At 33.7% G+C, this 68979-nt stretch overlaps 11 protein-coding genes across 13 annotated transcripts in view; 4 read left to right on the top strand and 7 right to left on the bottom strand.

Moving 5' to 3' along the window:
* LOC138348486 (uncharacterized) overlaps positions 1-1546 on the top strand; it is a 3694-nt gene extending 2148 nt beyond the window's left edge. Inside the window, exon 3 of the mRNA XM_069297754.1 lies at positions 1-1546. This exon is cut by the window's left edge and continues 1040 nt beyond it. Coding sequence (XP_069153855.1) covers positions 1-1372 — 1372 coding nt within the window. The 3' untranslated portion in view covers positions 1373-1546.
* A 527-nt stretch (positions 1547-2073) lies between these two features.
* On the bottom strand, positions 2074-4924 carry LOC101263022 (probable histone chaperone ASF1A). The gene is made up of 3 exons (XM_004238823.5): positions 4700-4924; positions 2799-2914; positions 2074-2729 (listed from the first exon to the last, which is right to left on the bottom strand). Exons 1-3 carry the CDS (start codon positions 4806-4808, stop codon positions 2373-2375), a joined length of 582 nt encoding a protein of 193 aa, XP_004238871.1. The 5' UTR covers positions 4809-4924; the 3' UTR covers positions 2074-2372.
* A 3447-nt stretch (positions 4925-8371) lies between these two features.
* Positions 8372-12956, bottom strand: LOC138348451 (F-box/FBD/LRR-repeat protein At1g13570-like). The gene is made up of 2 exons (XM_069297648.1): positions 12527-12956; positions 8372-9705 (listed from the first exon to the last, which is right to left on the bottom strand). The coding sequence occupies exons 1-2, from the start codon at positions 12954-12956 to the stop codon at positions 8372-8374; spliced, it is 1764 nt and encodes a 587-aa protein (XP_069153749.1).
* Positions 12957-15719: 2763 nt separating this feature from the next.
* LOC101265437 (F-box/FBD/LRR-repeat protein At1g13570-like) lies at positions 15720-17051 on the bottom strand. Its single transcript, XM_004239353.1, has one exon. The coding sequence runs from the start codon at positions 17049-17051 to the stop codon at positions 15720-15722; it is 1332 nt and encodes a 443-aa protein (XP_004239401.1).
* Positions 17052-22781: 5730 nt separating this feature from the next.
* On the top strand, positions 22782-26860 carry LOC101261919 (ATP synthase subunit beta, mitochondrial). Its single transcript, XM_004238819.5, has 9 exons — positions 22782-23419; positions 24408-24483; positions 24570-24658; positions 24794-24911; positions 24997-25100; positions 25197-25355; positions 25438-25662; positions 25759-26070; positions 26432-26860. Exons 1-9 carry the CDS (start codon positions 22943-22945, stop codon positions 26543-26545), a joined length of 1674 nt encoding a protein of 557 aa, XP_004238867.1. The 5' UTR covers positions 22782-22942; the 3' UTR covers positions 26546-26860.
* Positions 26861-27139: 279 nt separating this feature from the next.
* On the top strand, positions 27140-32106 carry LOC101262213 (fruit protein pKIWI502). The gene is made up of 5 exons (XM_004238820.5): positions 27140-27995; positions 28844-28943; positions 29053-29148; positions 29244-29324; positions 31794-32106. The coding sequence occupies exons 1-5, from the start codon at positions 27427-27429 to the stop codon at positions 31854-31856; spliced, it is 909 nt and encodes a 302-aa protein (XP_004238868.1). The 5' UTR covers positions 27140-27426; the 3' UTR covers positions 31857-32106.
* A 1896-nt stretch (positions 32107-34002) lies between these two features.
* LOC101262517 (uncharacterized) lies at positions 34003-39063 on the bottom strand. Of its 2 annotated transcripts, none has more exons than XM_004238822.5 (3): positions 38814-39063; positions 36195-36270; positions 34003-35194 (listed from the first exon to the last, which is right to left on the bottom strand). In XM_004238822.5, exon 3 carries the CDS (start codon positions 35167-35169, stop codon positions 34180-34182), a length of 990 nt encoding a protein of 329 aa, XP_004238870.1. In that variant the 5' UTR covers positions 35170-35194; positions 36195-36270; positions 38814-39063; the 3' UTR covers positions 34003-34179. The 2 variants fall into 2 exon arrangements, with proteins under 2 accessions (XP_004238870.1, XP_004238869.1); XM_004238821.5 differs by having other exon boundaries at positions 34003-35228; positions 38814-38931.
* Positions 39064-40345: 1282 nt separating this feature from the next.
* LOC101261621 (vacuolar-sorting protein BRO1) lies at positions 40346-48280 on the top strand. Its single transcript, XM_004238818.5, has 9 exons — positions 40346-40890; positions 41519-41826; positions 42128-43081; positions 43667-43756; positions 44688-44756; positions 45615-45755; positions 46452-46500; positions 47227-47330; positions 47452-48280. Exons 1-9 carry the CDS (start codon positions 40527-40529, stop codon positions 48013-48015), a joined length of 2643 nt encoding a protein of 880 aa, XP_004238866.1. The 5' UTR covers positions 40346-40526; the 3' UTR covers positions 48016-48280.
* Positions 48281-48513: 233 nt separating this feature from the next.
* LOC101261329 (uncharacterized) lies at positions 48514-55832 on the bottom strand. 2 transcript variants are annotated; one of them, XM_004238817.5, is made up of 13 exons: positions 55532-55832; positions 55333-55442; positions 55116-55226; positions 54957-55014; positions 53011-53100; positions 52429-52523; positions 52178-52231; positions 50683-50820; positions 50236-50293; positions 50025-50139; positions 49828-49897; positions 48942-49013; positions 48514-48806 (listed from the first exon to the last, which is right to left on the bottom strand). In XM_004238817.5, exons 1-13 carry the CDS (start codon positions 55707-55709, stop codon positions 48690-48692), a joined length of 1266 nt encoding a protein of 421 aa, XP_004238865.1. In that variant the 5' UTR covers positions 55710-55832; the 3' UTR covers positions 48514-48689. The 2 variants fall into 2 exon arrangements, with proteins under 2 accessions (XP_004238865.1, XP_069153854.1); XM_069297753.1 differs by lacking the exon at positions 50683-50820.
* Positions 55833-57634: 1802 nt separating this feature from the next.
* LOC101265130 (uncharacterized) lies at positions 57635-58222 on the bottom strand. Its single transcript, XM_004239352.5, has one exon. The coding sequence runs from the start codon at positions 58064-58066 to the stop codon at positions 57821-57823; it is 246 nt and encodes an 81-aa protein (XP_004239400.1). The 5' UTR covers positions 58067-58222; the 3' UTR covers positions 57635-57820.
* A 1186-nt stretch (positions 58223-59408) lies between these two features.
* On the bottom strand, positions 59409-64421 carry LOC101261027 (uncharacterized). The gene is made up of 11 exons (XM_004238816.5): positions 64060-64421; positions 62977-63055; positions 62832-62902; positions 62703-62752; positions 61803-61876; positions 61648-61710; positions 61194-61281; positions 60648-60710; positions 60490-60569; positions 59832-59903; positions 59409-59740 (listed from the first exon to the last, which is right to left on the bottom strand). Exons 2-11 carry the CDS (start codon positions 63006-63008, stop codon positions 59659-59661), a joined length of 675 nt encoding a protein of 224 aa, XP_004238864.1. The 5' UTR covers positions 63009-63055; positions 64060-64421; the 3' UTR covers positions 59409-59658.
* Positions 64422-68979: the final 4558 nt, after the last annotated feature.

Raw genomic sequence — 68979 nt, 5'->3', positions numbered from 1 at the left:
GCAGATACAGAGAGGAAACATAATTAATCATCAGAGCATCCAGTCTGTTGTTGACCAATTTGAGCCGTTGGGCCAATCAGAGAATCAAAATAATAGTACTTCACGACAGAGTCGTTATGCTGCTTTGCCTGCAATGTTGATCAACGAGAACCTGAACCAAAACCAAAACCAAATGCCTTCAAACGAGAAAAGCGGGCAGCTAGGAAAATTGAATGCCAGGTTGCCTGCAGCAGATATTTCGAGAAACAACATAGGCACTCCAGGATTGATTGATCACGGGAGCAAGCTAGCTTGGTCCGGTACTAATGAGAGCAGAATGGATTCACCTTATTCAGAGCATTCAATAATGAGGCGATCAGCATTGAATCACAAGTTGGGTCAATTAAAACCATCCAGGAGCTCTTATGCAAACTCGGACCAGAATTCTAGTAAATATCCGAGGAATAGGAATCACATAAAACAACTGAGAAGAAGGCATTTGCATGAACAGGAATCAGAGGTTTCACATTCAAGCTCATCCTACTCTTCCAGCTCGACAGATTTGCAGCAGACAAGCACTTACAGTAGTGACAAAGATGATTCATTGCCAAGGCAGGCTCGAACCAAGATGCGGTATTCAGATGAAACAAGCAGCTATGGAGAAGATGAATCATATCCTCAAAGAGATAGTAGTCAAACAGATTATACGGACAGCTCAAGCTGCAGTGACCATGAGGGTTACTCATCCCCAATTGGTAGTGAAAGGGCTCATGAAAGGAAGGGGGAGAAATCCTCATCACTTGATCCTTCAGGGTCTGACCATCTTGAAGAACTCTCGTACTACTCAGCAGATTCTTCATCAAGGAGGTCAAGTACTGCACGTGCCTACAAGTCTGCTAACTCAAAAAAATCAAAGAAACATAATGGAAGGTGGAAGAAATTGAAAGACAAGCTAGCAATAGTTTTTCACCATCATCATCACCACCATCACCATCATGGTAAGGATGATAAAGCTAAGGAGAAACAGACATCTTTGTTGAGGCAGAGAGGGAAAAGGTTCCCCGGTCACTATTCATCAAGCAAGGATGAAACATATGGAGGAAAGGCTTTGGAAAAGTTTGGGAAGTCAGCAATCGACAAGCAAGCTGGAACAAAGACGAAGGGGGACCAATTTCATACCCTTGCTCGGGGGCTTATGCAACATATCCAGCATTCAAAGAAGTCGAAACATAGCAGCAGTAGACCAGCAGACAAAGAACAACATAGCAATAAGAAGGTGATTAACAAATTTCGTTGGTGGCAACTACTAAGGCATCACAGAGGTATGAATAAAACACCTGTCATGCTAGGATCCGCACATAAGAAACACCATCAAAAGCTTTTTCCGAGATGAAGTAAGGCATCTGAAATTGCCACTTTGTTTACTTATGAAAAAAGTGAAAGTTCTTGACCTCACTTTAGAATTGCTGGAAATTTCAAAGTGCCAACGACTAATATCACTGCTTATTACACATTTCAAGGAGCATATTCAGAATTGTTATATGAATAAGATTACGGATTGTTTTAACATAGTATTCTATAAAATCTATATGATGAAGCATTTCACATTGGTACATATCTTAGTACCTTGTAGTTTCCTACATGGTTTCTTTCCTTAACAGCTTTCTATTCGTCTAATCTTGAAATGTGCTTGCGGTTGTGAATACCTTCGGTTTCTTCTTTCCATAGTTCTTCCTTTTTTAAAAATACATAGAAAGATCGACTTGGATAAGTTTTTATTAGTGATACCTCCCATGGTAAATGGGGAGATCTGTGAACTTCTTAGTAGAAAAAGGGTGACATACAACGTTTTATCTTATAGAACTCGCAAGAGTTGTCTAGTTTGACACATCTGTTGGTGTAACTTAGTAATGAACAACAATCACAACTTCTCTGTCAAAACTCTTTTTCTGTAAGTGTTGCATAACTACCAAGTTTTTGACTCCTTGGTTTCCTTTCGAACATCTAGGATTGAACGTCAAGCTAAGTCCAAGCCAGTCAAATAAACAAAGACGAACAAGAACAAAGCAGAAAAATGGAAATTCAAGCACCAAATAAGAAACTGGAATAGCATTTAGTATAACAAATAAAGATAAAACGTTTGCAGAAATCACATGTAACCCAATGCTGATTACAAATCAACATTTGGTTTGAGAATCACCTGTCTCGGCTAGATATGACCATAGCAGATACAACAATTGATGTGTGTACATGTTGAGGCAGAAATTAAAAATATACCATCAACACTAAAGATTTATAGATTATAACAAGATGGCACAATACATCATTGAAATATCAAACTCTGAAGGGAAAACTTTTTGACAGCCAAAGCAGTTTGTCTTGCTTGTTGTTTCTCAAGTTTGAGGACACTGCTCATTACATTGCTTGGGTGAAGAAACGGGTTCTTCTCGAAGCGCCTTTTCTTCTGTTGCATTGTCAGGAGGAGCTTGTTCTCCATCTTCATTGTTTTCTGGATGGAAATTAATGGGGAATTTTGTGACTCGAGGTTTGTCAACCAAAATATTCCTCTGGATCCTATCAACCAAAACCTTCTGAGGCGGTTCTTCTTTTAGCTGTTCATCATCATAATCATTGTTCACATAGTATCCTACTCGAATAAATTCTTGACCCACATAAGAGCATGTTAATAGCAATACTGTGACACCAATTATATCTTCTTCGCGAATTTTGGATGGTTCAGGGGGATCAGCCTGCAGATTGGTTTCAGCATAAGTCTCTAATCTTTGGCACAATTGAAAAGTTAAAAGAGTATTCATTACCTGAAGCACAAAACGATATTTCCCAACATTTACAGGTCCAACAAAAACACTTTCTAGTTGCTGGTCATAAGTATCATCCTCAGCAGATCCCACATAAGTTAGCTTCCACTCTAAATCTGAAACAAATGAAATAGTCAGAAGGTAGAGCTTGATACTTCTGATTTCTGAAGGGAAATCCTATTTGCAAAATTCACATACTCAAATAATTTAACCTTTACAAATTTTAATCGTTCAGACAAGATGAACCATGAATGAAAGACAGAAAGTTTCAGCAACAACTTAAGTTACATGAAGTCATGAATAGTCTATGACAACTAGGTCAAGTAAAAAAGAACGAGGAAAAGAAAACTGTATGAATAGTGACCATAACAAAAAGAAATGTAGTTCAAGAAAATTATCGATCCCAACGGGGTTCTCTTTGGGGATTGCTTAATTTTAGATCCTTCCTAGAAGTCCTAACCAATAACCATTGAGAGTTGAGACAAATCACAAGATGCTGGAAAAATTGTGTATAGTTGACACTTGACACAATGGGGTAATCACTAATCAGAGCTTTATATGATTTGTTTATTTTCTTGTAAAGTAGAAGTATTTCATTCATAAACATGGTTGAGCTGGTCACATACAAAGGATATACCACAAAAGGTAAAGAATATGCAAAATCCACCTATCCTTCTATACCATAAGGAACTTTATAGGTGCACCAAAAGAAGATAAGTGAGCCACATCAGAGCATTAGATAATAGGGGAAAGTATTAGAGGAAAATTTAGATCGAAAAGTTGGAAGAAGAAATGACTTCTTTTGAGAGGGGTTTTCATGATAAAGTAGACTACTCAACGCATGCACTAATGATTCAGGTAGAGAGAGAGTGTTGCTGCAGATAGTGTCACAAAAGCTAAAGTAAGATCTACAATTTCACTCTCTGATATTAAGAGTTTTGATATAGTTTAAGTTGTGGAAGTGGTCAATTTATATTGAAGTGGACTAGTCTTTTAGTCTTATTCACATAACTATAGGGAAATATTAGCAACAGGTAACAGAAATGAACCCTTCCCAGAATCATGGCTAGCTGCCTAGCCCTTACTAACAGTATATTTTTGGTAGTTGACTTGGAAACAAAAGGATTTCTCAATAAAGCAAGTGAAATTCAGCTAAACTGATGTGTTATGAGAACAACTACAATGTAGCAGCACCCCGACTCAATTTCCTATACAACTTGGAATTCTATAGGTGCACCAAAGAACATAAAAGGACCAGAGGCTACTCATCAGTTGAAAAAGAACTCGACTTTAAACACTGTCCCATTTGATTGAGGCCTCGTATTTCATTTGCATACCTATTTGTATGTTTTCAGCTAAGCATTTTACTGTACACCATGTTTTCACTTTGTATGACAATTGTTACAATTTTTTCTAGTCACCTTACCGGTGCATGCTTGCATAACTACAAAGTGGGATCTGAGAAGGATAAAGTGTCTTAAGACTTTATACCTAACTCTCATAGAAATTGTTTCCGATAGATTCTCACGATAATTGTTTCTACTATATCACAAGTATTTAACATGTCTATATAGATATGGAAAGGTTAAACTGTATAATAAACAATTACATAAATTAATAACATCATTTCGTGAATCTTCATAATCTCATTTCCTCTTCTCAAATAACAATTTTAAATCACTTGGCAACAGAGAAATAATCAAATTGAATAACTTTCCCACCTAACTAGAGTACAAAATTAAGAAACCTAAGCTCTGAATTCCGACTTCGAAAACTCAACAAAAACGCATTTACAGCTATATCACCGCTACTACTGCAAACTATTTGCTTGATTTTTCCCCAAAAACAAACAATTTTCACATCAAAAAGGAAATAAAACGACAGAAGAATGAAAAATTTACCATCTTTAAGAGCATCGAGGCACTCGTAAGAGATCTCAAACTGAAAAGGACTGAGGAACGGTGCCGGATTATCCAGTACGGCGACGTTCGTAATGTTGACGGCGCTCATCTCTCTAGAAAATTCTCCGACTCCGAAACCCTAATCGAACCCGCCAAATATACTAGAAAATTGGTATAAATAGCAATTTCAAAAATAGCGGGAGCTTTTTGAATTTTCATAAAAAAACCGCGAAAATATATTACAAATGGCTCAGCTTTTAAAAGCTGATCAAACTGACTTAAAAGCTGATTTTTGACTTATTTAACTGTTTGACAATACTCAAAACAGCTTATTTTAAGTTAAAAAAAACTTATTTTAAGCCAAAAGTTAAAAGCTTGGGTAGCGGTGCTTTTTTTTTTCCAGCTTATAAGCTGTTTTAAGTTGACCACTTTTTTACCTTTTTGCCCTTAATATTTTTATATTATCTCCAAATTATCCACATAACCCCAACATCTCTTTCTTCTATCTTTCCCTTTTCACGTGTTGATGATAGACAATTACTATTACTAATGAATGAAAATAAAATAAATCTTAAATCTTTCAAGTGATCTATTCAAATTATATATTATTAAAATGTAAAATAAGTTGCACATATAACTTAAATAAAAATTTATATTCCTCTTATAAATAATTTGTGATAATAAAGAAATATGTGAATGATAGACAATTATTATTACCTATGGATGAAACTAAAATAAAATCTTAAATCATTCTTTAATCTATTCAAATTATATATCTTTAAAATCTATAATAAGTTTATATTCCTCTTATAAATAATTTGTGATGAGAAAGAAATATGTGAATGATAGCAATATATAATTATTTATGACTGTAAAATATAAATTAATTAACTTTTATTATGTTACAACTTTTAAGGGTATTTCAGACATTTTGATTTAAAAAGCTATTTATCAGCACTTATTTGCCAAACACATCAACAACTTTTTTTTAACTTCAACACTTTTTATCCACACGCATAACTGCTTATTTTAAAAATAAGTTTCAGCACTTTCAAAAGTATTTTTTTAAAGCTGCTTTTAATAAGCCCATCCAAACGGACCCTTAATTTCAGATTTCACATATATGATATACCTCCCTTTATTTTTTTTCTATTTGTTTTATTTAATCCATCAAATTAATTATTTTGTGAAATGCCTACGGAAAAACAAATCAAAAGATAAAACTAAAAGAATGTTATTATTTTTTAAATTCCACTTTAAAATTATTTTTATTCATATGCATATCTTTTTTCTAATACACATTACTATAATATGTTAAATTGTATAAATAATTATTTTTTATTTCATGATGTTTAGTTATAATAAATCTATCTCACTGAGTTAAAATTTAAGAAATTCTACACATGTTACTAAATTGTTGCGTAATTAGTAAAGTATATGACTGATCATAAAGTGTTAAATTCAAATATTAGTGAATATTAAAATATGCACATTATTTCTTTTGATATGTTTAAGCTTTAGTGAATAAAATATTTATGCTGATATAAGATAGTAAATATATTTTATTTTCTATTGAAGTAATTGCAAAAATGAGTGCACTATAGTCAAATTAATACTCTCTTCGTTCAGTATTGTTTATCGTGATTTTTATTTTTAGAGACAAACTATAAAAATTTTGACTAGCAATTTAAGATGTATTTTTTCATCATATTAATATGCAAAAAATTTTAATTTATATTACTATTCATATAGTTTTTGAATATCTAAAATTTTTATTTAACGTATCAAATTAATATAATCTAATTTAACTTTAACAATTAATCAAATAAAAAGCATATTTATATTTCACAAGCATATATAGATGCCAGTATTTTTCCACTACATGTAGATTGACAAGTCATTGCAAAAGTCAAGTTGACCAAGTCATATACATATATACTAAAATTTTAATAAACATTAAAGTATTATTAATTTCATAATTTAATTCATTAATAAGAATCTAAAATTAAACTAGTCATATTAAGATCCTAATTCTGTTGTTTACCATAATATTTGGCTAAATGAACCTAACTATAATCTTAATGAGATGTAATATTATTCTTTTAGAGTCAAACTCGAACGATTTCTTAGCAAGTCTTACATTCTTAAGAATATTATCATACATTTTATATGTAGCTTCCTTTTTTTCTCAACGTACATAAATTTTTTATTTGATCCTTACCTCCCCTTTTAATTATCTATGTGTTCAAGCTACGAATAAAGATAGTAAATGGCCTACTAGTCAGCAAGTCGGGCCCAATGCTATCTTCGTAATCACCTCGCTGATTATTAACTCCAATACAAGTCTTATATTCTACATCTAATATTTAATTATTATCTTTTTCAATTATCAATATGAAACTCTGTTCGTTAACTCAATATATAGTCCATTAGAACTAGTATTATGTCAACTTCACACTTGACTCAAAAATCAAACTTGACATAATCTACCATTCTTATTGTATTCTATCAACAAACATCTATCTTTTCAACTTTCACAAAACTTAGAACACATTGAAGTTCTTAAAAGCTAAAACCCCTCAAGAAAACAGAACAATAGGTACTCTACTTAAACAAAAATATGAACTACCATCCCTTTTTGATTCTTCTATTACTTGTTTTTGTCACCAATCTTGAAGTTGGTTACACTAAAACTCATCATTTCAATATAACTTGTTCTGAAAATGACCAAAAATTAAAGCTCTGATTGAGTTCAAGAATGGCCAAATCGATAACTCGAATCGTTTGTCATCATAGACAAAACAAAATTGTTGCAAATGGGATGGAGTTTTTTGTGAAGAAAATACAGGAAATGTTGTCAAAATTGATTTGCATTACAACATTACGTTCATTGTAATAATAACATAAATATTTTTTTCTATAATGGCAAGCTTGTGCATAAATGTACACGTGGCACTCATAGAGTTGCTGATTATGATATCTCTTGACTCGAGAAGAGAGACTCATCATGACCTGAAATTTTGAATCTATCAAGACCCAAAATCTCAGGTCATGATAAGACTACTAAACTACTCCCACAACTTTTCACTTGTGGGAGATCTTGATATTTATGGTGAATTATCATAAATCTAGCAATTTGCATTCATGAATCTTATATGTATCTGCAAATAATGCAAAAAAAAATAAATACCAACGCCCTACATATATTTATTTATTTCCTTTGTGTTTGTCACAAACACTTTTTTCTTTTTCGAGTTTAACTTGTATACATCAACCTGTAACTGTGCAAAAATTACTTTTTTAACTTATATACAATCAACATGTAACGGATTTTTACGTTATTTCCACATAAATCCCATATTTAAGAGAGTTACCTGTCGTTATCGTTTATGTGATCTGCTTATACAGAAGAACAGTTACACTATCGATATGAAGTGACATGCAACATCACACCTCTTGGGGCGTAACACAGGATGTTTTGTACACCAAGCTGCCCTGTATTGCTAAAGAAACGAAGTAGTACAAAGTTTATATAGTTGTGCAAAAGTTTGAGCAAACTAGCAAAGTCAAGATTTGTTATAATATATTACAGAATATTCTACTCTTTGTCATTTATAAAGACAAGAGTCAACATGTCTTTTTGTTTTTCCACGACATCATTATTGTTTCCACTTACCCTCCAACGTGACTCGAAGCATCTGGAGCCAACATGCTTCTGTTTGCTCGACGATTGACATGCATTTTCAATTTCGGAGATGCTCGAGGGAACCCCAACAACTCTGAGATGTTCAAGGATTGGCTCTCATCAACACTTTCTGCATCTTCATGAATGACGGTCTTCAAGAGTAAAGGCGCAGATGCGAATATAAACTTTACAAAGAACATTTCCATTTTTGAACCATGGAAATTCTTTATCATCAATCTCTGAAGCTTGTGCAGTACTCCTAGTGTCCTGCAGGCTGATTCTTCAAAATGATTTATGACGTTCCCTTCCATGCCATCTGTCTTCTTCTTCTTCGAGCTCAACACTAAATGAAGGAGATCCAAATTCGGAGAAACTCTAAGCATTCGTAGAAGAGAAGATATTTGATCTTCATCAGCAAAATCGAACTCAAATAAAGTGAGAGCATTCAATCTGTTGAGATATGCCGGGAGGAGCCTCTCTGCTTCAGTAGCGAACGACTTGAGGTAGTAACTGTCCAAAGCAAATTTATGAATTTCAGGCCAGCATTTGAGAAGATAGGTCAAGTTCATCGTTTTGTCTTGATTCTGTTTTGAAGATATAAGCATAACTGTTTTCAGCTTCCGAAAGTCCATGAAATGACCCAACTCAAGGTTTTCGGTTCTTTTGGTAAGGAAAAATATTTCGGAAAGTCTTGGAGCATATATTTTCGAGTCAGGAAAACCACTACACGCCCTCACCTGCAGAGTCACAAGGTATGGCATCCACAAGAAAGAAGTAACATCGTTTAATTCCAAGACAACTTGATGTAGAGTGAGGTTTTTGAGCTTGTGGAAGCCCCTAAAGTCACACGGCGGCTTGAAAATGCAGTTGGACAGTCTCAAACCTTCTAGTTCTCGATCGTAGATGCAGGAAGGTAATTTGTAAAGAGCATTGGATTGATTCTGCAGGGTGAGATCAGTGACACCGTTTCTTGACAAAATAAGCATCCATTGATCGATAACTGAGTGTTGAGAATAAGGTATTGATGAAATGTTCACGCTGAATGTCTTAATGTCTCCACAGTGCTGCAACAGAATTGTATAAATAACGTCTGTTAACGGCTTTCTCTGGCAAAACTGAGGAGAAAATACAAGTTTGGGATTTGAAGCCCAAACATGTCTCCACGGTGTAGACAAAACGCTCATTCTTGCAGCTTCCTCCACGGACAATTGCTGCTGAATCCGGTATTTGACATTAATGGGAAGATTGGAAAGTCTATCAAGTTTTTCCCCTTCAACGTTACGTCTCTTAATGTTGCGACAAATCATATTCATTTTGAGTCCTGAGTATTTGGAAAGGGAAAAAAGTCAGAACATAAGAAAGACAGTAAAACATGCTTCAATATGCTGCATATGACTCATTCTCTACCACAATAATCAGTATGGAGAATGAATCTACGACAAAACGCGCAAAGTTACCTAAATAATCCTTAAACAACAAAGGCGGACTTATGATTTAGTATTCGTTGAAATTTTAGTAGTTTTTCACATACTTGTAAACTCTCGCGTCAAAATTCTTCAGTTCAGTTAACAAGCAGTACAAAGGCTGCATTCACCACTTCTGTTGGACCAATTATCAATTTACGACAACAACATACATAGTGTATTCCCACAAGCAGGGTCTGGCGACCACTACCTCAGGGAAAAAAAAAGCTATTTTCGAAAGGCTATCTGCTCAAGCAACGCATAATAAAACAGTTTGAAAAGAAGAATATAAGACTATAAACATGCTTCAACATGTTGCATATATATGATCATGTCGACAACATGGGGAATGAATCGTAAGTCAAAGCAAAATCAACTAGAATAATCTTTCCGACTTAGTATTTGTTGAAATTTTAGTAGTTTTTCACATCGGTTTAAGTCAAAAAATGTTTGGTTCAGTAACTGGACAGCAGAAACGCTGCCTCCGCCACTGTCGTTAGACCAATCATCAATCTACAACAACAACAACATACCCTATATATTTCCACAAGTGAGGCGCAAACCTTATTCTTAAACTCGAGGCAAAGAAAATGTTGAGCTCAGTAACATAGAGCACAAAAGGCTACATCCAGACCAATTATCAATTTACAACAACAATATACCAATGTGTTCGCACAAGTGAATCATAGACCTTAACCCTATCTCATGGAGATGGAGATCATCAATATAAGTAACACATAATAAAGTTGTTTTAAAAGGAGAATACAACAGTAAATAAGACATATATGGCAACTAAATCTAGCAAATAATGGGAAAAGTGTAACACATGCAACCAATTAAACTATTTTAGCGAAAATCATGGCTTTGTCACTTATCGCTAACAAGAAACCTAGAAATTGAATTCCACTAATGAAAATCCTAAATCCGTAACTACAACTAATACTAACAAGAAATAGATAAAATAAATCTATTACTGAAAATCTTGACTTTGTCTCTAATGCCAGCAAGAAAAAAATAAATCAAACTCTTTTACTGAAAATCCTGACTCTATCACTAATGCTAACAAGAAACAAATAAATTAAACTTTTTTACTGAAAATCCTGACTCTATCACTAATGCTAACAAGAAACAAATAAATTAAACTTTTTTACTGAAAATCCTAACTCTAACACTGATGCTAACAGGAAAATATCACTGATGCTAGCTGTAAAACAGATAAATTAAACTCTTTTAATGAAAATCCTGACTCTATCACCGATACTAACAAGAAATAAATAAATTAAACTCTTTAGTGAAAATTCCGACTCTACCATTGATGCTAACAGGAAAATATCACTGATGCTAGCAGGAAACGGATAAATTAAACTCTTTTAGTGAAAATCCTCACTCTATCACTGATATTAACAAGAAACAGATAAATTAAACTCTTTTAGTGAAAATCCTGACCCTATCAGTGATGCTAACAGGAAAATATCACTGATGCTAGCAGGAAACAGATAAATTAAACTCTTTTAGTGAAAATCCTGACTCTATCACCGATGCTAACAAGAAAATGTCTCTGATGCTAGCAGGAAACAGATGCTAACATGAAAATATCTGTGATGCTAGAAGGAAACAGATAAATTAACTCTTTCAGTGAAAATCCTGCATCTATCACTGATGCTAACAGAAAAATTCTGACTCTATCACAGATGCTAACACGAAATAGATAAATTAAACTCTTTTAGGGAAAGTCCTGACTCTGTCACTATGATGCTGACAAGAAACAGATAAATTAAATTTCTTTACTGAAAATCCAGACTCCAAAACTAATCCTAACAAGAACTAGATAAATTAAAATGTCTTACCGAAAATTCTGACTTCGTCACGGATGCTAACAAGAAACAACTAAAATGAACTTGGTAGAACAGTTTTCAAATTTGATTTCATTGCAAATGAGAAGGAAAAGAAATGAGAAATTAAAAACGATCTGAAAACTTACAATTTTGATGAATGTTTGACGATGCAACGGCGGAAGGCGATGTTTATTAGACAAATGCACTGCAGAAGGCCATGTCTGAAAAATACACACTTATAATTATGTACATTTAGTTTGGATCATTGACACTTTTGCCCCTATTTTGTGCTGATAATTTTTTTCTGTGACACATAAGTCTATATTTTTTTATGTTACTAATTCTCGACACGTGATTCTCGACACGTGTTTTGCACGTGAGTCTCACGAATATACATATGTGAGTTATATTAAAATCAATATTATTATTTTCTCCTAACATCACTATTATGTATTAATTTTAATTACTTTTATTTAAACTAAATATATTTTACATAAACTATTCAATTACTATAAAATTCATCGTGTATTAATAGAAGTTTTGTCAATTAAATAGCACTCAAAAGTATAATAACACATTCCTAAAAATGCAAAATAATACGTAGTTACATAAATATATGACTTTCATACCAAATTCATTTTGAACAGCCATACCTTGACTCGAAAATGGAAAAGAAAAAAACCACTACACGCCCTCACCTGCAGAGTCACAAGGTATGGCATCCACAAGAAAGAAGTAACGTCGTTTAATTCCAAGACAACTTGATGTAGAGTGAGGTTTTTGAGCTTGTGGAAGCCCCTAAAGTCACACGGCGGCTTGAAAATGCAGTTGGACAGTCTCAAACCTTCTAGTTCTCGATCGTAGATGCAGGAAGGTAATTTGTAAAGAGCATTGGATTGATTCTGCAGGGTGAGATCAGTGACACCGTTTCTTGACAAAATAAGCATCCATTGATCGATAACTGAGTGTTGAGAATAAGGTATTGATGAAATGTTCACGCTGAATGTCTTAATGTCTCCACAGTGCTGCAACAGAATTGTATAAATAACGTCTGTTAACGGCTTTCTCTGGCAAAACTGAGGAGAAAATACAAGTTTGGGATTTGAAGCCCAAACATGTCTCCACGGTGTAGACAAAACGCTCATTCTTGCAGCTTCCTCCACGGACAATTGCTGCTGAATCCGGTATTTGACATTAATGGGAAGATTGGAAAGTCTATCAAGTTTTTCCCCTTCAACGTTACGTCTCTTAATGTTGCGACAAATCATATTCATTTTGAGTCCTGAGTATTTGGAAAGGGAAAAAAGTCAGAACATAAGAAAGACAGTAAAACATGCTTCAATATGCTGCATATGACTCATTCTCTACCACAATAATCAGTATGGAGAATGAATCTACGACAAAACGCGCAAAGTTACCTAAATAATCCTTAAACAACAAAGGCGGACTTATGATTTAGTATTCGTTGAAATTTTAGTAGTTTTTCACATACTTGTAAACTCTCGCGTCAAAATTCTTCAGTTCAGTTAACAAGCAGTACAAAGGCTGCATTCATCACTTCTGTTGGACCAATTATCAATTTACGACAACAACATACATAGTGTATTCCCACAAGCAGGGTCTGGCGACCACTACCTCAGGGAGATAAAAAGGCTATTTGAAAGACTATCTGCTCAAGCAACGCATAATAAAACAGTTTGAAAAGAAGAATATAAGACTATAAACATGCTTCAACATGTTGCATATATATGACTCATGTCTACAACATGGGGAATGAATCGTAAGTCAAAGCAAAATCAACTAGAATAATCTTTCCGACTTAGTATTTGTTGAAATTTTAGTAGTTTTTCACATCGGTTTGAGTCAAAAAATGTTTGGTTCAGTAACTGGACAGCAGAAACGCTGCCTCCGCCACTGTCGTTAGACCAATCATCAATCTACAACAACAACAACATACCCTATATATTTCCACAAGTGAGGCGCAAACCTTATTCTTAAACTCGAGGCAAAAAAAATGTTGAGCTCAGTAAATACAGCACAAAAGACTTCATCCAGACCAATTATCAATTTACAACAACGACATACCAATGTATTCGCACAAGTGAATCATAGACCTTAACCCTACCTCATTGAGATAGCGATCATTGATATAAGTAAACATAATAAAGTTGTTTTAAAAGGAGAATACAACAGTAAATAAGACATATATAGAAACTAAATCTAGCAAATAATAGGAAAAGTGTAACACATGCAACCAATTAAACTCTTTTAGTGAAAATTATGGCTTTGTCACTGATCGCTAACAAGAAACATATAAATTGAATTCCACTAATGAAAATCCTTTACTCCGCAACTACAACTAATGCTAACAAGAAACATATAAAATAAACTCTCTTACTGAAAATCTTGACATTGTCTATAATGCTAACAAGAAACAAATAAATCAAACTCTTTTACTGAAAATCCTAACTGCTACCAGGAAATAGATAAATTAAACTCCTTTAGTGAAAATCGTGACTCTATCACTGATGCTAACAAGAAACAAGATAAATTAAACTCTTTTACTGAAAGTCCTGACTCGATGCTTACAAGAAACAGATAAATTAAATTTTTTTACTGAAAATCCTGACTCCGAAACTAATGTTAACAAAGAACTAGATGAATTAAAATCTCTTACGGAAAATTATGACTTCGTCACTGATACTAACAAGAAACAACTAAAATGAACTTGGTAGAACAATACTATATTTTGTTGTGTTAGATAATTTTTTTTGACGCTTAATTTTATATTTTTTTATGTTATAATATCTCTGTACTTTTCGTCTTTAATGGTGTTATAATAGTATTGATATGTTAAAAGGGAAAAAATGCAAAGTAAAAATATAGTGTTAAGAAATTTAAATAAATTTTTGAACGAAACTTATATGAGAATTAAATGACGGAGAGCAGATCGAAGAGATAAATTTCATGACCTTTAAATTGACTGAGTTTTGAAGGAAGTATGTTCCTCCTCGAATGGAGAAAATAAAGTAAAGAGACTTTATAAGATATATCTTAGATCGAAAAAAGAAATGTTAAAGTGAACACGTTAATTATATGTGAATTTCATTAGGGTTTTTATAAGATATATCACAAATCAAATATATTTAGATCGAAAAAAAAAGTTATTCTTGAGCAAAATTTCGTAACAAAGGCTAGTTTGAAGAAAAGCAATTCGATAGTTTTTAAATTGATAAATTTCCAAAGATGAACATATATTTTATATCTCAGATGGGGAAATAAGTAAACGAGATTTATAAGATATATTAACTAAGATAAAAAAAAAAAATTACTTCGAGCAAAATTTATATGTAAATTTTATAACAGAAGTTGGGGCTAAGAAAACACTAAACTTCTAGACTAGCAATTTTCGAAAAAGGGAATATGTTATATATTAAATGAACTTTATAAGACATATCAGAAAGGAAATATATCTTACTTTATAAGACAATTTCTCAAAAAAAAAAAAGATAATGTTATATCGCGGATTAAAAAATAAGTAAAAAGGATTTTTAAGATATGTCACAAATCAGATATATCATACTTAGATATAAAAATTTTGTTCTAATTAAATCTTATATGTGAATATCTTACCTCGATTAGGTCGAAGAAAAACACTCTATTTTTTCAAGTAAGGGGATGCGTTGATGGGGAAATAAGTGAAGAGACTTCATAAAGTATATCACAAATCAAACATATCTTTTTCGACTAAGATAGAAAAGAAATATTTTTAAAATTTTTGAGAGAACAGTTGCACTATCAGTATGCTTTGACATGCAACATGACACCTCTTTTGGGGTGCAAGCCCTTTTTCGAATCCCACAAACACGAAATGTTTTATACACCCAACAGCCCTGTATTGTTAAAGAAACAAAGTACAAAGTTTATAGGCAAAAGCTGGGGCAAAGTAAAGATTTTTTATACTATTCTTAGTCAATTATAAAGACAAGAGTTCAAGATGCCTTTTTGTTTTTCCACGCCATCAATACTGTTTCCACTTACCCTCCAACATGACTCGAACAATTCGGAGCCGTGATGCTTCTGTTTGATCGACGGTTGACATGTATTTTCAATTTCGGAGATGCTCGAGGGAAACTCATCAACTCCTGTGAGATCTTCAAGGATTGGCTTTCATCAACACTTCCTACATCTTCATGAATGATGGTGTTCAGGAGCACAGGTGCAGACGCGAAGATGAACTTTACAAAGAACATTTCGATTTTTGAACCATGGAAATGGTTTATCATCAATCTCTGAAGCTTATGAAGTACTCCTAGTGTCCTGTAGGCTGGTCCTTCAAAATGATTTACGACGTTGATCACTTTCATGTCATCTGTCTTCTTCTTCTTCGAGTTCAACGCTAAATGAAGGTCAACCAAATGGGGAGAAACTGTAAGAATTCGTAGAAGAGAAAATATGTGATCGTCATCATCAAAATCGAACTCAGATAAAGTGATAGACTTCAAGCTGTTGAGGTATGTCGGGAGTCTTTCTGCTTCTGTAGCAAACGACTTGAGGAAGTAACAACTGTCCAAACCAAAACTACAAATTTCAGGCCAGCATTTCAGAAGATAGGTCAAGTTCATCACTTCGTGTTGATTCTGTTTTGACGATACAAGTACAACTGTTTTCAGCTTCTGACAGTCCATGAAATGACCCAACTCCAAGTCCTCGGTTCTCCTGGTAAAGAAAAACAATTCGGAAAGTCTTGGAGCATAGACTTTCGAGTTAGGGAAACCACTACATTCCCTCACATGGAGAGTCACAAGGTATGGCATCCACAAGCAAGGAGTAACGTCGTTTAATTCCAAGACAACTTGATGTAGAGTGAGGTTTTTGAGCTTGTGGAAGCCCCTAAAGCCACACGGCAGCTTGAAAATGCAGTTGGACAGTCTCAAACTTTCTAGTTCTATATCGTACATACAGGAAGGTAATTTGTAGAGAGCATTGGATTGATTCTGAAGGGTGAGATCAGTAATACCGTTTCTTGACAAAAAAGAGATCCATCGATCGATAACTGAGTGTTGAGAACAAGGTATTGATGAAATGTCCACGCAGAATGACTTAATGTCTCCATAGTGATGCGACAGAATTGCCTCAATGACGTCTGTTAATGGCTTTCTCGCGCAAAACTGAGGAGAAAATACAAGTTTTGGTTTTGACGCCCAAACATATCTCCACTGTGTAGACAAAACGCTCATTCTTGCAGCTTCCTCCACAGACAATTGCTCCTGAATCCGGTACTTGATATTAATGGGAAGATTGGTAAGTCTATCGAGTTTGCCCCCTTCAACATTACGTCTCTTCAAGTTGCGACACATCATATTCATTTTGAGTCCTGAATATTTGGAAAGGAAAAAAAGTAAGAACATAAGAAAGACTGTAAAACGTGCATCAATACGCTGCATATGACGACTCATTCACTACCACAATAATCCCTATGGAGAATGAATCTACGTAAAAGCACGCAAAGTTACCTAAATAATCCTTAAACAACAATGGCTAACTTCCGATTTAGTATTTATTGAAATTTTATTCGTTTTTCACATACTTGTACTGTTGAGTCAAAAAATGTTTAGGTCTGCTGTTAACAAGCAGCGCAGACGCTGCATTCACCACTACCGTTGGACCAATTATCAATTTACAACAACATACCTAGTGTATTCTCACAAGCATGGTCTGGGGACCACTACCTCGTGGAGATAAAAAGGTCATTTTCGAAAGACTATCTGCTCAAGCAAAGCATAAAAAAACAGTTCGAAAAAAGAAGAATATAAGACTAAAAACATGATTCAACATTTTGCATATGACTCATGTCTACAGGACAGGGAATAAATCTTAACACAGAGCATAATTAACTAGAATAATCCTTCCGACTTAGTATTTGTTGAAATTTTAGTAGTTTTTCACATATTTTCGAACTATAGAGTAAAAAAATGTAGGGTTCTGTAACAGGACAACACAAAGGCTGCCTCCGCAACTGTTGTTAAACAAATCATCAATCTATAACAACAACATACCCAGTATATTTCCACAAGTGAGGCACAAACGTTATAGTTAAACTCAAGGCAAAAAAAAAATGTTGGGCTCAGTAACATACAGCACAAAGGCTGCATCCAGATCAATTATCAATTTACAACAATGTATTCGCACAAGTGAATCACACAACTTAACCCTACCTCATCGAGATAGAAAGGTTATTACGGAAAGATCATCGATACAAGTGACGCATAATAAAGTTGTAGTTTAAAAAGGAGAATACAAATAATAAAGTTGTAGTTTAAAAAGGAGAATACAACAGTAAATAAGACATATATAGCAACTAAATCTAGCAAATAATAGGAAAAGTGTAACACACCCAATTAAACTCTTTTACTGAAAAATAAACGCTCTCAGTGAAAATTCTGACTCCGTCAAGGGGTGGAGCCACTTTGTACGAAGGGGGTTTTGGCAGAAAATTATATTATTTTTATATGATTAAGATAATTTTATATGTATATATATAATAGTCATCGATCCCCTTGTTGAAAATCCTGGCTAACAAGCAACAGAAAAATCAAATTTCCTAAATGAAAACTATGACTCTGCAACTAATGCTAACAAGAAACAGATAAATTAAACTCTCTTACTAAAATTCCTGACTCTATCACTGAGTCTAACAAAAAACAGATAGATTAAATTCAAATCGTAACTCCACAACTAATGCTAACAAGAAACAGATAAATTAAACTCTCTTACTAAAAGTCCTGACTCTATCACTGATGCTAACAAGAAACAGATGGATTAAGTTCAAAATCGTAACTCCACAACTAATGCTAACAAGAAACAAATAAAATGAACTTTGTATAACAATTTTTAAATTTGATTTCATTACAAATGGGAATGAAAAGAAATGAGAAATTAAAAACGATTGAATGACTTACAATTTTGATGAACGCAACGGAGGATGGCTATGTTTATTTGACAAATGCACGGCGGAAGGCAACTGAATAAAAATGACCTAGTTTGACTGAGAACAGAGTTTTAAAAAAGAAGACTTTTTAATTTTGTGTCTAAATTAAAGTTATATCAAAAAATAAAATGGATCATTTTTTAAAAAAAGACAGATTAAAAAAGAAATAGATTCATTATTTTTAAAACAGAGGGAATATACACTTATAATTATGTACACTTTCGCCCCTATTTTGTGTTGATAATTTTTTTTTAATAGAGCATGAGTCTATATTTATCATATTATAAATTATAATATCTCACAAGTTGTGTTTCTCGTCTGTCTTTAATGATGTTAACTAATAATTGATGCTAAAAATATTATGTTAAGTAATTTAAAATAAAATTTGGATAAGTCTTATATGTGAATTCAATGATGGAGATCGGATCAAAGAACGGTTTCTAGTTTCTAAATTGATATTAAGTATAGAAACATTACAAAATATATCATAAAATAAGATATATCTTACTTAATTTGGACAGAAAAAAATTATTTTGAGTTATGTGAATTTTACGATGGAGATTAGGTCGAAGAGAACACACGACAGCTTGTACAATAGCAAATTTTGAAGGAGGAGATATAAGAAATCTTGGATGGAGAAATGGTGAAGTAACTTATAAGATTTATCTTACTTAATAAAGATAGAAAGAAAAATATTTTGAGTAAGTCTTATATGTGAGTTCCACGATAGAGATCAGGTCAAAGTGAACTCACGATAGCTTGTATAATGACAAATTTCAAAGAAGGAGATATAAAATATTTTGGATGGAGAAATAAGTAAAGCAACTTATAAATATATCTTACTTAACTGAGATAGAAAAAAATGTTTCACAGTCTTATATTTGAATTTATTGACAGAGATCATGTCAAAGGAAAAGACTTGATGGATTTTAAACTGACAAGCTTCTAAAGAAGATATATATGTTACGCTTTGAACGGGGAATTAGTAAAGAGACGTCATGAAATATAGAATTTTTTTATTCTGAGTGAACTTGATATGTATATTTCAAAAGAAAGGTGAATTAAAAAAAAACGAAGCCGAATCACTACTAGTAGACGTTTGGCCATGCGATATCATATTATGATATGATATCATGAGATGGAATCAGCGTTTGGACCTGCGATTGAATGCTGATTCCATCTCATGATGTGATTTCATATTCTCCAAAAAACATGATATGGAATTTATATTTTGTTAAAGTCACCTCACATTTATATCTACGAATCATTTATTTCATATGTGCGTAAACAAAATTTATAATCATGTCATTACTTTTTAAAATTTATTATTCTCACCAACATATAGTCACTTTAACTCACACCAAACCGATTTGATAAAATGATGATATATTTATGGTCTATAAATATGAAAATATAGTTGTGAATGATATTGAACAACAAATGGCTCAAAGTAACAGTGTTGGTTCGTCTTCTCAGTCACATGATCGAGAAATGTAAGTTCAACTTGATGAAATTGTTCGTACTATGTGGAAACTAGTATACTACAATTTACATTCAATTTTTTTAATTAAATTAAAGCTAGATGAAAAAATTACTTAAATGGAGAATCAATACCATTTTAATAATTTATTATGCGATTTAATAATTTTTATTTGATAAGATTGAATAATAAATTGGGAATATTTTAATAATTTTACAACTTACGGAATTTTTATGTTTATGAGAAAATATACAAACACAAAAATTTTATATCGCATGTCCAAACAAAATTTCAATTTCATCTTATAATTCCATATCATGATAGCATATCACATAATACAGTAGCCACGACTTAAACCGTGGCTAAATAACGCTATTAAAAAAACTTATTGTTGTTTTTCTTTTTTAATTGTTTCAGTTTTTGGTGGAAAATGAATATTTACATCGTTTTATTATTTTTGTTTATTTTTTTATTTATTAAGACGAGAATGAATGATAATCAAATGAATAGTGATACATTACATAGTTGTTTATATAATTTGATTTATTACATATACACTACATAATTATTTGTACATTATATGTACATGCTTATATATATTTTATACAGAGATTTGATATATATATAATATTAATACATTGGCGATTATTTTTTATCAAAAAAATGAAATTATGAAAATTCTTTTGTCTTATTTATATTCTTCTTCAAAATCTACATTACATACTCTTACGCACTACATAATTATTTATACAACATCGATATATTACGTAATTATTTATATATATCATATATACATGTTCATATACCAATTATAATATTCATACATGTTTATACATTATTTACATCATTGATACAGATTGGGAAGTAATTAAAAAAAATTATTAGCCATGGTCAAATTACAGCTAATAAACATAAAATAAATCATGGCTAATAAAAGTAAAAATAACATTATTTAGCCATGATTTAAAGGTGACTAAATAGCTATAAATAGTGAATTTAACTATACTTCATCTTATTATATTCTTGAATATAATGTTTACAAACTAATAATTTTTTGGATACATAAAATTATCGTGTAAAACAATTCGGACCAAACAAGTGAACAATGTACCATTCGAATTATTCGTCACAAAGTTGGGAATATATTTTTGAACTCGATATAATACAATTTTTTTATAGGGAAAATTGTATATAATAACAAATTAATAACCTAAAATAAATGGAATAGCTAGGGTTTGATTTAATTGTGCTCCATAACAAACATTAGCTAAAGTTTGTCATGCGTCTCTCTCTCAAAAATCTCGCTCGCCACTCTCCATTCTCGCTCGCCTCTCTCGCTTTATACACAAAAGTGTATAAATTCTGTTTCTGTTTGTATAAAGCGAGAGAAAATTGTATATACACATGCAAAAATATATATCTTCGTATTATACACTTAATTGTACAATTACAAACATTTTACTTCAAATATTGCAGAGAAAAAGGCCAACAAATTATACAATTGTGAATTATACAATTGCAGTGAAATACAATTTTCTCTAGCTTTATACAACAGAAGTGTATATATTGTGTTTCTGTTTTTGTATAAAGCGAGAGAAAAACATATATCTTCTTGCTATACACTTATAATTATGCAATATACATACATTTTAATTCGATTCAACTGTATGCAAAACAAATTTTATAAAAATATTACAGCGAAATAGGCAGCGAATTATACAATTGTGTATTAGACAATCGCAGTGAAATAGGATAGCGAATTATACAATTGTAGCGAAATAGGCCAGCGAATTATACAATTTAGGCCAACGAATTATACAATTGTATATGTATAGCGAATTATATAGTTTTATGTTTGCTATGGACGCAATTATGCAAACTTTGGTATAGCATACAAATATGAATTTTTTATTTGCTATATGTGAAAGTTGTCCTAATAATATAAAAAAAGTGAATAAACAATTTGATACCCCTCATTTTGTTAATTGTTTCCTTTTCGATCTATTTTCATTTATTTCAATTCATGTGGTATATTTTTAATTATAATATTTAAGTATTTAACTTTTAATATTTTAAATTATAATTATTGTAATTTGATAATACTTCATATATAACATATAAATAAACAAACAATACTAATTTCATTAGTTTAAAGCCTAATTATTTGCGAACTTACCTTTTCTATCACATTTACTTTGCTAACAAGCGGGTCAAAATAGATGAGATTCATTCTATATACAATAAATTCAAACATGATTAACATATTTTTGAGATGTTCGTCCTCTTGTTTATCTCTCTCGTGTCTGTTCGCTTCTCCCCTCTCGCCTATCACCTCTCTCCCTATGTATATGCATATAAACTTTTCAATCAATATGTATATAATATATCGTGATCACACGTGTCTATATACAAATTCTCTCGTTTGTTTATTTCCTTCTCGCTCACCTTACTTTTCTCTGAACAAATGATATATTTGACTTAAAAATTATTAATTTATGAGACTTTATATAAATATTGTAAATTACTGAATTAATTGATATTTATAATAAAATACTTATATAATTACGTTATTTTCTAAATATTTTATATTTTTACTAATAAATTAAAATTTTTTGACTCTCGAAATTCAAACTCGGAATAAACATAGTTGAAGAGGTCAGATTCATTCGCACTCCAGCCATCGCCCGTCGATAAAAAGTGTGTCTACTAATTTCACTAACCCTAGCATTCTCCCTTTCTCTCTCTACACCTCACCTTTCTCTCTCTATAGACCAAACCCTATCAACGCCATGGCGTCACGGAGGCTTATGGCCTCTCTCCTCCGATCAACCGCCCAGCGTGGCGGCGCTATTTCCAGATCTCCATTGGCAAATTCCATCCCTAAAGCTACTTCACGCGCCTCCCCAGCGGGATTCCTCTTAAATCGTGCTGTTAAGTACGCTACCTCAGCTGCTGCTCCGGCTGATAAGTCAGCGACACCTCCTAAGTCCTCTGGTAATGAGCCTACCGGTAAGATCACCGATGAGTTCACTGGCGCTGGTGCGGTCGGTAAAGTGTGCCAGGTTATTGGTGCTGTTGTGGATGTGAGATTCGATGAAGGTTTGCCTCCGATCCTTACTGCTCTTGAGGTTCTGGATAACCAGATCCGTCTTGTGCTTGAGGTTGCTCAGCATTTGGGTGAGAATATGGTTAGGACTATTGCTATGGATGGTACTGAAGGTCTTGTGCGTGGTCAACGCGTCCTTAACACTGGGTCTCCTATCACTGTGAGTAATCTGAAATTGTTTATTTTCAGTCTATTATGTTCCAAAGATCTTTACTTTACTGGTTCAGGACTTGCATTCTTATCTTTGTATAAGATTGTTGGAATTCAGGAGTTTAGAAATGTGAGAGTAATCTATTTAATGTGGTTTCTAGGAAACGATTTTATTTGATAGTTCTTCAAGATCTGTGGTTTTATTATGCTGCTTTAATGGAATGTTCTGTTGATCTAGATATTGGGGTTGGTTAGTCAATCATAGCGCCATTGTTTTCATATAAATTGCAGGTTGTTGAAGCTGTAAATCTGTAACTACATCAGGGTTAATTGCATGTAGGCTTGCTTATGATTATCTAATAGTAAATAACATTTCTTTGCTCCTAAATGGTAGTACATATATTTGATTGTGGTAGTTTGGATCCTAATGTGTGGGAAACTATTGGTTTTCCTAGTAAAAGCTGTATTTTTCCTTGCAAGGCACCTTTGGTGCTTTAAATGGGCCTCTATTGGTTTGTGGATTTGCTCATCTTTATTCACAATCAAATGAGATACTGTAGAGTGCTTCATTGATACCCGAATTTACCACTGTATTATTGGAAGAAATTCATGTTGTTCTGTGAGATGTGAAAAATTTACCTACTCCACTTATTTTCCCCCATCTGAATGATGAAAAACTCCTGCTCTGAAACTCGATTTTTCCTCCTAATATTGTTGTTCTCGAAAATTGTTTTGAGTTGTCCCCCCTCTTCCTCTTGGGAACACAGTCATGTGTGGGTTCAGTCTTAAATTTTTTGTTGTCTTTTAATTTCTCCCTTTAATGAAAAATAATTGAGTAGTAGCTGTATAGCTGATCCAGCTAATTTGGGTTGAGGTGCAGTGGTTGATGTTTTGTTTCAGTTGATATCCTGCTTTCAGTGAGAATATGGGTTATAGATCTATTTGCCATTCACTTACTACTTTTTTGCGCTGAACTGATGGTTTAATTGTGATGGCAGGTCCCTGTCGGTAGGTCCACCCTTGGCCGTATCATGAATGTTATTGGAGAGCCTATTGATGAGAGAGGCGACATTAGTAAGTCCTAAATACTTTATCCCTTGTTTTATTTGTTCCGTGAAGAGTTCTGAAAGTTATATCTCTATCTCTGAATATCGCTGCAGCAACCGATCACTTTTTGCCAATTCATCGTGAAGCTCCTGCCTTTGTTGAGCAGGCAACTGAACAACAAATTCTTGTTACTGGTATCAAGGTATGCTAATCAAACAATTTTATTCAATGTTCTCGTATGTATCTCTCTTGCTGAGCATATATTGGTTCCTGAAGTGTAATTTCTACTCAACGTTATGACAATGCCAATCTCATTGTTTGCTTAACTTCTGACCAGGTTGTTGATCTTCTTGCCCCTTACCAAAGGGGAGGAAAGATTGGGCTTTTTGGTGGTGCTGGTGTGGGAAAGACCGTGCTCATTATGGAACTGATTAACAACGTTGCAAAGGCACATGGTTAGTGCTGCTTATGGGTTGTCTTCTTATTATGTTATATGTAAGTCAGTGTGAAACTTATCTGACTGAGGCTCAACTCTTTCAGGTGGTTTCTCCGTCTTTGCTGGTGTTGGTGAACGTACTCGTGAGGGCAATGATTTGTACAGGGAAATGATTGAAAGTGGTGTTATTAAGCTAGGTGAAAAGCAAGTATGTGTTCTATTCAGACAGAATTAATTGTTTTACCCCTTCATCAAAATTTTTGTCCCATGTTGTTGACATTTTATCTTTTATTGGATTGATTAGAGTGAAAGCAAGTGCGCTCTTGTATATGGTCAAATGAATGAGCCCCCTGGTGCTCGTGCCCGTGTTGGCCTTACAGGATTGACTGTGGCTGAGCACTTCAGAGATGCTGAGGGGCAGGATGTGCTTCTCTTTATTGACAACATTTTCAGATTTACCCAGGTTGGCTTGCCTATGACTGCTAAAGTTCTCTTATTTTATACAACTCTACTGTTGCTTACTAGTTGCTTTTGTATCAAAACAGGCTAACTCAGAGGTCTCTGCTTTGCTTGGTCGTATCCCATCTGCTGTCGGTTATCAACCAACTTTGGCTACAGATCTTGGAGGTCTTCAAGAGCGTATCACTACAACCAAGAAAGGTTCTATTACATCTGTCCAGGCTATCTATGTGCCTGCTGATGACTTGACAGATCCTGCCCCTGCAACTACCTTTGCTCACTTGGATGCCACGACTGTGTTGTCCCGTCAAGTATGATGCCATTTCTTAACTTGAACTATAACTTAATTTTTCGTTCCTTGTAGAGTGCAGTTACAATTTTCTAACTTCGCGTATTTTGGATACCAGATTTCTGAGCTTGGTATTTATCCTGCTGTTGATCCACTTGATTCTACATCTCGTATGCTCTCACCTCACATTTTGGGAGAAGATCATTACAATACTGCTCGTGGGGTACAGAAAGTTCTTCAAAACTACAAGAATCTTCAAGATATTATTGCCATTTTGGGTATGGATGAGCTGAGTGAAGATGATAAGATGACTGTTGCCCGTGCACGTAAGATCCAGAGATTCCTCAGTCAGCCTTTCCATGTTGCTGAAGTTTTCACGGGTGCTCCTGGAAAATATGTTGACTTGAAGGAGAGCATTAACAGTTTCCAGGTAACAAATCTCAATTTAGAATCTTGTTGTAAGATACTGTGATTGTTTAGAAGTTAGATCTCATCAAAAAGAATTTTGTTCACTTAGCTCTTAACGCCTCCTATACTTGTTTAGTTTACCACGGAAACAATTTTTCTTTTTACTACACCCCTTTTCTTACATGTTATTCCTGGTATTGTATAGTCCTCACCTTTCAGCAAGTTGAAGTGATTCTTTATGAATTAAATTTTACCATATGATTTTAAGTCTTTCCTCCCTGTTATTTGGTGAAGTTTATCTGAGATGATAACTTCCTGCTATGTTTGTGCATATTCAGAAATCAATTTGCTGATTATTTCTTTCTTGTAATTGAATTTTGCAGGGAGTCCTGGACGGGAAATACGATGATCTTTCAGAACAATCATTCTATATGGTCGGTGGAATCGAGGAGGTCATTGCCAAGGCAGAGAAGATTGCCAAGGAATCTGCAGCTTAGATTATTAACTCCAGCAACTTTCTTTCATTATCTTCATCGATAACTACAGAAATAATTTAAGTTTCTGTGACACTGGATTTTTTTTTCCTGGGAGGACTAAGGGGTCCAAGATTTTCTGGTTTTTGTTTTTATATTCAACCCGGAATTGTGATAGGGAAGACATGGAGCTAAGGCCTACTTGCCAAACACCCACCCTTGACGCTCTGTTATGTCGCATAATAAAGGGGGTAAAACGGCAAACTTGTATATTTTACTTTGAATTCATCTTGAGAATGTTGGTTGCCCAAATTATGAGGGATCGTCGTCTTTTCATTACTTTCTGGTTTCAAGTTTTTTGCCTGTCGTAATAATGTTATCTTCTCTAGTCTTGTAGTCACCCTGGTGCTATATTCCCAGTAAATGAATCAACATTCATGTCGAATAGTCAATACTGGTCTCAACATTGACCATTGTTGGGAGATAATGTCGAGGACTTTCGATTAGTAGACTATGCATGCTCAATTGAATGAGAGTTTGAACTTTGAGTGGCTTTGACAATAATTTAAAGCTACATTCTACTTGTACTTAGTTAAGGTCCTGAATATATATGATACTATTACAATGATAATATATTTGAGTACGTAGATCTTACCTGTACGAGATAGAGTTTATGCACATAAATTTAATCCCTATTTTATCGATCTATCGTTACCTTTCTCAAACTACATGAGATATTTTGTAGCTCTACCTTATCATGAAGTAACACGTGGAAACTACAAATTTTATTATGATTAAAAAAATAAGATACCCACGCCGCCGTATTCTCTAGCCTCTCCACTCTTCTCGGCGGCGCTTTCTAGTTTCTATGATTCTTCCTTCTCACCATATAATTGGAAAAAAAAATGTCAATCCTTTCTCTCTCCTTTTCTCCATTTCCAAATTCATCTCTCTCTCATCTCAGTTCCCATGCTCCCTCCCGTATCCAATCACTCCATCCTTCTTCATCCATGACCCTCCTCAAACCTCTCCACCACCATCTCCGTCGCCGTCTCTCCATCTCCGCCGCCGCAGCCGTCCGTCAAGACACTAATCTCTGGACAACCGCGCCTCTCGTCACTGTTTCACCTGCCGCGGAATCTCTCTTCCACGTCACCATCGACGTGTCCGATTACCCAGACCTAGCTAACTCACACACCAAGGCAGGTCAATATCTTCAGCTTCGGATTCCTGACGTGGAGAAACCGTCGTTTTTAGCGATTGCATCTCCGCCTTCGCTTGCTGCAGCGAAAGGTGTGTTTGAGTTCCTTGTGAAAAGTATTTCTGGCTCTACGGCGGAGCTACTATGTGGATTGCAGAAAGGGGATGTTGTGGAGTTGAGTCAGGTTATGGGGAAAGGATTTGACTTGGATCAAATCTCTCCTGCGGAGGAGTATCAGACGGTCGTGATTTTTGCAACCGGATCTGGAATCAGGTAAACTATGACTCTAATCGGAAACAGAAAATTTAAGCTTTACTCTGTACTATTTTCCAAAATGATTTGCTATTTCTGTAGTTCCGTTTGTGTTGGAGTATAGAGGAATATTTTCGTTTTGTGTTCAGCTTTGAGATTGTTTGATAGATATGGTGCAGCGATAAGCTAATATATTCCAGAGTGAGTTTAAATTGAGATGAATGATTTATGGAATAGTTTTTCTGTGTAAGCATCTCTTTTATGGTTGATGAGATATATGGTTAAACTTTTGAAGTAAATTGCATATTCAGTAAGCTGTAAATGAGCTTGGGTTGTAGGAAAATACTTGAAAAATCTACTAGCTATGCCTATCGTTAATAAGTTCTGCAAACTCAACTTATATCATTTGCTAGTTGCTCTTGCATTTTCCCGTGTGTAGAGGTGTGAGATGCTGTGTTGACTTTAGATCACATTTCGGTGTTCTTTTGTAGTAGTTTTTTCTATGTTCTTTTCTAGTTAGCTTCAGTAAGCTGGTTAGACTTTTAGCAACCAATCATTAATCATCATTTAAATGTGATATTGTGAGTACATAGCCGATTCTATCAAGTTGAAGTTCACCAATGCTAAAAGCTACAATTTTCAATAGATGGATCATTGGGTTGTAGAGGTGATCTATTATATAGCTGCAAGCCTACTTCTCCTGATGTGAATGGTTGAACTTTGCATCATGCAGTTTGATCCCTTCCACATTAATATTTGTGTTAGTGAAAGGACTGAAAATATGTTGAGGTTTCACGTTTCTCTTTGAATTAGTTCAGTTTTTCTTTCGCCTGTTGCTCATTCGTTGATCTCAAATCTATATTTGGCAGCCCAATTAGATCCCTGATTGAGGCAGGGTTTGGTGCAGACAGGAGATCTGATGTTCGGGTATATTATGGTGCACGGAATTTGAAGAGAATGGCATATCAGGTTTGTTGTTTGCTTGCAACATGTAAACAAATTCTTTCTTTATTGTGGCGGAAGTACAAGATAAACTTTGTATCTGTTGTCTGATTTTGCTGCCCTTCAACTTTTACAGGATAGGTTTGAAAACTGGGCATCCTCTGGGGTTAAGGTTGTGCCAGTGTTGTCTCAGCCTGATGATGCTTGGAAAGGTGAAGACGGCTATGTTCAGGTAATGATTATGTTTACATTGTTATCCTCTTATCATCTTATTTTGGTTTTCTTTGTTACTCAACAATAATAGTTTTTTGCCATCTTCTTTTGCAGGCAGCATTTGCCCGAGCTAAAAACATTTTTAATCCTCAATCCACCGGAGCAGTCCTCTGTGGTCAAAAGCAAATGGCTGAGGTTTGTAGTTTGTTTACTTCAGAAGATTTGCTGTTCCTATCTTGTGTCTTTCCTTGCTCTTTCTGCATTTTGGAGATGCCAATGGCCTCTCTTGTTTTGCACTTTGTTTTTGTTTCACTGCTACTTGACCCTTCACCATTTACTATTCATCTATGAATCAAGAGAGCTGTTGTGTGAGAATGGTAGAACAGTATTATAAATATAAATTACCTGGACAAGTTGTATGGTGACCCAGACCTAAAGTATTACAATAGGAAGATATAAAAGCTTTCTATATGTAATCTAGAACATTAAGAGCTGAGATTCGATCACTTGGATTGTAAGCAAAAACTAATGTTGCTTTAAGTCAGTTAAACAGAAGATGAGCATTAGGAAAGCTGATAATTTTGACATTATGGTGCATTAATTAGATCTACTGCTAAAATAACTCTGCCCAACAGTAACCCTGTCCTAGGGATTCGCAACTCCAAATATATTAATCTTATAGACATCTAATGGATGGGAAAACTTTGATGTTGTAGAATATATCATTAAAAGATGATTAAGAAGGCAAACAGAAGAAGTGATTATCATCAGTTAATGTGACAATTTGGTGTGATAGAAGTACTTGATACTTCACGATGACTTTGCCAAATAACATGCTTTCTGGACTTTATAAAGTTGGCTGTTATTAACTCCCTTTGAACTACTATATATCCTATCCAAAATTGTCCTCCTACAAGGCCTTTATATCCACTTGTAACTTGGTATCCATACCGGAGACTAGAAGGGAAGCCTTGTGTGCCCTTCACCGGAAGAGGGCGATGATGGAGGAGATGAGTGCACTTGAGAAAAATGAGACATGGGAGATTCTTGAAGTTCGTTTACACAGTATGAGAAAGACAATTCTAAAGAATGGGACTAAGCAACTTTTTTACATTTCATACTTTAATATACCATCGACGTAACAATAACATTATAAAGCAATATAGGCATTTATCCCATCCATCCACCGAGCTCGTAAGGAAAGTAATGAAAACAAAGCACAATGATGTATCCTTCATTAAACTGATAACTTCCATAAATACTTCGTGGGTTTACACAATCCATTAGATGCTTTTTGGTAGTTTCTGTAAAAGTTACTGCTTTTCTTCATTAATTTAGTGTTCTTCATTTGTTGTGATTCTCATTGTGTTTTACCTCATATTCGGTCTATTAGTGAAACATGGGCGACTGAGTTTGTTCAGTAGGGGGTCTCAAGTTCGAAACCTCTTGCACGCTTTCTCGGTCGAGCTCATCGCATGCACGGGACATCTCTTGTGTGGTTTGCATGTTAGACTGGAGTCCACCCTGTGCACACTTGAAATAGTAGTCAATAACTTACGAAGAAGAACTTGAAAAGAAAACATTAATTTTGATTGAATAAGAACTCTAATATGAATTGAGTTTTGCTATAGAAAATTTTGAGTTAAGAGCTAGTTGCGCAGATTCCTCTTTCGATGTTGCACCTGTATCTGATTCTCCAAGAATAGGCTATTTTTGGGGATCCAACATGCACCGGTTGATATTTTTGAAGAGTTTGAGCAACTATTTCTATAAAAATAGGAGTGTAGAACATAGTGGTTAGATTCCGTTTGTCCATTGATTTAAGGTGATTAGTTTGGAAGTCTTGGTATTTTTATGGGATTAGGTCCATGGGATTTTAACTTTCATTAAGAAAGGTTTACTTCATAACTTGCTTTAGCAAGTGCATTTTCGCTAAGTGTATATATAGTTTTGGATTGGCATGACCACGTAGATTAATGCGACTTGTTCCTCCAACTGAAAGTAGGAATAAGAATTTCATTTGGATACATCGATATAATCATTCACAATATAATTCTGCTTGAAAAGAAGAAGAATAACAAACTTCCCTAGTTTCCTGCCCGCATATTCGGAAAAACACAAGCAAGTCATTATCTGCATAAGTCAGCAGCTCCAGCATCCCCCTTAAGTGCAAAGAATTTTAGGTAACCTAAAAAGGAGGAATGCTATTCTGCAGGCAGCTTATTTTCATCGAACATTTTCAGTAAAACTTAGTGACTTGTTCCTCTAACTGCGAGTTGATTTAGTTTGTGACTGAAATATTAAAACCAACATTTATTTTGATGTAGAATTTCTGCAACTTTCACTGTCTAATGGATATCCAAACGGGAAAAAACAGAGCATGAGAATCCATCCATAAGCCGGTTATTGTTGTAACATCTTACCTGCTTATCGTGAACTGCTTTATTCTTTAGGAAAGGAGTATTTTCTGTAATTTTTCTTGGCAATCAGTATAATTGTGTAGAATCGGCATGTCGTTGAAGGGGTTCAATATTCTTGGTTTAGAGTGCCATGTACTATTTATTACTAGACATGAGTGCAGAAGCTTTCAGTTTAACATAAGCATCAATATGTTTGGATCTTCGGCCCTGATTTACAATTTCTATCCCCTGATTCTTCTCGCAGGAGGTGACTTCTCTTCTTGTAGCAGATGGAGTCTCAACCGAGAAGATTCTGAAGAACTTCTGAACAATTCCAATTTTGGTTCGTCGTGTTGTATTATTGTCTAGTATAAAATCAATTTATTCGATTTCACCTGCTGGCTTCAAGGTATTCAGCATGGTCAAACAACATAATGTAACAATGTTAGCCATCAGCCATCAGGCTATACAAAGTCCAATGTGGCTCGTATATGCATTCAATCAAAATTAATTGTTGAATAGTCAGTACTAAAGAAGGAAAACGCTATAATACCACTGTTCTTGTTTTTGTTTATTGAGTAGGGAGGCTCAAGGTGTTAATTTATGCTATATTTTTTGTGTGTGTGTTTGTTGTGTTACCACTATAGGATTTAGGGACTTTCTCAATTTCAATCAAATATATGATTGAAACTAAAAGTACTTGTTTTTTACAGACTTTGAAGGATCATTAAGGTTCATCATTTTCTCATAATTTTGTTTTAGCATTTACTCTTTCAAAAGTTCTATGGCACATGAAACCTGAGTGGATTATAATAGCTTTTTGCCATGAGAGGATTACCAAGTGTACCTCATCTCAATGCAGACATGACAGGTTGATTGACAAATTCAAAAGCGATGCAAGAGGGTTAATTAAGAAGGATAGTTCACGACCCTAACTTAGTTGGGATTAAGACATTATTGTTGTTGTTTTGTTTAATTGCTTATGATAATTGAAAGAGAGGCATTACCGATGGAATATCGACAAAAGCTAAAAGTTAATATAAGACGCAAGTCAAGTCGTCGCTAAAAATGACGGGCTAGTATAGTCGCCGTTAAAGCTTCTAATCGTCGCCACTAAAGCTCGTAGAAGTCGTCGCCACTAAATGTAGATTTATATGTCGCTAAAAGTATGTTTGCCGCTAAAGCTCATAGACGTCGCAACTAAAGGTAAGTTTGTCGGCAAAACTGTTTTTAGCGGCAACTATAATTGCCGTTAAAACTCATAGAATCGCCACTAAAGGTAAGTTTATTTGTAGGTAAAAGTATTATTAGCGGCAACTATAATCGCCGTAGTCGCCACTAAAGGTAAGATAGATATATCGGTAAAAGTATTATTAGCGGCAACAATAGTCGACACTAAAGGTAAGTTTATATGTCGGTAAAATTATTATTAGCGGCAACAATAGTCGCCGCTAAAGCTCATAACAGTCGCCACTAAAGCAAGTTTATATGTCGGTAAAAGTATTATTAGCGGCAAGAATAATCGCCGCTAAAGTTGATAACAGTCGCCACTAAAGGTAAGTTTATTTGTCAAAAAAATATTATTAGCGGCAACTTATTCGCCGCTAAAGCTTATTAGTCGCCACTAAAGATAAGTTCATTTGTCGGTACAAGTATTATAGCGGCAATTGTGATCGCCACTAAAGATAAGTTTATTAGCGACAATTGTAATCGCCGCTAAAGCTCATAATAGTCGCCTCTAAAGTTAAATTTATTTGTTGGTAAAATTATTTTGTGCAATTGTAATCGCCACTAAAGGTAAATTTATTTGTCGTATTATTAATGGCAACTATAACGCCGCTAAAGCTCATAATATTCGGCACGAAAGGTAAATTTATTCATCGTTAAAACTAGTATCAACTATCAATGCCACTAAAGCTCATAAAAAGTATAATTAGTATCAACTATTAATGCCACTAAAGCTCATAAAAGTCGCCACGAAAGGTGAATTTATTCGTCGGTAAAAGTATTATTAGTGGCAACTTCAATCGCCGCTAAAGCTATAGTAGTCGCCACTAAAGATAATTTTATTTGTCGGTAAAAGAATGTATTAGCGGCAATTATAGTCGCTGTTAAAGGTATGTATAGGATGCAAGTATATTCCTAGCTAAAGGTATCTATTAGTGCAACTATTTCGCTGTGGGAACCCATAATAGTCGCTACTAAATAAGATGCTGTTCTATTCGTTGCTACAAGTGTTAGTTAAGTATTTTTACCGCTAAAGCTCATTATAATCACCACTAAAGGTATAAGATACAAGTCTACTCATCACTAAAAGTATGTATTAGTGGCAATTATTGTCGCCACTAAAGGTTTGTATTAGGTCTTCTCACAGTCTCAGGCCATCTTCTACTCTTCTACTTCAGTCTCTAGTCTGACTCGAAGTATTTGTCAAAATACATATGAAATAGTGTTTCTATTTTACGAAATTATACTTCTTGTTAATACACAGTAGAATCATTAATGGCACAAATGTGCTATAGTCACTTTAAAGATTCAACAGTAGGAAATATGGGTTTTAGATGAATATTACAGTCCAACTGTAAAACTCCAATGGCCTTGGCCATTTAAGTCTCCACAAAATGGAAAATTAACATAAATTGGGTAGCATTCTAAGCATTTTGTGTCACACGAGCACCACTGTTATCACTTACATTGAGCACCTCAGAAGTATGGTCTACTCGCTCGCCATTTCTTTCCTTTCTGTCATGAGGTTGATGGTTGTCCTTCGACACTTCAACTGAGTGGCGATGCGTATGGTTGGGATGGTGATGACCATGTCGATGATGATTCTTACTGTGCTTATCTTTTCTATCTAATTCCTCATTCTCATCAGAAGATTTACCAAAGAATCTACTTCTCTCATGCCTAAAATCTTCAGGATCCGAAGACCTTGAGTCGTGACTATGGGGTCTGTGATGACGTTTCTTGTGTTTTCCATGATTACGACGGTTCACTTTTTCTTCATCGCTAGAAGAGACAGAAGCATCTGAGTCCAACCTCCCATGACGTTTATGATGCTTTGAGTTGCTTCGTTTCCTAGCTGCAACATGGTCATCATCACTGGAAGACTCTGATTCATTCGGTTGTGATCGTCGATGACGTTTGTGATGCTTTGAATGGTGTTTTCTTCCCACGTCTTCATCATCTGAAGAGTCGGAGGAATCAGAGTATCTATCATGATGCCTATGCTTCTTGTGGCCGCGCTTCTTTCTTCTTCTATCTTCTTCTAAATTACCATCATATTCCCTACAGCTATCATCACTGGAATCAGAGGACCTTCTCTTCGGCTTCCGCTTGGACTTCTTGTCCTTCCTATCCAAATCAACCAAATCTGAGCTATGGTGCTTCCTGTGCTTCTTATGGGACTTTCTCGTGGATTTTTTCTTTTCATACTCACTGTCAGTGTCACTCCCACTATCAGACCCCGAGACAGATTTCCTTTTATGCTTAGCTGCCTTGGTTTTCTCTCCAGCTTCAGCATCAGACTTCCCTTTAGCTGAAGCTTCAAGTTTTTGCTCCCATTTCAAGTGGCCTTCTTTCTTCTCAAGAGCTCTCTTCTTCTTCTCCTCGACCAACTGCATAAACTTCTTGGCATCCATCCAGATGTAAGAGACAAACAAATCTCTGCATTTTGGTATGATGATGACCAGAAGTGCATCTCAAAGAAGAGAAAGGAAACAATGTTAGTTCTTCCACCACTAATGTCCACCATTAATCAGAGCTTGTTTGTATGAGAGTAAATTTACTTCAAATTGAACAAAGGACAATCAATTTAAAGGCAAATGCCCATGCGGAGAGTTTGAACATGCATATGTGATCAGGCTATTATCCAAAATAGATCTACCCAAGGGACAGTAAGAAATGTGGACGATTTAGGAAAATGATTCACAAAGGACTTCAGGCTATAAATAAATTTAACTGCAATATGGTATCAAACCAGGAATCCACATTCATTAATGATATGCAAAAATAATTTATTACTGTGATATTTTATCAAACCAGATATGTCACAGGTTCTAAATCTCATATCTAAGAGCAATTAGACTAATAATGTCCTTTAAGTAACAGATTCTTTATCATTATTTGAGCATAACGCTGAATACACATATGACAAATAGTTGCAAACATTAAAGTTACCAACCACCAAGCCAAGCACTAATAATGATGCAACACAACATATATTTCATATTCATCATTGTCATTGGTTTACACTTATTTGCATCTCTATCTAGCTAATTAGCACTAAAGAACTCATCAATCAGATGCTAAAATTTAAAGGTAAGCACAACCATTATCTATGATAGACTTACTGAATTAAAAACGCAGACTATATGAAACAGATCGATGAAAAGCTTAAATAAGACTGCTTTTCAAAACAGTAAAAAAGAACAACACTCCATTGGACCATGAGCCTAGACCAAAATAACAAACAAGCTATCATCGGCAGAGTCATAATATACTTTTGATCATAAGCAGGTTCTAACTACTTTCAGATTTTATTTCTTTGTCAACTAGACAAACTTCATGTAACCACTCCAAGACCATCTCAAATGAAGTTTCAATTGAATGGTGCAAAGACGAAAAAATAAAGAAGTAGAATTGCAGACTGAAACAGGTCTCTTACCTTATAACGACGAAACAGATAGCCAAAAGACCGATCTCTAGCTCAAATCACCCCCCTACCAACTTCCTCAAAGAATCTGCATTTCCAAAAAAAAAAAAAAAGAGGTTATACAACTTTGCACACCTAAACCATATGATTCAATTGCTTTTCATGAATCATGATTAAAGAGAACTATTCAATGGCCATTTGCAATTCAAACAGTAAGTTTCTTGACAATATAACATCCTTTATTAATGAACTGATATACTTTTTTTCTTAATTGATTACTACAAATTGATAGGGTTAGATTTCCTCACTTATTCTATCAAGATATTGAGTTTAGCTATTTATATATAATAGAAGACATTTTATTGAATCTTCAACTCAAAATAAGCTTATGAGAGAGCTTCCCCGTCTCTTGCAGTAGATAATTAATTTAGAGTTTTGCTTTGAATCCTAATAGGGGGCATTATTTTCATTGAGACGAAATTTGTTCTTCTGCAAAGGTTGTGCCTCTACAAGAATTTCTTGTAACAGCATGTTATAGTTGTAATACCTCAGCGCTGTCTACTTCTGTATGTTTTGAACTTCTAGTTTTTTTACATTCAGGTATAAGTAATTCAATTTTTTTGACGAGACTCTGAATTTTGATTGCATTGTTGCTTTTGTTTGATGTACCCCGGTCAGTTATTAGTCGTATGTGGGTTTAGCAATGATTGCCTGGACTTTTAGGCTAAAGAAGAGCTATAAAAGGTGCAACGTAACTTGACTTGGTGCCTTGGGTTTTGGGAAGATTTAACTGTTATATAATGTATACGCATCTGTAGAGAACTAACCTTCCGCTTCCAATTAATGTTGGAAAACCTTTTGACCTTTCACAAGGCAAACCTTTTATGAACTGAGCAACATTTTTATGCGCATTTGGAGGCTAAGCAAGACTACATCATACTAGCATTATGTAGCACATGGACATGGACATGGACTGGGATGTAAATTTGAAAAATCATGATGACATGATGAGCGCAGGAGATGATATTATTTCTCTGTATGCTCTAAACATAAAACTAAAGAAGTGGCAAGTAGTACCCATTCAAGAAATACATTGGTAACTATTAATGAAGGGCAAAAGAAATATACTTTGTTGGCTTTACATGACTAACATCACAAACAATATAGTGAAGTGCATCACCTAAAATGAAATGTTTTCTATTACGAAAAACCACACTTCAAAACTAGTGGTGCCAATAGTACAAATATAAAAGATACAAGTAGATACATAGCTATATGGCTGTCATCTATGAATCAGTGTTGTGTCAAAGTTGATTGTGAAAAGTATAGGAAGCATGAAATTTGATGTTCGTGCTTCCCAGTTAGAGAAACATGGATTTGGGGTGGGCAAAGGGACAGGGAGGTTTGCCTATCAGTTTCTAAAAGCATTAGATACTTGTCCTGCCTTAGCTTGGTCAATACAAGAACTACACCCTGATTAAAATTAATTTCATGTAGAACTTTGTCCCTCCAGATTTAGATACCCACCTCAGTACTATTCAATTTGAGGACACATCAAGCTCCTTAGACTAAAATCAACAAGCTTTTCAACATAAATTGAAACAACTATTCAATTTGGGGGAAAATCAAGCTTCTTAGACCTAAAATAAGAAGATTTTCAACCTAAGGCAACAGAATGAAGCCCTGGTAAGCTAGCCACGTCACCAAAAAAAATTCAAGCAATAATAGTAAACAACAACAAGAAAAGAACAAGGAATTTAGAAGCAACTGACGTTTTTACAATCCAGACCCACCTCAGTACTATCCAATTTCAGGACAAATCAAACTTCTTAGACTAAAATTAACAAGCTTTTCAACGTAAATTGAAGTTACAGAACAAAACCCACCTCAGTACTATTTTGATTTGTGGACAAATCAAACTTCTTATCTTAGACTAAAATTAACGAGATTTTCAATGTAAATTAAGTCAACTGAACAAAACCCTAGAATGCTAATAGCCTCACCAAAAAGTATGCAACAAACAAGAAAAGGGACAAGGAGCTTTTTTCTTAGACTAAAATTAACAATATTTCACTGTAAATTGAAAGCTCTAGAATGCTAGTAACCTCACCAAAAAGAATAGAACAAGCAAAAACAACGACAAGGAATTTTGAACCAGGCAGCATTTTGACGCTCCAAACCCACCTCAGCATTATTCAATATGAGGACAAATCACGCTTCTTAGACTAAAAGTAACGAGCTTTTCAATGTAAAATTGAAGCAACAGAACAAAACCCATCTCAGCACTACTCCACTTGAGGAAAAATCAAGCTTCCTAGACTAAAATTAACGAGATATTCAACAAAAAACCAAAGCAATAGGAAAAAAAAACCTAGAACGCTAGCGCAACCTCACCAAATAAACTCACCAAAAAAGTACAGATTTTTTCAATGTAAACCAGAAGCAACAGAATAAAACCCTTGAATACAAGTTACCTCACCAAAAAGTACAGATTTTCAACATAAACAGAAGCAACATAACAAAACCCTAGAAATGCTAGTAACATCACATAAAATTCACCAAAAAGAGTATATAACAACATGAAAAAGGCTAATGGATATTAAAGTAGCTCGAGTTTGCAGATCAAGATACCTGAGGAACCAGAAAAGGAGAAAAATGAGAAGATTTGTTGAAAAGGGAGAAGAGCTTTGACTCGTTGATATGAGATGCCCAAATTGTCTAAGAGAAAGAGAAAATGAAGGAATAGGTGGTATATATATAGAAAAAGGGCAAAAAAAAGCATAATTTTTTTTATTTTTTAAAATTGAAAAAAAAAATATTTTAAATTAAAAATATGTAAAAATATAAATATAGTGACATCTCTTTTTATCTTGTGGTGTTCAAATATGTCAGACTTGAAAAGTTGAAATATAGAATTTGTCACACAAAATAGAATAAAGTTTTTTTTTAAAAAGAAATGTTAAAAAATAAAGTAAAACAAATAAACAGTGTGAATATTAATTATTTCATACTTCTCTTACATAAACATGTAAAATAACCTAAATATTATATTTAATGTGTGTTAAAGTTTTTTTTTTTTGAAAGAAATGTTAAAAAAATAAAGTAAAACAAATAAATAAAGAGAATATTAATTATTTCATACTCTCTTACATAAAAAATGTAAAATAAGCTAAATATTATATTTAATGTGTTTAAATATTTTTATTTTTAAGAGAAATATTAAAAAATAAAGTAAAACAAATAAATAGTGAGAATATTAATTATTTGATACTCTCTTACATAAAAATGTAAAATAACCTAAATATAATGTTTAATGGGTTTACTTTTATACCTAAAAGAAACATACTAACAAGCATGATACAAATTATGGAGAGCTTACCATAACAATAATATTGATGATGTAATTCTACAAATGAAAATGAAGTTTTAGGAAAAAGTTAATGTACATCTTATGAATATAATATAGTCATTGAAAATAACGAAAGAGAAAAAAAACGATAATTAAAGCTAGATACAACTCGAATTAGTATATTTAGTGCTTGTTTAGTTGCGAAATAAATTATTTTAAGATTAATTATTTCAAAATTATTATCTCATCCTTAATGTGAAATAAAAATAACAGTACAATATGTAAATTTATCTTAATCAAATATGAGATAAACTTGTGGTGAAATTGATACCCAAATTAATTCTTTCTCGTATCAAACGAGCCCTTAATCCCACTCTTGAACTTGACATAAATTATAAGTTTCATCCCTTAAAAATACTCTTTTTCCTGAACAATTAGACTAGATACATGTCGATTTGCCATGTGACATATTAAGTAGTCACAATCTCTTGTAAGAGTATGAAACATTTAATAAAATGGCTCATAAATTTAACAAAAATTTAAATATATATTTCGCTCGTTTATAAATTGATAGCATATTTAAATTCAATTAATTAACAACCTTAAAAATACTCTTTTCCTGAACAACTAGACTAGATAATTTTCCTGAACAACTAAACTAGATACATGTCGATTTGCCACTTGACATATCAAGTAATCACAAACTCTTATAAGAGTATGAAACATTTAATAAAATGGCTCATAAATTTAACAAAAATTTAAATTTATATTTCGCTCGTTTATAAATTGATAGCATATTTAAATGCAATTAATTAGCTAAGAAGATGTGTTTTTAAGACAAAATATAATTTAAAGAAATAATACGGACCAAAATTACACGCTTGGGATTTTTCGCCGAAACTCTCATTTTCTTCATCATAAAACAAATACAGAAGGTTCACCGGAAAACATATTCGTTGCAAATCATCACTACTACAAAAGGTTCACCGGAAACCATGGCGTCACCGTCGTCGTCGTCGACCAACGTCATGCTGGCGATCTTCGAGAAGAAAACCGTATCACTCGATCTCTATCGTCCATTACGAAACTACATCGTTTTCAACTACTCCGAACGCGAAGCTCAAAACCTCGAAGATGATCTCCAAACTATCAAACAGTACCGTTCCGAAATCGAACGTGTTCCCGGCGATTCGCTACCTGCTCGCCGTGACATGTTGCAAAATTACTATAAAGCCCTCTGCGCTGTTGAATCTCGCTTCCCTATATCGCCTGATAAGGATCATATCAATTCCGTTTATTTTACTTGGTACGATACTTTCAAGATCAAGCAGAAAGCTGTGCAGCAGAACATTCATCTAGGTATTGAATTCAACTTCTTTATTTGATTGGACTTGAAATTATGCGTACAATAGGTGATACATGAAGTACAACTTACAATTGCTTTGCACTTGATTTTGATTGAGCTACTAACATACATTGGTCTAATTTTCTTTACCAAATGCATAAAGTATCGTGGAGTTCGGATTTTGGAATACCGTCCGAATTTGCTCCAGATATGTAAAAATTTCAACAAGATTAAGATTTTAATCGACTGATGCAGAAGAGAATAGATAAAAAGCAGTGCAATGCATCATTTGGAGGGTGTTCCTGTGTGGTTTTGGGATCTGGAAAATGAATGACTGTTTAGAAAAGCTGGTATTAGGTAGGTGACTATAATCAATCAGTGCATTGAAACTATATGGTCAGTTGAAAAAGTTAATCTTTTTCGAGGAGTAACTGACCATTAGATTTAATCTCAAAATCTCGTTTAACAGAAAACAGTGATAGAATAAGTAGGAGCTTCAAAACCAAACAGGGCAAAGGTATTGAATAATTAGTTTTGTGCCAATACATAAATAGTTGTTAAAAATCAAACTTGTACCCTCCCTATATAATATGATGACCTTAATCTTGTTATATTATTTATATAGCCTTTATTTTGCCACAGAGAAAGCTGCAGTTTTGTTTAATCTAGGGGCAGTGCACAGTCAGATGGGATTGAGTATGGATCGATCTGCAGTGGAGGGGCGAAGGCAGGCATCACATTCCTTCATTGCTGCAGCTGGGGCATTTGCCTTCCTGAGAGACAATGTGGCAATGAAGGCATCGATGAGTACCTCCACCACGGTTGACATGTCAGTGGAATGTGCTGGGATGTTGGAAAGACTCATGCTAGCGCAGGCTCAGGAGTGTGTTTTTGAGAATACTATTGCCAAGGGAAGCACACCTGGAGTCTGTGCAAAGATTTCAAGACAGGTTGTCTATTGGTTATAGTACCTTAATTGTTTCAGCTTTTGCCACTGTATATTCTCTGTAGTTTAGTCAAGTTAACTTTTTATTTAATTGTATGGTAGATAACAAACACCTCTCTTTCATAGGGTTCAGTAATACATTTCCTGGTATTTAATTATAATTAAAAAATCATTCGTGATATCATGTAGGCAGGCTATGACATTTCTGGCTGGTCTGTTATTTTTTATGTAAGATAATGAAGTTTCTCTTTGTATTAAGAAATGCAACATTCAGTTTTAAAATGAGTTTGCACATATGGTTACAGGTAGGGATTTATTATGAGGAAGCCTTGGCAGCATTAAATGTTGCACCTTTAACCTACCACTTTGACAAGGGTTGGCTGGCTCATGTTCAGCTAAAGGCTGCCTTGTTTTATGCTGAGGCCTGCTATAGGTGCGGTATGGAGCTCCATGAGAAAGAAGAAATTGCAGAGGAAATTGCGAGGTTGAAGAGTGGGATAAGTGCATTATCGGAGGCCAAAAAAAGTTCTTCCAAAGGAGCAGCACAGCAGCTCTTGGATGCAATTAATAAGCTAGACACTAATTTAAATCAAAACTTGGCGAGAGCTGTGAAGGAGAATGATAGAGTATACCTCATGAGAGTTCCACAAGCCAGTTCTTTGCCTCCTCTTCCAGCATTTGCGATGGTCAAACCTATGCCAATGAATGATGTTCTGGACGCAAGCAAGGAGAAGATGTTTGCTAGTCTTGTTCCTGATAACAGTGCTAAAGCTCTGTCCAGGTACACCGAAATGGTTGATGACGTCATTCGGGCTCAAGCTGAGAGATTGCAACAGGGAAGTGAGCTAGCTCGAGTAAAGCTAAAGGAAATGGACTTGCCTGATTCTATTCTTGCATTGGAGGGAAACTTAACTCTACCCGTGGCCTTAAAAGAAGATGTAGATGCAGTTCAAATTTGTGGTGGTCCAGCTGGTTTAGAAGCTGAGCTACAGCAGCTCAATGATCTGAAGAGGGTGAACCAGGAATTACTGATCCAAACTGAGGAGCTTTTGCAAAAAGAAGCAACAGAAGATGCTCAATTTAGAAGTCAATTTGGAACACGATGGACAAGACCTCAATCTAGTACTCTTACAAAGAACCTGCTGGATAGGTTAAACAGGTTTGCAGGTAACTTGAAGCAAGCTGCAGAAAGTGATACCAGGATTGAACGATCAGTGAGGGATCACGCAGCACTAATGTCGATCCTTGACAGCCGTCCAGTATGTATTTACTGAGCATTCATATTCTTTGTGAAACCTTATTTTAGATAACTAGCCATGTAATGTGTATTTAGCTTCGTCACGAATTTCACTCATCAAGACAAGTAGATAAGAATTCTGACGTTCTACACTGTGGGATCTCTAAATAGACATAATATTAGTGGGTATTCTTAGGATAGTCGTCACATTATGAGCTATCAAAATAAGATCTTTTCGACAACTTGTGACATTGGGATCTGGGAGAGCTTAGTGATTTTTTTGACATGTATACTGCCATTCTCGGGACCTGCACATAGGGGGGAATTAGTGCACCAGGCTGCTTTTGTTTGTGTGTTATTTCTATTACTCTCAATTTTTTTAAAAATATATGTTGTCATTAATAATTATATTTGGATTCTTAGATATTTGATTTCAACTACACAACACTGTAGTGCCTGCTCTTTAGTATGTTGTATGTATATGCCATGTTACAGTTGGAGAAGAAGTTCATTGTTAAAGTCATTGCTTACAATGTGATATTACTTTTATGTCTCCCCAAGTAGCTAGCAGAAGCATAATCTAACCTGGCACTTTTCTCTATGATAGATTGAATCTGCTCTTCCAACCTTGGCAAGACCAATTATGTCATTGGATGCTAATGAAGATGCCATTGCGGGAGCTCTGAAACAGAGCTTGGTAAGACTAGTTAACGAGGCTACATGTGTGTCACTGTTCTTGCTGTTTCCTTTATCATGGGTTATGTTGCAGCCGTGTTTCTATAGCAGCTATAGAATATGTGTTTCTAGAGTAGCTATAGAATATTCTCTTGGAAATACTTCAATAGTGATGTTTACTAAAGAACGTTACCAGTTAATGTAACCTATTTACTAAAAGAAAGTAGACAGCACCAAATGTTTTGCTTTAAAAGGCATAGCTACTTTCAGTTTGAAAATTGTCTAATTACTTGCAAGACATAATCAAGTACCTTTTTCCTACAGAGACACCTTGCAAAAATTTATGTTGCAAGTTTTGGTGTATTAAAAGAATACTATGTTAGTGAATACTCAAGAAGGAAACATGAAGATTCACCATAAGTAACAACAGTAGAAAAGAAAGCTTAATAACAAGCCTGATTAAGCCTAAGTTATGGTTTGATGAAAAAAGGTTGAATTTCTTTGGTGGTCCACCTGGAAGGCAAGGAACAAAAGACATTTTGATTTTTGAGAGAAGAAAAGAACTGCTTGTGTAGTGAAATACAAATGTATCTCAACACCATCTTTTGGGTGCAATACAGCTTCTTTTAATGATGCTGAAGCCGTGACTGATTTTTTTAGCACTTTATACAAGTTGCAATGATGTTAACTGTGCATATTCTCCAGTGCTCACTTGTGCTGTTAATCAATATACTTATCCTTTACCGGTTAAAAATAAAAAGAAGATTGAATTTATGGACTGTGGAAGACAAAGTTCCCGACTTCTGTTGGATCTATTTGGGGGATATTTTATTTATTGGATGAACATTCTTTAAGTTGCACCCATAATAACTGTTTCTATAAACTTATTTCATAAAAAATAATTAAAATAACCGCCTCCACAGACTATTATATTTTGGTGCTTATATTTGCAGAGACAATTAGAAGGTCTTGGCGCTCAGCGTGCAGGGCTTGAAGATATGCTGAAAGAAATGAAGAGGAAGGTATGCTAACATAACTACTTGTACCTTATGCAGTATAAATTTTGAATTCGAATTCTAAAGAGGTGGACATATTTTTAAATTCAGAACTTTTAGCTTTTATGTATATAGTTATCAAGTGTGTACTTCTTTTGCTCATAGGATTGTTAATCAGGTATGATCTTTTGAATTTCTTGAAAGAAGAGGAAACAAAGGTAATTTGATAGTTCACACATAAGAGGTCTTATCTTGTCTGCTACTTGATAGTACTTATCATGGTACAATCACATAAGCTTGCACCAAACTGAGCAGAATACATGTTTGCTTAAAGTATTATGGACTGGTAAATTTATACTTGTCATTGAATTTGCTTAATAACCAAAAATAAAGAAAGAAAGACCACACTGCATTTGGTTGTCCTGGCAGTGATTCGCTGTTCATTGTCAAATAGTAAAATTGCTCTTCTTATTGCTAATTCCTATGTGCATGGTCCTTATGGGGGCATCATAGTGTATCATCACCCTACTTTGGTTGTAGCTACTTATTTTTATTTCAAGTCTATAGATGTGGTCTCACAGCTCCATTTCCTTTTGGAGCTTAGGAAGTCAAAGAGATTGCTCCGTTGCACATGAAAGATAGCATTAGCCTTAAAGAAGCAAATACATAAGGTTAACACTACTTCCTAACTGGGTGAATGGTTGCTCTTTTTATCATCATCCATTGCCAACTAGTCACTGAAAATGAATTGCACCTTGTCTTGGTCAAACATTTTTGTTTCCTTAGGAAAGGTGCTTGTTTCTTCGTATTTGTTCTGCTTCTTTGCTCACTGATCCAGGATTTGTGGGATCCAGCTTTACATTTATATCGTGGGGTATTGCACAGGATGATATACTTCCTAAGCTGATGACTTCCACTGGCTCCCACGAGGATCTTTTCAGAAAGGAGATCACGAAATATGATCATATTTGTGAAGAAATTTCCAAGAACCTTGAGGCACAAGAACAATTGTTGCTGCAGATTCAGGTCTAATATAAAGTTTAAATTTCTGGGATTTCACTTTTTACTGTTTTTTTCTTTCAGATGCTGAAGCATCTGCCTTAAGCTTTAATATAATGACTATTCTCGGGGGGGGGGGGGGGGGTGAATTTATGATTGCACGTATTGCACATTCAAGTCCAATGCCACATTTTGCATTTCTTCCAATATTTTATGTATCTGGATTGATATTTGGAGTAGTATCTTGATAAATGAAATTAGGATTTTCCTTTGCATTCCTGATATTTTCTTCTTCTGATTTTGAGAAGTGGGGAAAATATTTGGTTGGAACTAAGCGAGGGAAGCAGGATATGTTTGCTTCTACATTTTAATCCCTTTTGCCTGTTGTTGTATTGAGTTTCACTAATGAAATTATCTACCTTATAAAAGAAAACTTACGAAGCTATTAAGGAGATTGTGTTCGAAAAGGGGACGGGTCAAGGAGATAAAAGATGATCTACTACTTGATTGCAATGGTGTTTCTTATGGGGTTTGTAGTGCACTGTTCCTAGGGTGATAAACAATGCTTAACATTTGAGAATCTCTGTGTAAAAGGTAAAACTAAAGCCCTATTGATGGCTGAATGACGTAAAAAATCCCACTTCTAGAAAGACCAACTTACTATGACTTCATTATTTCTATGTATATCTTCGAGTGCTCTCTAATAATATTTTTCATTTGCAGGCTCAAAATGTGGACTTTGCTTCTACTTTCAATCTTGAGGATTATAAAGGTATCTGCACTATCTTTCAGGGGTACTGCCTGAAGCATGTTGAAGTTTGATTTTTATGATGCCCTGTGGCGTTAATAAACAAGTTCTGTATAGAAGTTGGTTGCAGTCACTTGTTTTTGCAAGTCTAGTTTCCCCAGGAACATGGTGAATTGCTGTCTCTCCCATGTATAGATCTGTTCCATATTTTATGATTACATTGCAGGACAGGATGCGGAAGGCTCTGGCTGGTGCACTAGTCCGTTTTTCTTCATTTATGAGTGAAGCTTTACCGCATCGAAAGACCAACTTAGTATTCTTTTATTACATCAAAAGATGCTAACAAGCCAGACTTTTTCACTACTGGCTAACAACATGTCAATTAGCAGAAAGACCAATTTAGTATTCTTATCTAGCAAGATGAGAAGTGAAGAAATGTATTGAGTCAAAACTGATGTTACCTGGATGAGGGGAGTTCCTTGTGGTATACATTTCAGAAGCCAGGGACACCAGGAGGCTATGGAATGAAGACAAAAGACCTCGATAATATTGTTAATGAATTAGGAAGAGTAGAAGCTTGCTGCTTCCATTTGCAGCAATCAATATCAAAGGAACAATGAACCATGTTCAGCCCAAATAAAACTATTTGATTTGCTTACTCTGAAATGTTGCTCTAGCTGTTAATTTTTGTCCAATGTTGATTTCTATTTCCAGCAGTATTAGTTAACTTTTATTCGCTCAATGTTACAGCATCTCGTGAGCGAACCTATAAGCAAATCGAAGCTGCCATTTCAAAATATCAAGAGATAAAGGAGAATATCAACGAGGGATTGAAGTTCTATGTTACACTTCAGGTATGGAATTATTCATCTGTTTGAGAAAGGGTGTGTGTGTGTGTGTGTGCTGGGATTCACATTCCTCTGCCCTTCGACTGAAGAATGACGAACTGATGTTCTCCTTTCATGGGTTAAACAGGACGCGATCACAAATGTAAAGCAACAGGGCAGTGATTTTGTGATGACAAGAAACATGCAGTGCCGGGAAATGATGGATGATGTGCAGAGACAAATGTCAGGTCTTAGTTTTCAGGAGAATAAAGGTTCAAATGGCTATACTTATCCTTCTGCTGCTCAGTCTCATCAGGTTCCAAGATCCAATCCCCAACCGCCAGCAGACCCCGCGAATATCCCCAACGCTGTTCGACCTCCGGCTTCTACTTACCAACCCCCTCATCAGCCTGCAATGCCTGGTTATACTCAAAATCCACCACCTTATGGTGCTCCACAGCCGCAGCCTCCACCGCCTTACAACTTGCAAGCTTCAGGTCCACCATATCCACCAACTCAACATCAACAACAGCCTCCACCGAGCCACGAGTACGGCCAACCTGCATATCCGGGGTGGCGGGGTCCCTACTATAATGCACCTCCTCAGCAACCTGCACCTTTGCAGCAACAAGGTTCTATGCCTCAACCTCCTTATACCGTCCCTTCTCCATATCATCTTCCTCCCCACCAGAGTGGCTATTACCGGCAATGATAGTTTTTTTAATCTTTCTACTTCCGCAGTATATTTTGAGTCATTCTCAACAGGGGTTTCGATTTGCTAGTTGTCCCCATTGTTACTACCTCTCCATTGGATCACATTATGTATGCAAGCAAGTTAATGAAACACATCTAGGTTTACCTGTATGTATATAGTTAGCCTATTTGTATGATTCTTTATTCCGTGCGATTACTTGAATACATTTTGGATTTACTATTTTGAACTTTTTAAGCTTACTCCAGAAGTTTCAAATTGAAAATATTTCTCTATGGTACTAACTTTGTATTGCTTTTCCACTAAAATTTTGAATAATTTTCTATGGTTTCATTATCAACGATTAGCTGACAATACATATAAACGAGAAAAGCAGAAAAGCTCCCATGTCATCAGTTTTAAAAACGAGAAGAAACATAAAAGTATGTCTTTCACGTGAGATGGAGCCATTGGACAAGAATACCGAGTGTGGAGGAGTTAAGAGGACGAACAAAGACATGACAGACCAAAAGAAACCAGTAAGTACATTTACTTGGGCGGGAAGTTAAACAAGCACTCAAAAATTCTGAATCAGTGGTTTTGCACATATCAGTATTTACAAGAAAAACAATTCATAGTGAAGAAATTGCCAAATTTTTCTTGGTAGCTTACATTTACAAGAGAAGATTATGATTTCATGCCTTGTGTTGTGCATAGATTGACGTACGAACTGCGTGATGAGAAGACAAGTTTTTTCCATTTACAAGAAGTTGTTCCACAAAATCCACTCGCACTGATTTGAACTGGTAGTGCTGTAGGGTCAAAATTAACAAGTAACTACAATGATTTTCGCAAGCTAGAAACAAGAAATTTTGAGATATCCAAAGTAGATGGTAAAGTTGCAACAAGTGCAGTATATCATAAATAACATAACAATCGGAGATTACCTTTCCTTTCCAAGAAAAATCAACAAAACGGTAGAAAGGCTCCAATAAAGTGACTTGATCTCCTTCTTTAATCTGTCAATAAGAGTAAATTGCACTTGAATGAAGTGATAAGTTATAAGACCTTGGCAAAAAGATCAAATCAATCCAAAAGTGGCTAATTACTTCGATAAGTCTAGTTAAAACAGCATAGTCATGGTTATCTCTACATTCACCAACTCTCATTTTCAAATTAATACATCAGATAAAGTTCAATCAATTAGTCACATCAGTTTGTTCTTTGTCAATGCAGGACAGAGGAGGTGATATGTTGACAATTTTGAAGTAAGCAATACTTCCAAAGAACTAATGAATGTATTCACTGTATGAAATCTGGGGTCAGATTGAAATGTGGGGCAAAATCAGATTTTTGAATGATCCATTCACTTATTTACATGAATGCAAAGAACAGGTCTTGTAAGTTATAAGGAATGGAAAAGAAACATTTCTTCATGAAGATATGTGATGCAGAAAATGAAAAGCTTATATGGCAGTGTTCTAATATTAATGATACTACTACGGGAGGCAGCCAATGACATAGATTGTTCGGGCAACATTGTTGATCTACGGCATCACATTATTATCTTCAATTGAGGCTAAGGTATTTTGGATACGTTATTTACACTTCCTATAGTTCTTCTTTCAAGTAGGAAAAATGAGATGAGAAAAACCATATTATTTATCAAGTGTATTGCTACTGCTGCTGTTAAGCACAAACAGGGACATGAAAACAAAAAAAGTGTTGGTTGCTTAATCTGTCTCTTCAGATTCGTAACAAGATCCCTTTTTCATGAATTGAGTAACACAAACAAAGAACTGTGATAAGAACAGCTCCAGAAGGACGACTTACAGCATCACTGCGAATACCATACACTGTAATTACGGAACATGTGTGATTGGAATCAGATAGCACATAGCACCTGCAGATTATAAGATGAAGTTTGAAAACCAGTTAATAATGCCATTTCATTTACAAAGGGGATAAATAATGAGCAAAGTGATAAAACAATGAACTGCTCTAGGTTCATAAAAATCAAGGTAACTTACAATGGAGCTACACTCTCTTTCTTAGCAAAGAACAAAACTTTCCCTGTGACTGCAATTCCTTTATTTAGACCTTCAGATAGGAGATCCATGGTTGCTCTTTTGTATGAATGACTCACTGCAGGATGTTCCTTGGTTAAACCATCATCCATACTGAGGTTTGATCAAACATCAAACTCTTTTGTTAACTAAGTAGATGAAAATAAATCCTTACAATCAACTGTAGCAAGCGATGATGATAGGGAAGAAAGCCGCTTAGCCTTAGTCTGACCCTGAGAGATATGACCAAATCAAACGTTTATAGCATCAGTAACAGGAGACATTTTTGTTTATAATCTGCAAGTCAGGTATCATAAGCTGCAAAAGTATCACCCGTGTTCCATATCAGGGACAAGACTGTGTAAATGCATTGAAATTTTTTATCAAATCCCTTCTTTTTTGGGTTCTGGAAAGGGTTCTATTTGGATGATTTTATAACTCACACACTTCACATCTCAGACAATAAAAATTAGATGAACAGTAAGTGTCCTGTCATAAATCTTCAGATATTTCTTTACGACTCTAGTGCTGTCAGCCACGATTTCCTAAATGCTTGCCAAAATAAAACGAAGGATCACTGGAAATACTTCATGCAATCTAGCCACAACAAAAATAATCTCACCCGAAGCAAATAGTCTAATTTATCAAGAAGCAGAACTATCATTTGTGCATCCTCCATAGCACTAAGACCAGGATCCATTAATGCAGCAGCTTCAAATCCAGTAAGGGCTCTCTCATAATTCTCCAGATATTTGTTCACCTTTACGAATCAGATCATATTAACCAAGCATTAATTGTAAATGACTATGAGAGGGAAGTGAAGACAACATTTTAGACATCATTGTGCATGCAGGCATTAGTTTTAAAAAGGAAGAAAAGTAAGCTTCTTTAAATAGGCTCCTAATTTTGTATGACTATGCATATAATGCCCAAGCCACTAAAAATATTAAGATCATAATAAGCAGAAAACTTTGTATAGATTAGTAGATCTTCATAAATCCAATTCTAAGCATAACGAGAATAGGAAAAAAAGATGAAGAGAGAGTTAAATATCTGCATATATTTATTATAAATCAATTACACACCCCATTCATGAAGAGTCACCGATTTCGTGAGGAAAATGGAGTGGACTATTAATAATTCACTTTTTTTTAATTCCAACATAAGCATTTGAAGTTGCAAATATATGCATTTTGATGGTCTTCTTGAAACTACATCAACTATGCACCCATTGATATCTGCATATATTAAAATATCATTTGAAGGGGGTTCTTTGATTCTCTCAAAATGCTAAAGTGGTTCCTACCGTGAAAAAGGTGATAGGATTCAAGAAGGAAAAAAGAAGGGTTAAATGAGTTGAGATCACATTATGTTTTCCCCTCATCTCGAAGTTCCATCACATTCCCTGAATTGACAGATCTCTTTGCTGATGAAGGTCCCTGCATCAACTAATTTTTGTTTTTATTATAAAGTTTCAGGTATACTTTTCCCAAATCGACATTTCATTCCTTGGATTTGGAGAAATTGATTATTTAATATACACCTTTTTTCTGGATTAATTCAATTGGCATTCTACTTATATCTCAAATGCAAAACAGAACCATGGTCATACAATCACACAAGTGGGGTTTGGGTAGTGTGTATGCAAGCCTACCACTACCTCGTGAAGGTAGAAAGGTTGTTTCCGATAGAACCGTGGTCATAAAGAGGCATTAATTCCACAACTAAAATGGACGAAGGGGGTACTACTGATGGACAGAAGGCAACAACTATATACCCGAATAAAGTGGGGTACGAGACCTTACCCCTACCTTGGGAGGTAGAGAGCTGACGGACAGAAGGCAAAACAGAAAAAGAAGATCTAGCTTTCCAGCTTGTAAAATCTCATTATGGGACACTTTCCCATCTAATTTTCTTTTCCTTTATATTCATATAGCTGACCCCAACTTGTTTAGGAATGAGGCAATCAGTTGCAACCACAACCAAACTTCTCACAGATAACAAGTGAGTCTAGAAAAGCCACTTTTGCTATAATGTTTCTGAGATGTTATCAAAAAATCTCACACTAAATTACTACACAATAGGATAAATCAGAATTGAGAAGTTATAAGGCTTACAGTGGCACAACTGTAGTACAGATCAGGATTTGACTTCATTTTTTCATCTCTCTCCTGAAAAGGGTTCAGAATTAGAAGAGGTTCCAAGTTTCTAAATAAAACATAGAGCATAACGGACTTAAAATGCTCAACATACAGCCAATAAACCTGAAGTTCATGAGCAAGATTATAACAGGACAGGTGCAGACTCCCAAGAGACGTTGTGTTTAATATAAGCTTTATAGAAGTCCAATCGGCAAATGTATACTTACAGCATTCTGGTATGCTTTTAATGACTGTAGAAGCTTGCTGTGGTCCCATGATCCAGTCACAAAAAAAGAAATGAGAAATGCATTTCCTAGGTTATCTGTTAAAAAAGGATGGAAGCCATACTAGTCAATTAAAAAAAGGCAGACAAAAGCCCATCGAAGAAACTTGAATTTGGATGCATTAAATGTGAATCATGGTTCATCGATCCAGAAAAATCCATACGCAATCAGTTAGAGTATGAATCTAGCAGAACTTTAGCCGTGCATGGTGCTGAAGTAACCTAAGGTGAAAAGTGAAGTGTAGCATGCACTCTTTTGTTTGTTTTTTTTTTGTGTAGCATGCACTCGAAATGTATAAGTACTAAATCTACTTAGTTGCCATGCCTTAATCATGAGTGCGTATAGAAACTACATTTTGCTTCTAAGCTATAACATGCTATAAAGCAAGGCAAACATGGACTTAATATCATTGACTAGCACTAGGTCAAAGGTGAATAGAGAAATAGATAGTGGTTGAACAAACATAACTAAGGGATGTTAGAGCTCGGAATTAAGGAAGTGTCTCCTTTAAACTAGATTCCTTACACCAAGAATATCCATCCTTGACATCCAAAGCGATTGCTTCCCTGGCATGTTTGATGCTTTCATCAACAATTTCTTCTGGATTTTCAGCATCTGCAAAGTAAATATAGATGAATAAAGTATGATCAGCCTTCTTAGGAAAAGAAATGTCAGCGAATATGTTAACTTTTCACCATAAGCAAAAATACAGACAAGAAAGCTTAAATATACATTCTTTACTTTAATACTTCAAGATTAAGATAAATAATCTAAAATGTAGAAATCTCGAAGTAGAGTGGTTGATCAGTTTGGAGAGTAGAACAGAGGGATAGAAGTGGTATCCTTTCGTATTAAGACTCAAAAGAACATGTAGAATAGAAATTTCAGGCATAAATTACAGTAACGTCTATGTAAATGACATTTCAGGTTTTACTGTTGATGAAATATGACATTATATGATCATACTGAAGTTAAGAGATTTCGTAAGGAAGAATCAGAAGGGAAAACTCCAAGGATGAAAATTGCCACATTGCAGCAGCACAATTTTTTTTAATCTAGAAAAAAATATATTCTGTTTTTCCCTGCAAAACGTCTGGTTTCTTTCTAGTCAAAATGTCCATGATTGACATAACTCATAAGGGAATTGTTATTCATATCTGACACTGCTTATGTTTTGCCCCTGCCAACTGGTCATTGTTTGATTTAACTGCCAGCCAAACTCACCGAGTCCCATAAAGATTCCAGAACAGACACCAGATTTGCCAAGTGTTATTCGGCAAGTACACCTTCTATGCTATAGATGTCTCGCAGATTCGATAGTCTTCCCAAAAGCAACACCCACTACAGAGATTGAATAATCTTCTTTGCACGTTGTGATGTGTTAAACATGCCTCAGTAAATCTACCCATCCAAAAGAAAAACCAATTTTATTGGAAATTTTGCTGTCCCTAGCATTTTTAATGGTCCTTAAACATTATCACTGACTTCATTCCTGAGTAGCTATGATAGCACAACTATATAGAATAATTCCTTCCTTTGTTGTTCTCCACAATTCTGAATCCTTTGAGTTTTCATCCGGTGTCAGCTCTCCTAGTGATTCAGTAACTATGACAGTCTCCGAATCATTAATGTTTCTTTTAGATTCTACATCTTTGTTGAATAAAGCTGGATATTTTTGTTTTGGTGTTCCATTATCCTGCAACTTATCAAGCCACAATCTGATATTTACCACACCTACTTTCAATTTGACTTATTCAACAAACTGATTCCATAAGGTTATATTTTTCTCCATACAACCCCATTAATTGCAAATACAGCCCTCAAAATTAGGTACTGGGAGATATCATCATTATGGATGCCTCAATTTCTCTAGACATCAGGTTGGTGATATTTGTAGGTTCCTAGCAAATCACACAAGTCTGACCACATTGCCTTGAATTTCTATTTATAATTTAAAGTTCCTTACATGATGTTATGTCCCATCTTTGGAAAGGAAAAGTTCTAGTCTTCCTTTTTTTGATAAAGTCAAAGTTTTATTGATAAAGTACCAAGATGGCACAGGATCATACAAGACTCAACAAACAAACCATAACATCAAAGAATCAAGTAACTCTCCAAGGGAGAACTCTAGTCTACCATTTATTTAATGCTAAATAATACATCATAGAACTTTACGTCTATGTGTGATACAGGTACTATTGTATGCCTCAGAATTAATAATATGTTGGAAACCTCAAAAAAGAATGGGAAGTATACATAATAAATCATTCAGTTTGAAGTTCTTCATGGTTGTACCCAACTTCATTAGGTTTGGTCACTCAGTAAAAGAAAGCCTTCATATGGTCACATTTCCTCCTATTCACAATTCAGTAATATATATTATATATCTTATCAGAATAAAAGGAGTAGCATATGTACTTGCGATGCTCGTTAAGGAACAAAAAAAACTCAAAGCCTAAAGCAATATTCACCATGAGACAGTTTCCTTTCAAGCATTGATAGTTGACATAGAATCTTCTTATTTGGACCCTGAAAAAATCAACAAATGGAAGCATTATATGTTAGACCTTTTTTATAATACTTCTCTATTAAAATCTTATAGTAACAAATGTAGCAGCAGCATAACCCACCTTGCCAAGAGCAAACATAAAGCAGTTTTTAGCTGCATTTAAATCTCCTTTCTTCCAAATGCAGTTACCCAGACACAGCCAAGCATCCACAAGAGATGGATTCAACTTAACCTAAAACGAACAAATTGACAAACACTTCAAATAACAATGCTACTAACTCAATAACAAAGCATATTTAGGACATCCAATTAGCTTTCTGTATTTATCTTTTACTCACAGCTTTAGACAGATGATCCTCAGCTTCCTTCTTATACACAGGAACTGCATCCAGTATTTTCCCTCTTAGATACTCAGAGGTTGCACGTTGAAGTGGCAATTTCCTCTTTTCTGCAGAAATTTATCAGAAACTTAATCCAAATTCGACGCAATTCCTACTACTTCCGCAGAAGTTAGCTTGAATAATACAGAGAGTTTACCTATAGGAATTTTATCGAGGATTTGAAGAGCTAGATCAGATTGGCTTTGCAATTTGGAGTCTCTCTCCTCCGAAGTTAAGCGGAAACAGTTGTCGCGAAAATTATAAAGGTCATCGGCGGCTGCAGTTGCCTGTGCAAACAAGTCCTCTCCGGCGACTTCTCCGGTTGGAATGCTCATCTCCGGAGATTCTGCTCGAGGTTAACGAAGGAAGGCTGTAATACAAAATTACAAAATGGAATTTATTTAACTCTAAATATATATAGTTTTGATCTTTAGTTACCAAATTAGACTTGTAATGTTAATAAATAATTTTTGTAAATCATCTTAATATCCATGATGATGTAATCCTAATTAAAATAAATAATAAAGCAAGAAATTACTAATTTTAGAAAATTTTAGAGGCATTTTCCGAATAAATTTTTATCAAATTTTAGGATATATATCCATCCTTATTATTTAATATAATGACCGTTGTAGAATAATATAATTTATATTGACATAATTTTAGAGAATTAATAATGATAGGAAAATTTATTTTAAATTTTAATTAAGGGGATTCAGAGTTACGATAGAAATTTTCTTTCCCGTTTTTCGAAAACACCAATATATTTTTGTTCTAAAAACTGTAAAATTAACAAAATCTCATAAATCGATCATTATTACTAAGGATCAAACATAGTTCATCATAAGATAATCTTTATCTAATTAAATCTCTATGCAATAAGAAGCAGATTCAAAAAAAATTATTTAGCAAATTTTTTTTAAAAAATTATGGTAGATCATTTCAAATTTTGATTTTTGAATGAAATTTTTAAATCCTCACGAAATTTACTTCTAATTAATCTATGTATAAATATAATCGCAAAAACTCATCTAATCAAATCTCGACTTGTTCTAACAAATATTAACTTGTGAACTTCCAATAATGCTACTTAGACATCCAAAATGGTCACTAGCACATGTCACGAACAATGTACAAGTAGTGCACTATCAATAAATACTTTCAAACTAATCAAACTATATTGAAATGTAACAAATCTCTTAATATCTTTTGGTTATTCAAATCATCAACCTCCTCGTATCGTTTCCGCTGCATCGAAGAGTATTTATGCACTATGTTCTAATTCAGTGATAAGAAAAATAGCGTTGGGATGGGATCTACGATGTGATATAAAAGTAAACCGGGGGAAATACATTATCCTGGGGTTAGCTATCTTGGGATAACTTATCCTATAACTATGATATTAGATGGTGAGATAAGTTATTCCAAACATGGTAATCAAATAACATAATTTTTTTTATCTCATTACTATTATTTTTTAATTTCTCACACCAAATGAGAGTTAAAACAATACTTTAAAATAATAAAGCTATAATATTATTTAAGTAGTAAATTTACATGGTTATATTTACTATTTCAAGGAATAATTAAAAATTATACCTCACTAATTTTTTCATCTCGGACCTTATTTCTCTCCAACGTTCAATTTAACACAATTTACTTTTAATTTCTTCATGTTCAAGTTAGAAGTTTTCCTCAAATTTATGCCATTATGATTAACTTCCAATATTGTAGTTGAATGGAAGTCGTTTAAACATAAAATATCAAAGAAGTATGTAATTGTTTTAACGTATATATTAGAAAGATATGCAAAATATCATGTATACAAAAATTAAAAGTTGCCAAGCTAATTTTACCAATAATTAGGAAAAGGAAGGAAAATTGAAGTAACAAAAGATTTTGATAAATCCCAAAACAAAAACGAAATTTTTTATTTTTTTTTATGTAGTAAACCTAAGTAACACCAAATTTTGATTGAATTTTTGTTCCTCAAGGTTTATAATCATTTCCCCTTTTAAATTAATCTAATCAAATATTATTAGAATAAATTTTATAAAAGAAGAATCAGCCACACTAGTAATTCTTTGGCAACAAGAATTATCCCAATAACATATCTAATATAGTTCAACAAAATGTGATACCAAAGAAAATTCATTATTATATGAATTTAACCTTTATTTTATTTGTTATATTAAATAGCTCTTCGACTTTAAAAATTAAAAATTTGATAGAAAAATCAGAAATACAAGAAAACTTGAACTAATAACAAAATACCATGCATACATAAATTACTTCATGACTTTGCATATAAACTTAGTAGTAGAACTTTTTTACATGATCCAAAAAGTTCCATAATTCTTACCAAAACGAAATAATAAAACCCAAAAAAAACATTAAAATTAAAACACACACTAATATTTATTTATTTATTTATTTTAAAGCATGATCATTTTCCCTTTTGTCCAGAGTGGAGACCAGAGAAGTAACCCTGTGGGTTACTCTCAAAGCCACCCCTTGAAATGTACGCGCCGCCGCCACCTGGCGCCTTCATTGACCCGCCGCCGCCGCTCCCCTTAGCAGAGCCGCCACTACCACCGCCACTTTTAGCACCACCACTTCCACCTCCACCACCGTTTCCGCCGCCGCCGCCGCCTCCCTTACCACCACCGCCACCACCTTTGCCACCAGGCATTTTATATTGTCGTATAATAGATAATATATATTAGCACTCTGGAACGAATTATAGTAATATCTTTATCCACGCTCTCCTTTATATAGAGAGAATTATTCCCCTCTCTAATTTAACTCTTTGTATTATTCTTTTATTTCGATTTACGTGACACTCTTCAGATTTTAAAAGAAATTTATGACTATCTTTTCATCTTAATTTCCGTGACACTCTTCAGATTCCAAAAGAAATTTATGACTATCTTTTCATCTCAATTTATGTGATATTCTTCGAATTTCAAAAGAAATTTATAACTATCATAACTTATTTATACTCTCTTTGTTCACATTTATTTATGATGCTTTGTTTTACTATGACTCTAAAAGTCATTTGATAAATCTTTATTGCTACGTTGAATTAGATTTATTCAATATTTTAAATATTTAAAAGCTATACAAAAATATAATAAATTATACTTAATTTTATATTTGTATGACAGTAAAATACATGTTAAAATATGGATTAAAATCTTATAATTTGATTATTAAAAAAAGTAAGAATTTCACTTTATGTATAACTACTATATATTCTATCATGTATTAAGATGTGTATTATTAAGATACTAAATTTTTTGATATTAGCAATGCAATAATTTCAATGCATACATTTACATATATAATTAAAAATCTTATTACCCCTCAAAACTTTTTTTACATCTTTTTAATATATACAATGCATGCTATTTTTTAATGTACAAACTACTTTTAATGCACAAAAATAATTTTAATATAATCAATATACACATGCAAGTATTACTAACACACTCTAATCTATTTAATAAATACTTAAAATGATCCAAACCAATGTAAACTAGTTGTATGCTACTGAGTCTTTACACATTGTTTGGATAGTTATTACGTATCATTTCATAATGTATCGTATTATATGGTATGTATATTATTTTACTGCTCACATCCTATAGTAAACCAATATACATACAACACAATATAATATATTATAAAATGATATATAATACAATACGATACATTATTGATCAAACATTTACTGATAGTCACTATGCAACTAAGCAAATTAAGTTTAAAAATAATGGAAATCAAAGTATTCAATGCTATTAATAAGGAGCATTATTGTAAAGATAACATATGTATGAAGGTTATATAAAACACTGGCAAAAAATAGGTTAACCTAAAAATTGCTGATGAAAAAGTGAAAAACTAAATCATAAGAACTTGCCAATAAAACTTAGATAGTAAACGAGAAGAATGAAATTATTAAACACTTTTGTCCATAAAATTTCGAAATTCAACTTGACCAATGCAGGACACAAGAAATACACACAAAGAGCTTCATAAGAATAGGGGCAACAGTAATGCCAACCATAACTTTGAAAAAATCTTCATCACAGAGTACAGAAAAATACATAACTGATCACGAAGCAGCGCGAGAGTCGCTACCTCAAACCCTCTAAACGATACAAGGATGCTGCTTATTTACGATATATATAGAAGTTTCAGTACCTACTGTCAAATTGTACACCACTAATTCGATACAAGGATTTACGACACTAACAACGTGCTATGAACAAAATGTTGTATTCACATGTCCATACCATCGAATATCTCTCCATCTTCATCAAAACTTGAGTCGTCTAATAGGTGTCCTTCACTAACCAAGTTACTGCAATAAACAACAGTTGATCAGACCTAAATGTATGCTGGTTAAAAGTAGAATATCACATCCTGGAACATTGGAAGAGTAGAGTAATCACCTCACACAGCTGAAGCGGAAACTCACGACACGTTTCAATCTTCTATTGTAGAAGAAAAAGTGGTAAGACCATCTGGAAAAGATGCAAAGACTTGTGTTAATGGACTACCACTCATAACAAGAAATTTGACTAGTAAATACAATCTTGTCGCTCTTTTTGTCGTAGTCTCACATGATGTTTGGGCAATATTTTAATTTGAAAATGACCATGAACTACAGCTTTAACCAATCAAACAGGACAAAGAGAAACAGTTTATATAGGCAAAATGAGATGAAATAGGAAAGCCAAAACATCATATTCAAGAAAAAGGAAAGAAACATATGACAAATGGAATAATCAAAGCTGGATGTGGATGTAAATGTACTAATAAGTAAATTTTACTATAACTTACTCGTCTGAATAACATCAATCAAGCCCGAGAGCAAAAAAAAAAGTATAATACTTTCTATCTATAATAATCTCTAGCCTATTAGTTTTAGTTCAACTGCCTTGCCCTTGACCTGACCATGGTTTTTGGGTACTTCGTAAAATGTAGTTGGAGAGGACCTCAATCAGATGGTCTACATAAAAAGTTGAAGAATAGGGACCTCATGCAGAAAGTTGTCACAGTTAAACAAATAATTGGATAAAGAAGATATATCCATATAAAAAGTCTTACATGGCTCCTTTCTCGAGAAATGGATCTGCATCTGCCTCCGGATTGTAAGTGTAGAGTTCACATTCAGCAACTTTTACAACCTGCACTGCTAATAAGTTAAGCAACTTGACCATGTTCCCTCTTTGTCTCCTTTTTATGTTGATAAAAAAGTACCTCACCTCATCTAAAGCCTTGTACAAGGTTTCAAGCAGAGCACTGCCTTCATTTGCGTCAAGCCATTCCTGCAACCCAAATCATAGAATATCTAAACAAAAAGCTCGAAGTTCTCTCTATGATAGCTTAGCTATGTCTTGAAACGAATATAACATTATGACATCTCCATTACGACATAAAATACACTCACTACCCTTTCCGAAGAAAACACGGAAAAGATAAAATAGTCTAATCATCTGACTGCTCTACATATGCTATTGCAAAACACTAGAAAGAAACAGTCAAATAACGGTATATAATTCTTTTCCGAAAAGCAATTAATCTGATCTTTTGGTCTATTAAAGGCATAGATCCTAAGCACAACCTTGTTTGATTAAGTTACCTCTAGTTACATGCTAGTTAATCAAAACAAGGTAATCAAGTAAAATCAAAGGTAGGAGATGATTTCAACTGAAATGGCGACATGAGAACCAAGGCAATTGCCAATATGTTCCCATCATATAATCTGTAACAAACACAGCTTAGTAGCAGAAGAATGGAAATATAATAACCTTTGAAGCCTCAAACATGTAGACATCAAATATCTGCTTAAAACTGTCCCAGCTCTCTTCAGTGAAAAACTGGTGAGCATTCACTGCACTGTAAACCATAAAGTTGGCAAGTCAAAGCAAAACAGGGACAAATTGCATATACACGCATAATCAGAACACTGACAACAGACAAGACAACTTGAGAATTGTATTGGGAAATGGAGAGACTTGAACTCTCAGCTCCTTCAAGAGCAACAGTGATCTAAACTGTCTGTCAATCCATCTGACAACACTCCCACAGCTGTAAGAGTAGGATTATAAAGCGGGATGCCACGTCGCCAAAGAAGCTGACAGTGGCATTACCCATAATCCACCCAGTCAGCTTATACTACAAATACAAGAGGATTGTGCTTTTCCTTTTTGAGTAAATACAAATATAAAAACATTATTTATACACCATAAGTTAGAGACTTACCTGAAGTCATAATCTGGATACATGTGATAGAGAGAAAGGAGTAGATATATCAACGTTTTCCGGCTGGAATGAAAAATTAGAAAAAAAAATGCATTATGAAACAATACAAACTCGTTTCAGACGTAAAACTCCAGCCATAGGTCTGGATTCACCACCTGGATCTACACATTAGATATTCAACAGGTGAAGAAGAATCCGCATCTGAAGATTTTCCAAGATAATCAAAAATCTGCAACCAAAAGTTACTTTAAGATCTCCCGGAAGAAGAAACTTTATTAGTTACTCCTACGGAAACAAGAAGAAATTGAACGACTGTCATAAACAACCGAAGTTGCAAGAAATAAATGAAGTTTCAACAACACGGGGGAGGATGCAGTCGATAAATATACAATAATGAGCATAAAAAAGCTAATCAGGATTGAAAATAATGAGATTCAGTTTCTACATATTTGGGAGAAAGGTGTAAATTTATTTATCTTTCTGACCAAAAACAAGATGTAAAGTGAACATCATGATTAGCACAATATAATGCTTCTTGTGTCAAAGCTCTTCCATTAAAGTTGAATTGCTAATTACGCAGGACAGAAGGACTACTTCTTCCTATTTGCTAAGCTTTATTGTGCAGAACTACCACGTACCTATGCTTGTAAGAGTTAGCAGATACTCACTGAATAGTCAAGCAGCGTGCAAGCTAGTCTGGACGCAAGTGTTTTTAAAAAAATAGCATCTCTATTTTCTAATAAAAAATAATGCAAGACACACATATGGACCTCCCTGAGGATGCATAATCCCCCTGTCTTCCCTGGGTGAGCGCTTGATAGTAGAAGAAGCCTTTTGTTTTATACTTCAATACATGTGATTTCACTTATACAAAAAATTTGATGATATTAACAAAAACTTGTAATTTTCATTCACCAATCAACCTTTCATGCAAAACGAGCTCCATATTGTTGAAAATAGTAGAGAAATGAAGTGTTGCACAATGATTGCTCTACCTACCCACAGTAAAGAGTAAAAGACACATGATAGATAACATATTCATGAATCGAAGTTACCTCATTCTCCAAGCTAAGCGATAATTTCTTGTCTGTTCCAGTGTGTTTACCTAACAAGCAAAAGTAAACATCATGAGATTTTCCAGATGCAAGCGCAATTTCTACTTGGAGATCATTGGAAGCACTTACAAGAATACGCTTCGAGACATCCTTTAATGGTTCGCTCTCCAAGATTCACATGACTCAGAAAATCATTTATCCTGTACGTGCAAATAAAAAAATTTATTGCAACCAAACAACAAAAACTCTTCTGTACTTATATGTCGAAGCTTACCGATCAAGAGGGGTATATTCCAGGTACTTCATGATTGATAACAATGCAGAAGTTTAGCCCAATGATGATACCAGAGGTCCTAACAGAAAAACAAAACTTCAGGATCATAAATTATACACCCAACACCAATTAACTGTCACAAGAAATCATATTCAGATCTTATACCATGTCCAAAATCCAAATAAGAACACATCAAACTCCAATAAGAATAAACAGAACATATCAGATTTACCACATTCATAGCAAATTAATATTGTCTTTGTCGATAGGCATGATTCTTCCAATTCATAATTTAGGACCATAGTATCTTACAATCTTTTTCTTTTGAGTGCCACCCAAAGTTGAAGGGGAAAATGTGCAATTCAGATATAGCAACAGATATTAATACACATCCGAGTAAAGAAACTACGCATGACAAACTTCAAAATCTCCATAATCCCATGAATGGGGAGCACAATGAGCTCTTCAAATCTCCTCAATTAACCAACCAACAATTACATATCAATTTAGTCTAAGGATCAACATACCAGCATAATAAACTTATATGTTGTTTTATATCTCAACAAATCTATGAAATTTTTGCTCATATAAAATTCACTCAAGGAGTCCAACAAACTTCAATATTTCCACTTCTCATAACACAACATTAAAAATGCTCAAAATTTCCTCAAATCTCCATAATTGACCAACAAACAATTATTAACCATAATTACAAATCGATTTGTCCAAAGGGCGAATATGCAAGAATAATAAGCTAATATAATGTTCTATATCTCAGCAAATCTATGAATTTTTGCTCACATAAAAATGTTCATTTAAAAAACTTCAAAATTTCCTCAACACAAACACAATTCCCCCAAAACATAACATTCTAAACAAATGCAAACATGAAAAGAACCAAAACCCACAACAAAAAACCATAGATCTACAAAGTTTGACTTACAAATAAGCAAAAAAAAAAGAGCACACAAATCTGAAAATTCAAACAGAAACTTAGCTCAACACACAACAACAAAAACATACCCCTTTCAACAAACTGAAAAATAATGTGAAATTGAGAGTTAAATTCAGAAAGAAACATACCCTTTTCAACAAACTGAGATATATAGGAGAAATTTAGAGCTGAAATCAAATGGGTTATTGAAAAAATTGCTTCTTTTTTCTGGGAATTCCTTTATGATAATGAAAATGAACTCTTTATATTCGAATATTCGAAAATTTTGTGCAAAATTTGAAAGTTTGGTGAAATTTTTCTTCAAAAAATGTGAGATTTTGATGAGACAACTTTGTTGCAGTGTTGCGTTGGCATAATCTGATTGGTTGACGTTTGATGATTTTGTCGTTTTCCGTTATAGTTTGGTATTTCAATCCTGTGGATCTCTATAGAGGTTCAACCTTATCCATTAGATCACGTTCATAAAAGTTTATTTTTAAAAAAAATAGTTATTGAGAATATTTTAAAATATTGATATATATGATTATTTTATTTAATAATATTTTTTACGATGTAAGATCGATATAAATTAATACAAAATTTATGTAAGTAATGAATTTTATGGTTCAAAATCTTAGTCACGTGAAATTATAATGAAGTATGATTTTTTTTAATGTTATGAGAATACTATTTAAAAATTGATTTAAATTTTTAAATTATATGTGTTTATTCATATATTACAATAACAAAATTTTAAGTACAATTCCCTCTTTTCAAATTTAAAAGTAACGTAGATGGATTTATTAACCTTCATTATTTCTAACAATCTTATCTATGGTTTCTTTTAAGGGTAACTTTTACATATAACAAATAAAAAATTTATATTTGTATGTTATAGCAAACTTTACATAATTACACTCCATAGCAAACATAAACTGTATAATTCGCTATACATATACAATTGTATAATTTGCTGGCCTATTTCGCTGCAATTGTATAATTCGCTATCCTATTTCACTGCAATTGTATAATTCACTACCTATTTTGCTGCAATATTAAGTGTATAGCAAGAAGATAAACGTCTTTCTCTCGCTTTATACAAAAACAGAAACACAATATATACACTTCTGTTGTATAAAGTTAGAGAAAATTGTATTTCACTGCAATTGTATAATTCGCAATTTATAATTCGTTGACCTTTTTCTCTGCAATATTTGAAGTAAAATGTTTGTAAATTGTATAATTAAGTGTATAACACGAAGATATATATTTTTGCATGTGTATATACAATTTTTTCTCGCTTTATACAAAACAGAAACAGAATTATACACTTCTGTGTATAAAGCGAAAGAGGCGAGCGAGAATGGAGAGTGGCGAGCGAGAATGGAGAGTGGCAAGCGAGATTTATGGGAGAGAGACGCTGACAAATTTTAGTTAACGTTTGCTATGGAGCACAATTAAATCAAACCCTAGCTATTCCATTTATTTTAGGTTATTAGTTTGTTATTATATACAATTTTTCCTTCTTTTAATTATCTTTAATTTGAATTTTTCATCCTGTTGCAGCGTATTTTTTTTATGTCATTTTGAAGTATTTATTATTAGTATTTACTCCCTTCGTTCGGAATTGTTTGTCATGTTGCGTTTATCCAAAAGTCAATTTGACTAATTTTCAAAGATAAATTAGATCACATTAATTTGATATTTTTAAAAAATAATTAGATATTCTAAAACTATATGAAAAGTACTATAAATTACAAATTTTTTTTTTTTTGCATATTAATATGATGAAAAAGTACATCTTAAAATATTAGTCAAAATTTTTATAATTTGACTCTAAAAATAGAAATTATGACAAACAAAAAAAAGACGAAAGGAGTATTAGTTTACGAAATTATTTTAAATTTTTCGAGTAAGAAGATGAGAACGATTTGATGTTTTTAGAGTTATATTTCTAGAAATGAAGAGTTGTCGAAAAGATAGACTTTCTATTAGACTCGAAGTAAAAAATAAAAAATAATATGTCTTGTTAATTCAGAATTCGAATAGTCAAATTCAATGTGATATTATAATGTTTACCCATCATAAACTTGTTCAAATCACAAGTATTTTGACACACAATTGTTGGGGTGGGTTATCAATTAAAAGTTAGGTGACATGGTTAGGTGCCATAAATGGGCCAAAAGCCCAAGTTTTTGTTTATTGGATGGGCCAAAGCCCAAGATTTTGTATACAAGTCAAAGAGTGTGTTGGTATGGGCCTGTATCATGTATGGTTCCATGTGAAGTAACAATTACAAAGATAACCCATTTAGAACCATCATTTAAATTTAGGTTTAAATTGTTAACTCATAGCATGTTTGAAAGTTTAAAATTTAGACACATATAAGTATAACTATGTCTGAATTTCAATCATATTTTGAACTTCAATCAAATATTTATTCGATGTTGATTACTCTTCAAAATAAGAAGGTGGCGGATACGTTCGAGCACAAATTTTAAGAACAAATAATTTATATCGTGATGAACACAATAAAAAATAAATTGACTATTCGTCGCAGCGGAGTGCTTTGCTAATTTAATTTGGACCATGCACTAAAGGTCCATTTCCAATTCTCCACGTGGAAACATAAAGGCCCTAGAAAATCAAAGAATAAGAATTAAATAAAAAAACAAAAGAATACGTGGAATTAGATGATCTAATGAACGTATAGTTTATGTTGACTAATTTTTTATTTTTAATATTAAAATCAATAATTTATTGAAAAGTAATAGAATCAAGAGAAACTATACACATAACACCCAATTACAGTACGTGTCTTTATAGCTAGATTTGATTTACGACGAACATATTTTATATGTAATTTCGTAGATAAGATTTAAATAAAATAAAATGTATGTAATTTTATTTATAAGTGAAAAGTTATTTTAAACTTTTTTATTTAAGTTAAAGATCGATAATATGAGTAAACTTATTCTGATAGAATTTTCGATTGATAATAATAATAATTCAAAAAAAAGTACTAAAATCAAAATAATACCTATATCATTATTTTATTGTTAGGATTATGACTCCTAAGATTCTTGCATGCAACTAAATACATACCTAAATGTCCTAAAAAAACTAGTTGGTCAACCATACCTAATATGTTTCTAAAAAAAAAAAAATAAAATCGAATAGCAATGAAATTCGTTAGACGCTAAATAGTTTATAACTGACATGATTTTTTAGATAATTCGTTGTTAAATAGGATTGATATCGCTAATTTCTATCTTTTTGTAGTGATGTAGCTAATTTTCTTTCATGACCCGACAATTTTATTTTATTTTATTTTTATTTTTATTTTGCTTTTTAATGTCAAATTTCTCTTGTAATTCCATTTCTAGAATGGTTGGTTAACCAAATTTCTTTAATAATTTTATTTTGCTGCAAAAATTAATTTTGTAAAAGAAAAGAGAAAAAGAAAGAATAGGAGAGAACTTGAGGAATTTAATTGGTCAATTCAAAGACTTTTAAAGAAATTCATAGGCCTTTGAAAATGAATTAAACGATCATTCTTAGAAATTAATTAATTAATTAATTATTTGAAGGACCAAATCTTATACATGTTGACCTAACATTACCTTATAATTTGATAGGCTGATTTCACGATTAATATTTAAAGTACTTTTATTCAGAAAATATTCCACTCAAACTTTAATAATGAATTGAGACTTTCTTTTTAACTCGCACAAATTTAAATTATTTTTTTTATGTTTAGTATCTCGATTAAATTTAGTTCATGCACAACAAAAAAGTTTATTTGAGGGTACACTACCAGTATGATTTTCTCTTTAATCTAAGGCTCAAATTCGAGACTTATGATTTGAAGTGAAGCAGGCTCACTACTACATCACAAATCACGTTGTTAGATTTAAAACTAATTAATCTACTTTGGAGGGGAGAACGATATACCTAATTCATGTATATTCAATAATTTTGCTTACATTATAATATATGTATAAATATATTCAGTAATTTAAATATCTATAAAAAAAATTCTCAATTTTTTTGTCGAGATTCCTAAAAAAATACTTATTTGAACAATTTTCAATAAAAATCGATTTTCATTAGAGTCAATCCAAAATAACGCTCGACGAAGACATGAAATCTCCATCAAAAGCCCCAAATTTCTAATAGAAACATTCATTCGAACTTTCAGCTTTTTAGTAACATTATATATATTAATTTAAAATTGTTAAGTATTGTACATATACATATTTTAAATTCTGAATCTACCTCCGTTCCGAGTTCATTAGAAAAGAGAAGAATAACAATATATATCCATGAGGGAAGCATGATGGAGTTGACTTCTTGCATGAGTATATAATTTGAAGTTACTTATTGGTTTGGGAAGGTTACCAACCAAACCAATGAAAGAACTATGACTTTAAAGTTAATACTTAAATTTCATTTTATTTTATTTTACTATTTTATTTTTTTCTTTCTCAAATCATTTAATAAATTGGATAATTACAAAGAACACCCCAAAAGTTAGCCAACTAACCAAATTGGTACATTTATGAAGAAAAAAAAAGCATCCTAATTTTAAACCACATCAACATTCTTCCACAATTTGGCTTTAATATTTAGTTTGTAAGATAATTATTTACCAAGTTCATATTTTAAATTTATGTGCTATTCATTTAATTAACTAATTGTGGTGCTGTTTAATACGGACGGAAAGTTTAAAAATTTTGATTCAACTTTTATATTTATGTAATAGAAATAAATATCAAAATATTATATTTTTTAAAATTTTGTACATAAATTATTAAGAGTGTAAATTTTATATCTAAACTATTATTTATGTTATTTCGTAATTCTTATATCACTTTCTTTCCTCATAATCTAAATCATCCTATTAAGTTATATATTTGTAGATTCAAAATATTAAAATGACAAATTACTTAAAAGAAAGACTTTTTAGTATTTTATTTTATTTTTTCCTCTTCTATTTCGATTGGTATATTATATTTCTGATTAGAATTAATATCGTATCACTTATATCACATCAAGAGTACTTATAT

Source organism: Solanum lycopersicum, chromosome 5, assembly GCF_036512215.1.
Source record: "Solanum lycopersicum chromosome 5, SLM_r2.1".
In the NCBI taxonomy this organism is placed as follows: domain Eukaryota; kingdom Viridiplantae; phylum Streptophyta; class Magnoliopsida; order Solanales; family Solanaceae; genus Solanum; species Solanum lycopersicum.
Note: the sequence above shows the minus strand (reverse complement) of the source record. Positions and strands in the feature narration are given on the sequence as shown.

Bases quoted from the DNA above. Each gene is read 5' to 3' on its own strand.
- LOC101263022 (XM_004238823.5), bottom strand. From the start codon at position 4,808: ATGAGCGCCGTCAACATTACGAACGTCGCCGTACTGGATAATCCGGCA. The intron at 2,915-4,699 runs GTAAATTTTTCA...CATTTGTTTCAG, and splicing joins CCTCGATGCTCTTAAAGATG to ATTTAGAGTGGAAGCTAACT. The intron at 2,730-2,798 runs GTAATGAATACT...ACCAATCTGCAG, and splicing joins AATATCGTTTTGTGCTTCAG to GCTGATCCCCCTGAACCATC.
- LOC138348451 (XM_069297648.1), bottom strand. From the start codon at position 12,956: ATGAATATGATTTGTCGCAACATTAAGAGACGTAACGTTGAAGGGGAA. The intron at 9,706-12,526 runs GTTTGAGACTGT...CCAAATACTCAG, and splicing joins CTACGATCGAGAACTAGAAG to GACTCAAAATGAATATGATT.
- LOC101265437 (XM_004239353.1), bottom strand. From the start codon at position 17,051: ATGAATATGATGTGTCGCAACTTGAAGAGACGTAATGTTGAAGGGGGC.
- LOC101261919 (XM_004238819.5), top strand. From the start codon at position 22,943: ATGGCGTCACGGAGGCTTATGGCCTCTCTCCTCCGATCAACCGCCCAG. The intron at 25,356-25,437 runs GTTGGCTTGCCT...GTATCAAAACAG, and splicing joins ACATTTTCAGATTTACCCAG to GCTAACTCAGAGGTCTCTGC. The intron at 25,663-25,758 runs GTATGATGCCAT...TTTGGATACCAG, and splicing joins CGACTGTGTTGTCCCGTCAA to ATTTCTGAGCTTGGTATTTA.
- LOC101262213 (XM_004238820.5), top strand. From the start codon at position 27,427: ATGTCAATCCTTTCTCTCTCCTTTTCTCCATTTCCAAATTCATCTCTC. The intron at 28,944-29,052 runs GTTTGTTGTTTG...CAACTTTTACAG, and splicing joins TGAAGAGAATGGCATATCAG to GATAGGTTTGAAAACTGGGC. The intron at 29,325-31,793 runs GTTTGTAGTTTG...TTCTTCTCGCAG, and splicing joins GTCAAAAGCAAATGGCTGAG to GAGGTGACTTCTCTTCTTGT.
- LOC101262517 (XM_004238822.5), bottom strand. From the start codon at position 35,169: ATGGATGCCAAGAAGTTTATGCAGTTGGTCGAGGAGAAGAAGAAGAGA.
- LOC101261621 (XM_004238818.5), top strand. From the start codon at position 40,527: ATGGCGTCACCGTCGTCGTCGTCGACCAACGTCATGCTGGCGATCTTC. The intron at 46,501-47,226 runs GTATCTGCACTA...TCAATGTTACAG, and splicing joins CAATCTTGAGGATTATAAAG to CATCTCGTGAGCGAACCTAT. The intron at 47,331-47,451 runs GTATGGAATTAT...TGGGTTAAACAG, and splicing joins AGTTCTATGTTACACTTCAG to GACGCGATCACAAATGTAAA.
- LOC101261329 (XM_004238817.5), bottom strand. From the start codon at position 55,709: ATGAGCATTCCAACCGGAGAAGTCGCCGGAGAGGACTTGTTTGCACAG. The intron at 50,821-52,177 runs GTAAGCCTTATA...TGATTCGTAAAG, and splicing joins TGTACTACAGTTGTGCCACT to GTGAACAAATATCTGGAGAA. The intron at 50,140-50,235 runs GTAAGGATTTAT...AACATCCTGCAG, and splicing joins ATCGCTTGCTACAGTTGATT to TGAGTCATTCATACAAAAGA.
- LOC101265130 (XM_004239352.5), bottom strand. From the start codon at position 58,066: ATGCCTGGTGGCAAAGGTGGTGGCGGTGGTGGTAAGGGAGGCGGCGGC.
- LOC101261027 (XM_004238816.5), bottom strand. From the start codon at position 63,008: ATGAAGTACCTGGAATATACCCCTCTTGATCG. The intron at 60,711-61,193 runs GTTATTATATTT...TTTGGGTTGCAG, and splicing joins ACATGTTTGAGGCTTCAAAG to GAATGGCTTGACGCAAATGA. The intron at 59,741-59,831 runs GTGATTACTCTA...TGTTTATTGCAG, and splicing joins TTCCGCTTCAGCTGTGTGAG to TAACTTGGTTAGTGAAGGAC.